Below are 72,089 nucleotides of genomic sequence, written 5' to 3'. Positions count from 1 at the left end.
ACAGCAGGAACCTTGCATCAGCTCAGAGAGAACTGGAAATTTGAACTCTAGCCTTTAGAGTGAAAAACTGGTGATACATGCAGGATACAAGTCATATAATGGCAGGCGTTATTTCTTATGTACATACAGCAGCTAATTCTGAAAAGCCATCTGACACATTCATCTTGCTTACTACTGTACTTTATCGAACTTATTTAGGGCTCACACCCACTGGCGTTATTTTCTCCACTGCAATTCGATTCTAAAGTTAAAGTCTCGCATCGCAGTGCAAGAAAAATGCTGGCAGATAGGTGAAAATCGCTGGGAGATCGCTGCGACATCGCCAGCCTTTTCAATGGGGCCAGCAGCAGCAGCGCTAGCCCCATTGAAAAGATATGGAGAATGCCGCTGACTTCTGCCACAGCTGTGGCAGGAGTTTCCTTCATCCACGCGGGGACCGCGGGGATGAAGGAATCCTCTGTGACAGCTGTCACAGCTGTGGCAGAAGTCCGTGGCATGCTATCCCATTGCTTTCAATGGGATCGGCACTGCTGCAGATCCCATTGAAAGCAGTGGTTTCTGACAAGCCCTGCAGAATGATTATCGGAGAAGGGCTTGAAATATAACCCCTTTGCCGATAATTATCAAAAAGTGGTTAAAAAAATAATAAAAAATTACTCATCTCTCCGGAGCTCAGACGTGTCATCCGGCTGGTTCCCCGGAACTGCTGTCCAGCACTTTCAGAAGACGGGGATTTAAAAATCCCCGCCTCCTGAAAGGGCTGTGCGGATTGGCTGAGGGCTCAGCCAATAGCAGCTAATGCTTAGCTATTGGCTGAGCGCTCAGCCAATGGCAGATAGCTCTTAGCTATTCATTCATGAATAGCTAAGATATTGCTATTCATGAATGAATAGCTAAGAGCTGGCCCCATTGAAAAGACTGGCGATGTCGGAGCGATCTCCCAGCGATTTTCTCGCACTGCTCTGCGAGATTTTTCACTTACTCTCACAGCGCAGTGGAGAAAAAAACGCCAGTGGGTGGGAGCCCTTATTGTGATCATCTGATATAACATTCCTTTCCTTGTTTTCTATTCTCATTATCTCACCCACAGACATACCCACACACTACCGTTACCCACACTAACTCAGCAGTCTGAAAATGCACAAATCGCATGCATGTAAAGCCCATGCTCCTCTGTGGGATCTTCCACACAAGCGATGTTTTGTGGCCTGCGACATTGCAAAACTACAAAATTGCGGCATGCTCTATACAGCCACCATTTGCGATTTTTAGTAGCACGTTTCCCTATAAAGCATTTCTATGTGTTGCATCGCATCGCACAAAAACGCAGTTTTTGTGTGTGTGATGCAACTTTTACATTAGGAAATCTTACTGTTAAATCAATAAAATAACCCCTAGCGCCATCAAAAAATTAAAAAAACCCATATACATCACCCAAGAAACGCTGTCAGCTCCACCACATCTTCTCCCCGGTCCCCAACATTCGTCTTCAGGAATTTCTCCCTGGTCAGGCATTTGTAAATCACCACCTCCAGGAAGCACTGCCAGCACTCAATGGACCAATCACAGCCATTCAATGCAATTTCCCAATGCTATCAATAGTATCATAGGATATATGCATACAGGAGAGGACAGAGATGGTATCAGTTGCATACCCTCAAAAATGGTTCAAGTGAAATCTATTGCCACTTACTAGCCATGCCGGATATTTTTCCTGTCACAACTACATAGTTATTGTACATGTCCTTTATGTTTTGTAACTATTAAAGTAAATTATAGAGCTAGTTTGGGAATATTTATAATCCAAATACTGAAAGAGGAATATTGTCTTTCTTCAAAGTTGCTGATTGGTTATGACTGGAATTTGAGTGTAAAGGCATAAGTAATTTGTAAAATGTTACTTTCTCTACTTACTTAATTGAAGTTGGCTGAGTTTCAAATAACTGTACTGTGCAAGCCAAATGGAGGTTTTACAAATAAATTAGTTTGACTGTCTCATCTGTGACTTACAGAGAAGTAATTTTTTTTTCACAAATCATTTGTTCTGTATCAATGTGTCACTTAGTGGTATCGTTCGAATAATTAGTTAATAAAGATGAATCAAATAAATCCTGATCTGTTCAACATCTGCAAAAGAGAGCTTATCACAATTAAATGTGGCAAATGGAAAAAGTAAAACACCAAATAGAAGTTAAGTGTTTTATTTCAAACGGTAATGAAACAAATGCAAGCCTTGAATATTTATTGTGCAGACTTTCTTTTGTTTAGTCCATATATTTCCTGTTCTTTTTGATGCTCAAATTACATATACTATCATCTACTGTGTAAGAGTTGGTTTAATCAAAACCTTGGAAAAATGGAATGTAGGTTGTTTCCTATAAATTGTTTAGTTGTAGGTAGAGTTGAGTGAACGTACTCTGTCGAGCTTGATGCTCGTTCGAGTATTAGCGTACTCGATGGTGCTCGTTACTCAAACGAGCATCACGCTGTGTTCGAGCACGCCCCAGTTTTTGGCTTCTCCCCGCCGTGAAGTCCCTTTTTTGGCCCCTCCCCGCCGCGATGCAGTGCGCGTGTCAATGGCAAATTTTTGGGCTGGCAGGGAGAGAGAGAGAGAGAGAGAGGAACCAAGGAAAAAAAAAAAAAAGCTCGGGTCCCGGTGTGCTACATACAAAAATGCTTGAGTCTCCCATTGTAGCCAATGGGGTTCGTTACTCGAGTAGAGCTCTCGAATTTTACAAAAAGCTTGACTCGAATAGCACGGACCGAAGCATTTGGGTGCTCGCTCATCTCTAGTTGTAGGCTAATATAGTACCAGTTGTTTTTAGCAAATTTTTTATGATTTTTGGAAAAAAGGTACCCACTCTTTTACTTTTTTTCTAGTTCACTTTTTGTTATTACCCAGACTTTATTTACAGTAGAGGAAATATTTAAGTCATATAAAGTGATCTTACCAATGGGCAGCCTTAAATTAAATGGCACGTTGTAAAAGTGTTTTTCTTTCGCCTGCCATTACCACCACCCAACCCACCTGCTGCATATTCTGACCACAGTTAAGGAAAGCTTCTATTTGGGAAGTATTTACATAAGGGCTTCGACAGACACACGTGTAACATAATACGCTCCTGCGCAATGTTTTTTTCACAATGAACAAGTGTATTTAGCGCTCCGGCCTGCCCAAATATGGAGTGTATTTGTGCATGCACCACTTATTCAAACAGGTGAGGTAATCATCACCCCACCCCGATTTAAAAGGCTAAGTTGACTAAAGAGGTGCGGGTGATTGCGGGTATGCGCTGCATTTAATGCATACCCACACAGGACTACACAGTAAAACATTGATATTTGCAGATGATACAAAATTATAAAAATGGCAAATAAAATTCATTATTGATAAATGTAAGGTTCTGCACATGGGCAGGAGAAATGGATGTCACCAATATACACTAAATGGGGGATTGCTAGGGAAAAGTGATATGGAAAAAGACCTGGGGGTACTAGTGATCTGTAGACTTAACTGGAGCAATCAATGCTTATCAGCTGCTGCAAGAGCAAATAAAGTCTTGGGGTGCATTAAAAGAGGTATGGGGTCGAGGGACGAGAACATTATTGTTCCACTATATAAGGCACTTGTCAGGCCTCACAATTAATACTGTGTACCGTTGTGGACACAGGTGCTCAGGAAAGACATTGCAGTGCATGAGGGGGTTCAAAGAATGGCTACTTTATTAATAAATGGAATGAGATTACTGGGATAGCCAGAGAGGCTATCAAATTGGGATTATTCACCCTGGAAAAAAAACGACTAAGGGGCGACCAAACAACTATGTATAAATACATTAAGGGACAATACAAGGATCTCTCCCATGATCTGTTTATACCGAGGACTGTGACGGTAATAAGGGTATCCTCTACATCTAGAGGAATGAATGTTTCATCACCAACATAGAAGGGGGTTCTTTACTGTAAAAGCAGTGAGACTGTGGAACTCTCTGCCTGAGGACGTGGTGATGGCAGAATCAATAGAGGAGTTTAAGAGGGGACTAAATTTGTTTCTCGAGTACTATGATATTACAGGATATAGACATTAAATAACCAGTGGGGTTGTTGATCCGGGTCCAGGAGTCAGGTAGGAAGTATCAAAACATTGATCCAGGGATTATTCTGACTGCCATTATGGAGTCAGGAAGGAATTTTTTCCCCCAAATGGGCTAATTGGCTTCTGCCTCATTGTTTGTTTTTTTTTGCATTCATCTGGATCAACAAGTAAGGAGGGGGGGGGGGGGTGAAAACAGGCTGAACTAGATGGACATTGTCTGCCTTCAGCCTAACATACTATGTTACTATGTTAGGGTTTGCACATCTCCCATGGACCGCAATGGGGGGCTTTGGTGTGCAAAACAGGCACAAAAAAAACTTAGAATGAATCCATTGAAACCAATGGGTTCTACTGTCTGTGTAATGTGCATGGGAATTTCCTGCATGTATAATCGCGGAGTACCACGCTCATCTGTTTAAGCCCTAAGAGTAAGGGTCCTTTTACACTGAATGATTATTGTTCAGATTATCGCTTGATTGAGGAAAACTGAACTATAATTGTTTAGTGTAAATGCTTCCTTTGACTGAATGAAACGTGATCATTTGTTTATTTATTGTTCATAGTTCAGTTTGTGCAGGCAGAAAAATAAAATAATGATCTGCCTGTATATTGTGAATGGAGGTGGGTAGCTGGAAGCGATCTTTGGCTGCTCAGCCCCCATTCAGTGAGTGAGTATTACTCATCAAGGATGGATCAGCAAGGGGGTTGAAACAGTTTGAACTAGATGGACATTTTCTTCATTCAGCCTAAGTACTATGTTACTATGTGAAAGCACACAAGTGATAATCACTGGAACAGCCAGTGAGGGCTTAAATGCCACCATTGCTTGTCACCCTGTTGATGGCCACATTTACACGAAACAACTATTATTTACATTCGCTCAATTGAACAAATATTGTGTGTATTGGGATGGGTATGATTTGTCAGTTAAAATAGTTTCTCCATGACTTTTAAAAAAATGGCCCAATGGCAGAGGTAGGGATCAAGTAAACTATGCAGTAGTCACCCATTGGATACCTTGTCAGTGCAGCACAGACATTCTGGTCTCTAGCACTCTGGTCCCATTTCCTCCTGCAGTGGGTATATGCTATTCATTATTAACATGACCACTGTAGTCAATTACTGGCTCCATCATTGATATTACAATGTATGGCATCTGACGCTGAGGTCGGTGATTGGCTGCAGTGGTCATTTGAATGGTACATGACTGCTGCAGAAGCTTCCTGGACTGGAGTGGTAAAGACCAAAGTGTCTACACTGGACCAGCAAGGCATTTAACAGGTGAGTACCACATGGTTTTTAATTTTATCCCATTCCCTAACCTTAAGCTGTTTTTAAAAAGCCCCAGAAAACATCTTTAATACAGACTTGATACACTGAGCCAGGTATGTCTGACCGAACAGCAATGATTGAGGCATTGATCAGAGTCAATTTAGGGCCCTTTTACATGGAAAGATTATTGTTCAGAATCCCACAAACTGAATGATTATCATTCAGTGTAAATGCCTTCACGATGAATGATGAACAATAATTCATTATCTTATGGCTTATTATTTGGATTGTGTAGGCATAAAAATCAAACAATGTGTAAACAGGCAGTCATTTATGATCGACTGCCTGTTTACTGTGAATGGAGGCGGGCAGCCGTAACGATCTCCAGCCTGTTCCACCTCCATTCACTGAAAGCTGATCACTCCTATATAAAACACCAGAGTGATTATCTCTGGAATGACTGTTGGGCATTGCTGGACCCAATAGTAATTCTGCATAAAAGCAACCTTAGGGCTTTCAATTTTGACATCATCCCCAAAGTTGGGATCACATGTTCTATTATATTAACAGACTGAACAGCTTAACTTTTGAGACAACCTTAATTTTTTTGTTCTTATCATGATTTGTGAAGATCACCAGGTGGACCTCACTATTTGTTAGAATTTCCCAAACCTTAACATAGTAACATTGTATGTAAGGCTGAAAAAAATACATATTTCCATCCAGTTGAGCCTATTACGCTGCCCCCAACCCCCCCCCTACCCCCCCCCCCCCCCAGGTTGATCCAGAGGAAGACAAAAAAACTGTGAGGGGGAAAAAAATCCTTCCTAACTCCAATCTGGCAATCGGATTAATCCCTATATCAACAACCCTTGAAGTCATTAATGATAGCATAATATTGTATCACTCAAAAAAGACGTCCAAGCCCCTCTTGAACTCTTTTATCGAATTTGCCATCACCACGTCCTCAAGTAAAGAGTTCCATAGTCCAAGTGCTCTTACAGTAAAGAATTCCCTTCAATGTCGGTGTAGAAACCTTCTTTGCTCTTAACACAGAGGATGCCCCCCCTGCTACTGTCACAGTCCTGGGTATAAACAGACACTGTCGTCTGATACATTTATACATAGTTATTAGGTCACCCCTCAGTCATCTTTTTTCAAAACAAAATAATCCCAATTTTGATAAACTCTGGGTAGTGTAGTCCACCCATTTCAATAATTACTTTAGTTGCCCCCCCCCCCCACCTTGTATCCACTCAAGCTCTAACATATCCTTCTTCACTACTGGTGCCCAAAACTATACATAAAATTCCATGTGTGGTATAACCAGTGACTTGTAAAGAGAAAGAACAATGTCCCCGTCATGTGCCCCTAGACCTCTTTTGAAACACCCCATGATTCTATTTGCTTTGGCAACAATTTAAAGGAGATGTCCCGCGCCGAAACGGGTTTTTTTTTTTTTAAACCCCCCCCCCGTTCGGCGCGAGACAACCCCGATGCAGGGGTTAAAAAAACCACCCGCACAGCGCTTACCTGAATCCCGGCGGTCCGGCGTCTTCATACTCACCTGCTGAAGATGGCCGCCGGGATCCTCTGCCTTCGTGGACCGCAGCTCTTCTGTGCGGTCCACTGCCGATTCCAGCCTCCTGATTGGCTGGAATCGGCACGTGACGGGGCGGAGCTACACGGAGCCGCTCTCTGGCACGAGCGGCTCCATAGAAGACTGCTGAAGACCCGGACTGCGCAAGCGCGGCTAATTTGGCCATCGGAGGCCAAAAATTAGTCGGCACCATGGAGACGAGGACGCTAGCAACGGAGCAGGTAAGTAAAAAACTTTTGATAACTTCTGTATGGCTCATAATTAATGCACAATGTATATTACAAAGTGCATTATTATGGCCATACAGAAGTGTATAGACCCACTTGCTGCCTCGGGACAACCCCTTTAACCTTTAGGTCATTAACACAGCAAAACAGCTCATATTAAAATTTCTTTGACTCTCCAGATAAATCAATACTTCAAGAAACAGTCAAAATCATATAGAGTATATTACATTTCACTGATTGATTATTCCTACTAAATCCAACCTTATGGTTGGATTTGTTGACCTAAAGAAGCATATGTTAAAACAAATAACGAATCATGAAATAACACTCTATATTATGAGAAGTAGCCAGGTTTAACGCAATAAAGCATTCCGTAAAAAAGTATGTTCAACCTGGGAACGTTTTATGTAGAACTAAGAATTCTTGGCAATAAACAATGACTGCAGTTATGTTGAATAAGTTACAAACAGAACACTGTCTGAACTTTGAAGAATAATTTATAAAATGACATACACAATAAATATATTCCTAAGTTCTATTTTATTGCTTAAGCAAACTCATTGCTGTAACTTGCTGACAATTTTAGTGATCTATTATGTTGATGATAGTCAACTAGGAGTTAGAATAACAGTGGATATTTCTCAGAACATACAGAATTTCTACATTTTAAAGGCACCATATCACCATTTTTTTCTATTAATTAAAATCGGATAGAAAACATTTTTTTTTTTTTTTTTTTTTTTTTTTATTGTAGATTTTTTTTATTCTATTCTCTATACATGATTGTGAAGGCTGCTATCTTTCCTGGGCTACATTTAACAGCACTTAGAGCATTAGGAGAAATGCTTTACAGCAGACTCATGGGCCATTCACACAATAGACAGAAGCTTACCAATTGATTTGTATGGGAGATTGTTCTGAAGGTGCTTTGTGACCTGTGCTATGTTTTCTACATATAGCTGTTACCTTTTATTGTAATCCTGCCTATGATGATAATGAGATGACTGTGGCAAAGATTTCTCTACAGAACGGGAAGTATCAGCCTATTGTTAGGCTTTGTGGTCAGTATGAAAAATTCTGTATTGAAGGATTGAAAAGTATGTTTAACACAAAAGTGTGACTTATATAATGGGTCATTTTCTGAAAGCGCATTGCCTTTAACATGAACACAGTTATTCAAAAAGCTCCAATGTTACTAGGTAGCTCTAGAAAGAAAGTTTTCTTCAGAGAGATACTCTGTATTAGAAGCAATCAGATAATTATAAATTCAATAATAATACATAATTTAATAATTATAATTATAGTAATAAGCGAAGGCATTTTGGAAACTAGTGGAACCATTTCTTGCTCTGGGCTATGACAGAAGAATAGCTAGGTTTTCCTACTCCTGGGGCATATTCAGCTTGTTGCCTCCCACTGAACCCCTTACTGATGGCCCCATGGTGTTTGATGTCCTGGCTTTGTGGGCTTTAATCCTAGAGGACGTAAAAACATGCATCCTCTAAGGATTAAAGCCCCGTGGGCTGAAGATGTGACAGCTTCATGCTGACGATTTCCGGAGGTAGCCAATAACATGGAGCTGTCCTGGGGTGCCAGGGAAAGCCGCCCTTCTCCCGGGCATGTGATCAATGCTATCCGATAGATAGCGCTAATCACATTAAAGTAAATAGAAAGTTTAAAAAAGTTAGAGTTGCAGCTTCCCTCATGTATCGCAATCCTGGGAAATTTAAAATCTCCTTGCTACTGGCTACTAAAGTTGGCCAAGAGCCTGGAGCAGTGACTGAGGGCCGCAATGAGCGGTCTTTGGTCACATGATCACCGTTATCCAATGGATAATGGCGATCACCTAAAAACAGATGAAGTGTAATGTTCCTTACAGTTTGTGCCCCGTTGTGTATACTGAAATAATAATAGGGCCACAATGGGTATATTTCTAAACACGGGACAAACAGGGGTATCCATTTTGGGGCGCAAGTCTTTATTTGTATGACTCTATTACCAAAAAAATGAAAATCATATTTTTTTTTCCTTCTGCTATGCTTTGATTAATACAAAAACTGTGGGGTCAAAATATGCAGTACACCTATACATGAATTCGTTAAGGGGTCTAGTTTTCAAAATTGGGTAATTTGTGGAATTCCCTGTCATTTTGGCAGCTCAAGGGCTCTACAAATTTGCAATGGAGTCTATATCACCTTCAAGCAAAATCTCTGTTCTGAAAGCCAACGGCTGCTCCTGTCATTTTGGGCCCCATTGTGTATACGAACATAGGATTAGGGCCACAATGGGTATGTTTCTGAACATGGGACGAGCAGTGAGATCCATTTTGGGGTGCAAGTCTTCAGTTATATGTGTACTGTACAAAAAAAATGTTTTTTAAAATGACATAATTGCCAACAAAAATGAAAATCATATATTTTTTTCTTTCTGCTTTGCTTAGATTCATTCAAAAACTCTGGAATCAAAATACAAAGTACACCCCTAGATGAATTCGGGGTCTAGTTTTCAAAATGGGGTTATTTGTGGGGGTTTTCCATTGTTTTGACCGCTCAAGAGCTCTACAAGTGGGCAATGACGCCTAAAACACCTTCAAGCAAAATGTCTGTTCTGAAAGCCACCAGCTGTTCCTCCTATTGGTTTGGGCTCCATTGTGCATACGGACACACGATTAGGGCCACAATGGGTATGTTTCTGAACACAGGACAAACAGGGATATCCATTTTGTGGTGTAAATCCTCATTTTCATGTGCACTTTAAAAAAAAATATATGTCTTTAAAATGACATGTTTGCAAAATATATATATATTTTTTTTTTCACCTCTAAATTGCATTAACTCCTAAAAAAAAAAAGCTATGGGGTCAAAATACTAATGACACACCTCAGTGAATACATTAAGGGGTGTAGTTTTTAAAATGGTGTCATGTGTGTGGTTATCTATCATTCTGACACCTATGAGCCTTTGCAATCTTGGCTTGGTGTAGGAAAACAGTGTTCCTCAAAATATTGATAAGTAGAGTTGAGCGAACGTACTCTGCTGAGCTGGATGCTCGTTTCAGTATTAGCATACTCGATGGTGCTCGCTACTCGAGCGAGCATCACGCTGTGTTCGGTCCCGCCCCAGTTTTGGCCCCTCCCTGTCGTGACGCTGCGCACGTCAACGCTAGTTTGTGGCTGGCTTGGGGGAGAGAGAAAGAGAGAGAGAGAGAGAGAGAGAGAGAGTGAGTAAGTAATTAGGATGGGGACGGAGTAGTTGGAAGGTTTAATACAGTTATAACTGGCAAAACAGTTAGTAGGGATACAATTAATATAAAAAATAACCAACACGTTGTAAGCTGTATGGTGCCTAATCCTAGAAGCATGACCAATAAGGTGACAAACTGGAAGTAATAGTGCCTGAGGAAAACTATGACATTGTTGGAATAACGGAGACCTGGTTGGACAGTGGCTCTGGTTGGCAGAGAGGACCTCTACATACCACCACAATGCTCACCAACTAATGCTGGCAGGCATCAGTCTCCTTTCTTCCCATTTCTTGCTACACCTTTATTGCTATAAATTCTGTAGTTAGTGACCACTGCCAGTACTGTAGTGGCCTGTAGGGTACTCCAGGGTAGTCAAATAGCCAGAAAATCCTTGATATCTAGCTATGAGCTCCTATGGAGACATAGAGGGTATCTTGCAGGAGAGAGACCCTCTTTCCCCTAAATCATGGGCTAAAGCTATTCTGCCTGTCAACAGCTCACTTCGGATCGGCTCTTTACTAATAAATTCCTGATTGGTAGGAGGAGGAGTTGAGGCAAGCCCGGGAAAAGGAGCAGGGCAAGACAGAAAGTGAGTCAGGGAGAGAAAGAAAAGTGCGGGAAAGACTACAGGAAGTGAAAGAGGAGTCAGAGAAGAGTTGGTGGTAGGGAGGTGATCGGGAGAGGAGGTAGTCTAAGGAGCTGCAGCAGATTCTTACCTTAATGGAGGTTAAAAGCATGAAAAAAACACCAGGAGCCAGCCACAGTGAACAGGAGAAGGGACTAAACCAAGTCTCTGAGTGTAACTTACCCCTTAAATTGTCAAGAATCAGATGAAGTTCTGTTGAGTTAGGCTGCTTAAGTCCCCCCCCCCCCCCATACTTCTATGAATAACTCTTGGAGGTAGACCCCCAGATAACTGAGACTAGCGGGCTCATCCTTACTAACAGTGAGAGCGAAAGTAAAAGGAAGTTTGTCTGATATTCTTACCCCTGGAATTACTATAAAAGGTAATGCTTGACTAAAGTCTGCCAAGCGTGAACCGACATGCTGACCTATCAGCATTGAGTAAACTGTGTACCTTCAGTTTATCACAAAAGCTACGTAGACTCGTCTCATTATCTCATCCTCAGACAACACGAGTCTCCCCTCAAAGGAACTGGTGCCACATGACACTACAACCGCATACCCCAATATCGTTATCTGTTATTACCACTGTGTGCAGCTGAGTTAGGCCATGTGCAGCCATTGCAGTAGGAGAGGTTATGAAGTTACTACTGACAATACCATGTTACCCCGAGTCCTATTGGTGCTGCTCAGCCGCCGCAAACCGTATAGCAATAGTTAACTGGATGTGTTATATGCTTGAGAAAGGCAAGTGGAGATTGCTGAAATGCGTTACATAAATAAAAGTAACCCTTTGTGAACACAGGTTCACGGCTGACTCCTCTGGGTTCCGGAGCGCGGGGATTCTTTTTCCTTCATCGATTGGATTTTCCTCAGCTCACAGCGGATTGTATTCCCCAGGGCGACTCTCCAGGGAGCTGGATTGGGAACCAGAGAGATATATGTTCAAGGAGTTTCTGGATATAGGTGCCGGTGGATTCTCTATCCGAAGAAGTCCACCGAGTACCAGGTGAGTGAATTTCCCTTCATTCACCATTGTGTTTGTTTTTTCCTTCATGAGGCGCCTATCAATTTATTTATTTGCTTTAATAGTGAACTGGCATACATGGATAAATAATATTGACAATATGATAAATATGTGATAATCTACAGCATGTACATAATAAACAACCCAGTGTAAATATTAGTAAAATGTATTACACATAAAATGTTTTCTTGCAAACTACATGAATTACAAAATACAAGGTATTTATATGTTAGAACTGTAATCTTTTGTGTTTTATCTTACAAAGCTATGAACAAAAGACATCAATTCACATTGCGGTGACTGCCGGTTTTGTAAGCAAAAATCAAATTGACATTCTCTTACCTCATGCTGTTTCTAAGAAAGATACAGATGTGTTTTATTTGAAAACTGGAAGAGAACCACAAGGAGGGGTAAGAGGTACAGTTGTGGTTAAAGATCATTATGATGTATCTCTGCATCCTGCTGTCAGTGTACTGTGCAATTGAAAGTCAAAAACCTGCCCTGTTTAAGTTAGCCTTTAACCCCCTTAGCGACAGACCCAATAGTGTTTTTATTTCCTAGCAAAGTGGGCTTTAAACCTAGAGGATGTAAAAACATGTTTCCTCTCAGGATTAAAGCCCTATGGGCTTTGGACATGACAGCTACATGCTGTCGGTTACCAGAGGTCATCAGGGGCTGTAAGGAGCCCCCCCCCCCCCCCCTGCAATGCGATCGGCGCTATCCAATGGATAGTGCCAATTGCATAAAAGTCAATTAAAAAGTTAAATAAAGTTGAAGATTTAGCTGCCCTGATGGATCCGATCCATCAGGGCAGCTAAGAGTACTCACCCCAGTCCTCCGTGCTGTCCTGTGGTGATCTGGTCCTCTGAGACCTGACGCCGGTCTTCTGCGCATGCACGCCAGGCGTCATTGAGTCCGATGCATGGGCAGAAGGCCTGGAGCCTTGAGAAATTTGAAATTTCCTGGCTCCCAGATCTGGAAAGTAGCCGGGAGGCAGGAGATGTCACCAGGACCGCGGTGCGCGGTCCCCAGGCCAGTGAATTAAAAATAAAGAACTTTAATTTAAAGAAAGATTTTTTTTCACTTTTTGTATACATTACTCTTAGGCTACTTATACAAGGGTGAATACAATATTTCCCACCAGCATGCAATTTCATGCTGATCTAAGGCTTTTTTCTGTCAAAATGCCTCCCAAAACTTCTGTGAAGTAACGATCCTCCGGCACAGCTTTCAGCCATGGTAGAGGTTCATCAAGTGTTTTCCATTGTTTTCAATGGGAAACCTAACATCTGGTGCACATTGCACGCAGTGGGATATGTATTACTGTCCCATTGAAAACAATGGGCGATGCGTTCCAAGGAACGTGAAAAGATAGAACATGCAGCATTTTTTTTACCATACCGCATCGCTCGTGTATATGACTCCATTCAAAAAAATGGGGTTCATATTCGTGCATCTTGGGTAGCAAAAATCTCCTGTGAGTTTCTCACCCATGTGAAGGCAGCCTTAGGGCTCCTGCACACTGGCGAGTGCAATATTGGGCTGTGATCCTTGCAAACCTTCTACAAAAACCCCTGGATGCGAGGCGTTTTCATCCCCATGTCACTGCATGGGTTCCTTTCAACCAATTGCTTTCAATGGGGTGGCAGCAGCAATGGGAGAACATTGCAATCTCCTGTCACTGCTGTGACAGCAGTGGCAGGGGATTCCTACATCCTCGCAGGGAGTCCCCTCATCATTGAACACTGCAGGGATAAAGTACTCTTCTGCAGCTGCTGTCACAGCAGCAGCAGGAGATTGTGATGTTCTCCCTATCTTTTCAATAGGGCTGGCACTGATGCTGCTGGCCTCATTGGAAACAATGGGCGATATCACAAAAAGAATGGACATGCTGCAACTTTTTTTACGCAGCATCGCAAGAGTGAAAACATTCCAAATGAGAATTAAACCATTCAAATTCATTGGTTTCATAATCATGCATTCTCACTCACTCTCGCAGCATGTGCAAATCGCCCGATTTTCTCACCAGTGTGAAGGCGCCCTTAATAAAATAAAAAATCTGAAAAGAATTTAATTGAAAAATGGTATTAAAAAAATACCTCTATATGTCACAAAAATAAAGCTGTGGAATTTTTCTGGAATGCCCAAGAAAGAAACTTAGGGCCATTAAACCAGCACATGTGTAAAATCGTTAAAATGTATGGGTTTTTTTTTCGGACCCAAACATTCTGGTCCTCACGGAGTTAAATAGTAAATAATTCATCCATATTCCCTTAAAAGAATAGTGAACCAACTGTAAAACAATGCTGCATAATAGAAACTTCTCATTAGAATCAATCTATAATTTATTTCATAGTACATTGTACTGCATCAGTCTTATGTAATCACAATAATGAACCCAAATAGATTTTAACAAGCGGTATCTGAAGGAAGAAGATTTCGATCTTGGCAGCATGCTTCTTCATTAAAGTATGGAAATTTCCCTATACATCCTGGGAACAAGCATTTTACATGTATGGACAGAAGCAAATATTCTCCCATTAATGTACTACAGATGCAAATGTTGATCAACAATTAAAATAATAGAGAGAGAATTTAAAACTGCACCAGAACATAATCCCTGGGGTCTTTTCCAGTCAAGAGTTCATGCACAACCATTTATTATCTCACTGCTGCTCTGTAATTATACCTTTCAAGATGCACATAATCTTGAACTAAATATAGAACTGCTACGCTTTACAAATAGAATCTGTCTTTAGCAAACCAGGATATGTTATTGCGTAAAACAATGGTTTTTTATCAGTGTAGAAAGAAAATTATAAGTGGAAGTTGACACAAATATGCTATTACACATACATTAAGAGATTGTTTTTGTTTCACAGGAGAATGAAATGATGATGCTGCCTTTGCTGAGGTTAGGGGATGTAGTATTACTATGAGACTGAAATCTTCGGACTAATGCATTGCTCTAAAGAATGATGCTCAACAAATCTGCCAAATCAGGTTACATATACCAATCAGCTGTAGCATTAAAACCAAAGTGAACAACATGGGTTATCTTATTACAATGGCACCTGGCAAGGAGTGAAATATAATAGGCCGCAAGAGAACAGTTAGTTCATGAAGTTGATGTACTAAGAAAAAAGAGGGATCTGAGCAACTTTGAGCAATTTAGTGAGTTGCTTTTAATGCTATAACTGATTGGTGTTCATTAGAGATGAGCGAGCATCAAAATGCTGGAGTCCTCGTTATTTGAGTCGAGCTTTTCGTAAAATTCGAGAGCTCTATTCGAGTAACGAACCCCATTGACTTGAATGGGAGACTCCAGCATTTTTGTATGTGACCGCGGCTTGCCGAGCTTTTTTTTTCCTCTTTTTCTCTCTCCCCCAAGCCATCCACAAACCCACAAGCTAACGTTGACGTGCGCAGCGTCGCAGGTGGAGGGGTCAAATCTGACACGTCAGTGGCGGGGAGGGGCCAAAACTGGGGCGGGGTCAAACACGGCGTGATGCTCGCTTGAGTAGCGAGCACCATCGAGTATGCTAATACTCGAACGAGCATCAATCTCGGCAGAGTACGTTCGCTCAACTCTAGTGTTCATGTAGCCACATGTCTGTATGAATACAGTGTACATCCTGCGCAAGTATATCTGTATATGTATCTCACAACTGCCACGTCTGACCTGAGCGTAATTCACACCATGGCCAGGATGAATGCAAATAGAAGGAGAATGTACATAAATGGATACACAAACAGACTGAACAGTAAATGGGACGTGTGAGCAGGCATCCAGCAAGGACTGACAAACACAAAACACCACATCTCGGCAGATGGAGTTTCTAATAAATATGAGGTATTGATTCACATTTTGGCCAAGATACTTAAGCTCACAAGCTTGTGATAAGGGTCCTCATTGTCTCGTTAGTCCCTAATCTAACAAGACAACTCAAACCCCAGGGAGTCCTGCCTGAAAGCAGTGCAATCGTCCTGATAGGGACGCCTCCATACCTGAACCTAGGGGCCTGCTGATCCCAGATGGTAAACAGCATTCAAGCTGAACAGGACACTGTTCACACCAACACACAAGGGAATCCCACCAAAAACCTCATACGTGCAGCAACACCAAGCAAAACATGCATGACTTCATATATCAGGGTTCTGAGAGGGAATCAGGAGAAAGATAAATGGCCAGCTCCTTCTAGCAAGGCAGGCTGGCATTTATGTGCAGCAGACTGCTGGTGATTGGCTGACTGTAGCAATGCACACCCAGCCAGCTCAATCATCCCACACCTGTGGAATTATGGTCCTAGAAACCCATAGAACTACAGGTCCCAGGAGCACAATGTGACACCAACATTTTAGTAACACTCTTCTGCATTTAACAAATCAGTGAGGGTATATGTATAGACAGAATCAGACATTAAAGAGTAAAGATGGCCATACACATTTAATAGCATTTTGGTGATAGTTATTTCTCATGACTACCCCATAAACATGCACACCTATGTGATTGTGCTTCTTTTCAATGGGTGGATGGTAAAATACAACATGCTCAAACCACTGTACAATCTGAGAGGAGCTAGGGGTGACACAAGATAAAAGTGGTCAATTTGTACCATGTTCTAGTTATCTTCTGTACAAAATTATGGAAAGTGCAAAAAATGCATGAACCAGTCACCTAGCCAGTATTTGATGCAGATATGAAGAGCATTAGGGTGCATAAATGATCTTGAATTATAACTTTGCACTTTTCCACCTGGGAACATTCCCGAAACTACATAGAAACTCCCTTCTCTATGCAGATAAGGTAAACATAATGCGCATTTGTGGTTCCATTAGCAAGACAATCCTGTAAATAATAGTTATGTGTAAGAGGCGGCTGCTTAGGTGCTCTGAAGTGACTCCCTGTCATCTGCAACAGAGCCACAACGCCTCTTTCATGACGCCAGCGCTACATTAACACAAGAATGTTAAAAGTGATACAATTAAGAAATCACAAGAACCAGGTTTTAAAACATAATAACTTTATTTTCCATTTCTTTTTGATGTCAGTAGTGATCATAGATCAGTGCACACATACAAGCCTTTCATTAAAAGTGTTTTTTTTTTTTTTTCTTTACATGTTAGGAGTATCATTAACAGGAATAACATACATAGATTCTTCAGGTTAAAGACCGAAATAATGCTCTAGGTAACATATGACAGTGCTGTTAGTTTTCCTTGGCCCGGTTTAATGGCTCTTCAGTGGTCTGAACTATGAGTAGTATACACCTTCATTTTGGCCCACCTTATGACGGTATTCCATGGCTATGGTGTCCGCAATTATAACTCTGCTCTGTATTTAGTGCCCTCTCCTCATGGTAAAATGAATACTTCTGTGTTTTACCTCTTGTGTCTCGGCCACCTCGCAGGGACTCTCCTGTGATGGGCCGCAACTCGCCTCTAGATCCAACAATTCTTCCAGTAGCTTTCGGGAGCTCCCTGATTGTAATGCTGACAGGAAACTTTCTTCTCCCAGTAATCCTAACTCACTCTCTATACACACTAACACTGTCTTTCTCTCTCTCTGATGGACACCCAAAGATTATCACTATCGAACTCTCTCACTTGTCTGACTAACGCCTCTCAACTACACACATGGTCACACTGACTAACTATATGGTTCACTAGCTTAACAGCCGACTTACTGACAAGCTCTCTGTGCACTTTATTGTTCTGATCTGACTGAAATCTCATTGACTGACTCAGTCTTGCTGACTCAGTATTGCTACTACATGACTCCTCTCCTACCTCTCTCTCTTCACTCCCCAGACCTGCACGATCAACAGCCTCCCAACTGTCACTCCACTGACTTGCAGCCAATCAGAGTTCAATCTGCTGGCAACCAATGAGAATTGACTGGCCACCTGGCAGATTATTAATTGTGCTGTCATAGGGCAAATTAAGTATTGGTTAATGCCTGCTGGTTATACATGATCTGAGTGCCGTCATTTAAAGCCAAGGCACTTTTGTAGGACCCATTCAGGCCACTACATATGTAGTGAGAAAGAGGGAAAATGAGGGGGAAAAACTCCTAATTAGGGGTGGCATTATAGGTAATGGGTGTAGGTGGCAGTGTACCCTCTGAGTACCTAGTTGTGTCATGGAGGTAAGACAACTAAGTGAAGGTTTCCGCTGCCTACAGAGTGCAAGTAGCATCTGAAACTTAGCAAAATATGAGGAACAAAGAACTACAGTAGGTGGTAGCAGAGCCTTCGAGAGTGCAGTGAATGTAACTTGGAGCTAAACAGGGAAACCCCTTTCTCTCATGTTGGAAGGTAGACTAAGTTTCACATGATGCATAAAAGTGCAGTACAATACAGGTTTAAGACAATAAACTGCATAGCATTTTTATGTAAAATGTCATGCAAAATTTTTTCAGGATCCTCTGAGGGGAGTTGCATAGATTTTTTAAAGCATTGACTCCCACCTTATGTTAATGTGAACCCATGTTTAATATGGTGGGTACGATACTATTGCATGTGACTCTCCTGCATGCAAACCTGATAATATATGACCTTGAAACACAACAATACCTACTAATTTCTCTTACCCATGTTGGTGATTATCGTAAGCCAAAAACTAAATCAGGGCTGATGCCCATGGCCGGATTTCTGCCACATTTCATTCAGCGGAAATCCGCAGCATTATGCCACAGCTATTAGGTTCTATTGAATAGCTCAAGGTTCACGCTACAGAATTCCACCGCGGAATTCCGCAGCGGGAAAGAAACCACGGCATGCTTTAATTGCCACAGGAACATGTGCGGCTGGCTTCCATTGTAGTCAATGGAAGCCGGCCGTCACGCTATACTTCCGCTGTAGCACAGTGGAAGTATTGCATGAATACGCATCCCCTCCGACCATCAGCTGTGTCATCCTGCACTGTTGGTGTGTCATGCGCTGTACTACACATGTGCGCTGGCTTGAGGGACGGGAATAACGTGGCAGATCCGGGTGGTGAGTATGGGGGTTTTGGGGGGCGCTGTGGCGGACTCGCTGCGATATTCCGCTACCGGGGTCTGCCATGGCCGTGGACATGAGGCCTTACCCCTTCTTTAATATGGTCGTTAAACTTATATTGTTTCCTGCTTTGAAAGAAAGCAAAATCTTCCTCATCAGATGTTTTCTGCATTCAGGAAACAAAACGCCAACAAGACATACATTATTTCTGTAACTTCTCAGATGCGTAGACAGACTAGCTTATTGTGCTACGCTGTTTATATAACTCCTATTTACTTTTAAAGGAGTTTTAGAAGCAGTGCAGAATATTCTGCTCATAAATCCCTGCCATCTCAAACAGTACAGGTGGCCAAGGCCAGGGTCAGCAAGAGCAGTTTTTGAGACAGGTAGAGGTCCCAGAGGCGGGACCTACGTCTATAAGATATTTATGGCATTTTCTGTGGATATGCCATAGATGTCTGAGGTGAGAATGTTCTTTTAAAATGTAGCACCATTTTATTTCCTCTTCTGGACTCTAAGCTGATTCTTCGACTTATACTAATGCATTGTCACATAGATATAAAAATGGCAAGAAATTGTAAAAGTGTATAAGAAGATTGCTTTTCATTACACACTGACTAAGTGTTAGTTACTTAAGACTGGAAGACCCTTTTATTGAAAATTAAGGCTCCTTCACTGGAGCATATTTGCATGCTCAATACACAGGGAAAAGAATCCATTGATTTCAATGGGTTTGTTCACATTTTTCCTTCTTACTCTCACATTTTGCATACGCATGAAAAAAAAGCGGCTTAGAAGTCTACGGAGGTGCACAAATAGCAAGGAAATGCACAGGAGGCTGTGCAACTCTGCAAGAAAAAGAAGACACCTGGAACTCATTAGGCTAAATAGCCATTTAAATTGCAGTGTGGTTGTGTCCCACCCTCAAAACACCATGCCTTGTGGACACAAACCCCCCCAGTAAAATACACTGATACATGCGCACAAAAACATTCTACATAGTGCAAATACATTGAGCTTAGTCGTGTGCAAATGCACATACGTTTATGTGTAAGAGCCTTTAGGGTGCGTTCACACGAACGTATATCGGCTCAGTTTTCACGCCGAGCCGATATACGTTGTCCTCATGTGCAGGGTGGGGGGTCTGGAAGAAACTCAGCTCCCGCCCCCTCTCTGCCTCCTATCCGCCCCTCTGCACTATTTGCAATGGGGAGAGGCAGAAAGGGGGCGGGGCTAATTCCTGGAACTTAGCCCCGCCCCCGTTCCGCCTCCTCTCATTGCAAATAGTGCAGAGGGGCGGAGAGGAGGCAGAGAGGGGGCGGGAGCTCAGTTCCTGCTCCTGGGCTCTTCCAGCCTCCCCCCCTGCACATGAGGACAACCTATATTGGCTCGGCGTGAAAACCGAGCCGATATACATTCGTGTGAATGCACCCGTAGACTTCCATTTAAAATATTCTGGAGCATTGATAGTACACCTGCATGATATGTTAAATATCATTTGTACTGCAAAAACTACGTAATAAGGGTATATTCACATGGGCATATGAGAATTGCACCCATCACTCTCAGACACAACTCACATTGCACAGCACATGGGCGCAAGGGCAGTGGCCATTGCATGTCCGATTCTGCTCTGTAACAAAGACCAGAAAAAGAACATGTTGTGATTTATTTATTTATTTATTTTTTTGTGCAGTGAACAAGTGTATTTTGCTAATCCTAATCCTATGTACATTTGTGCAGGCACTGCTTGTTCACACGGGCGGGGAATCATCCTACCCTGATGGCTAATTATCCTAATGCGGTGGCAGTGATCATGGGTATGCCCAACATTTGATGTGCAATCACGCAAAAGATAGAGCAAGTCCTATTTTTTTGTGCTCGATGTTTATGCGAAGTGAAAATGAACCCATTGAAATCAATGCAAACCAGAAACCAACTCCTCTGCAGATGTTCAGACTTGCTGGAAACCACAGCTGATGCACAGGAAAATGGAGAAAATCCAGCATTGGGTTAAAAGCTTTCAGTTTTTATTAAATGATGCAGACAGACAGACATGGTGGAACAAAGTACATGCGCTGTCATCCCCCGCCATCCTCTCTGCTCGGCTCTGTCAGTGCTATGTAAGTAAGCGCTGTGATTGGATTGAGCGCCAGCCAATCACAGCCAACGCTCGATCTAATCACAGCACTTACTTGCACAGTGCTGACAGCAGGGGATTTGAAAGCTGAGCAGAGAGATGACAGTAGAGAGAATTCTAGAGCAGCTTGATTGGCTGTGAATGATCGAGTGCTGGCTGTGATTGGCTGGCGCTCGATCCAATCACAGCTCTTACTTACACAGCATTGACGGCGGGGGATGACAGAGCTGAGCAGAGAGGATGGCCGAGGATGACAGCGGAGAGAATTCAAGCAGCCTGCCGCACCGCTGCCGGAGACACAGACAGCGGCTGGGAGGTGAGTATGGAGGTTTTTTTTTAACCTTTCCCTGACTCGAGTATAAGCCGTGGGGGGATTTTTCAGCACAAAAAAATGTGCTGAAAAACTAGGCCTATACTCGAGTATATACAGTAAGTAATAGAGATGAGCGAGCGTACTCGTCCGAGCTTGATGCTCGTTCGAGTATTAGGGTGTTCGAGATGCTCGTTACTCGAGACGAGCACCACGCGATGTTCGAGTTACTTTCACTTTCATCTCTGAGAAATTTGCGCGCTTTTCTGGCCAATAGAAAGACAGGGAAGGCATTACAACTTCCTCCTGTGACGTTCCAGCCCTATACCACCCCCCTGCAATGAGTGGCTGGGGAGATCAGGTGACACCCGAGTATTAAAATCTGCCCCGCCCGCGGCTCGCCACAGATGCATTCTGACATAGATCAGGGAAAGTGCTGTCTTGCTGTAGCTGCTATAGGGAGAGTGCTAGGTGTTATATTCATCTTGAAGAACCCCAACGGTCCTTCTTAGGGCCACATCTGACCGTGTGCAGTACTGTTGAGGCTGCTTTTAGCAGCGTTGCACCATTTTTTTTTTGTATATCGGGCGTGCAGACCATTGCGTCCTCAGTCTGCAGTCATTGTACAGAGTATAGGGGCAGTACTGGTGAGGCAGGGAAAGAGGTATACAGGCTATATAGGCAGTGGGCTTTTTCCAAAAAATTGTGGGGGAAAATACTATATTTGGGCTGCCTGTGACCGTCTTCAGTGTACTGCGTGTCTGCTGGGGGTAGTAGTCATAATTAATACGCAGCTAAGTGTTACAGCAGGCTTGCGCATAATTGTTTCCTTGCTCTGCTGTGCCCGTTACATCACCGCCATCATAGCACCAGAGGGAAACAGTATACATAATATACGCTGCATACAGGGTCTGTCTGGTGTTTCAGCTCACCATTTAAAAAAATAGAAGCAAAATACTTAAAGGGGTTGTCCCGCGAAACAAAGTTGGGGTATACACTTCTGTATGGCCATATTAATGCACTTTGTAATGTACATTGTGCATTAATTATGAGCAATACAGAAGTTATTCACTTACCTGTTCCGTTGCTAGCGTCCTCGTCTCCATGGTGCCGTCTAATTTTCAGCGTCTAATCGCTCCGCCCCGTCACGTGGGCCGATTCCAGCCAATCAGGAGGCTGGAATCGGCAATGGACCGCACAGAAGACCTGCGGTCCACCGAGGGTGAAGATCCCGGCGGCCATCTTCGCAAGGTAAGTAAGAAGTCACCGGAGCGCGGGGATTCGGGTAAGTACTATCCTTTTTTTCTTTTTAAACCCCTGCATCGGGTTTGTCTCGCGCCGAACGGGGGGGCTATTGAAAAAAAAAAAAAAACGTTTCGGCGCGGGACAACCCCTTTAAGGCCTACCACTTTTTTTGGCTTTTTCCCAAAAACTTCCAAAAAATACAATATTAGGCCTGCCTGTCACTGCCTTCAGTTTACTGCGTCTCTGCTGGGTGTAGTAGTTGTTGAATTAATACCCAGCCTTGCGCATAATTGTTGCCTGCCTCTGCAGTGCGTTACGTACGCGAAGTCAGCCTCCAACAGGGAAATTGAAATACAGGGTATATCACCGGCAGTGGGCTTTTTCCCAAAAAGTTCAAAAAAATAGAATATTAGGCCTGCCTGTCACTGCCTTCAGTTTACTGCGTCTCTGCTGGGGGTAGTAGTTGGTGAATTAATACCCAGCCTTGCGCATAATTGTTGCCTGCCTCTGCAGTGCGTTACGTACGCGAAGTCAGCCTCCAACAGGGCAATCAAAATACAGTGCATATCACAGGCAGTGTGGTTATTCCCACGAAGTTTAAAAATATACAAGATTTGGCCTGCCTGTCAGTGCCTTCCGTTTACAGCGTCTCTGCTGGGGGTAGTAGTTGGCGAATTAATACCCAGCCTTGCGCATAATTGTTGCCTGCCTCTGCAGTGCGTTACGTACGCGAAGTCAGCCTCCAACAGGGCAATCGAAATACAGTGCATATCACAGGCAGTGTGGTTGTTCCCACAAAGTTTAAAAATATACAAGATTTGGCCTGCCTGTCAGTGCCTTCCGTTTACAGCGTCTCTGCTGGGGGTAGTAGTTGGTGAATTAATACCCAGCCTTGCGCATAATTGTTTCCTCCCTCTGCAGTGCGTTACGTACGGGAAGTCAGCCTCCAACCACAGGCCAATAAGCGGCACATTTAATTACAGCGTTCTGTTTCTGCTAATCTCGTAATACACCATGCTGAGGGGTAGGGGTAGGCCTAGAGGACGTGGACGGGGGCGAGACGCAGAGGCCCAAGTCAGGGTGTGGGCACAGGCCGAGCTCCTGGTCCAGGTGTATCGCAGCCGACTGCTGCGGGATTAGGAGAGAGGCAAGTTTCAGGGGTCCCCAGATTCATCTCACAATTAATGGGTCCACGTGGTAGACCTTTATTAGAAAATGAGCAGTTGGAGCAGGTCCTGTTGTGGATAGCAGAAAGTGCATCCAGCAATCTATCGACCACCCAGTCTTCTACGCCGTCCATAGCTGCAACTCTGAATCCTCTGGCTGCTGCTCCTCCTTCCTCCCAGCCTCCTCACTCCATGAAAATGACACATTCTGAGGAGCAGGCAGACTCCCAGGAACTGTTCTCGGGCCCCTGCCGAGATTGGGCAGCAATGGTTCATCTCCCACCAGAGGAGTTTATCGTGACCGATGCCCAACCTTTGGAAAGTTCCGGGGGCCGGGGGATGAGGCTGGGGACTTCCGGCAACTGTCTCAAGAGCTTTCAGTGGGTGAGGAGGATGATGACGATGAGACACAGTTGTCTATCAGTGAGGTAGTAGTAAGGGCAGTAAGTCCGAGGGAGGAGCGCACAGAGGATTCGGAGGAAGAGCAGCTGGACGATGAGGTGACTGACCCCACCTGGATTGCTAAGCCTACTGAGGACAGGTCTTCAGAGGGGGAGGCAAGTGCAGCAGCAGGGCAGGTTGGAAGAGGCAGTGCGGTGGCCAGGGGTAGAGGCAGGGCCAGACCGAATAATCCACCAACTGTTTCCCAAAGCGCCCCCTCGCGCCATGCCACCCTGCAGAGGCCGAGGTGCTCAAAGGTGTGGCAGTTTTTCACTGAGAGTGCAGACGACCGACGAACTGGGGTGTGCAAGGTTTGTCGCGCCAAGATCAGACGGGGAGCCACCACGACCAGCCTCACCACCACCAGCATGCGCAGGCTTATGATGGCCAAGCACCCCACAAGGTGGGACGAAGGCCGTTCACCGCCTCCGGTTTGCACCACTGCCTCTCCCCCTGTGCCCCAACCTGCCACTGAGATCCAACCCCCCCTCTCAGGACACAGGCACGACCGTCTCCCGGCCTGCACCCACACACTCACCTCCGCTGTCCTCGGCCCCATCCAGCAATGTCTCTCAGCGCAGCGTCCAGCCGCTGCAAGCGCAACTGTTTGAGCGCAAGTACGCCGCCACGCACCCGCACGCTCAAGCGTTAAACGTGCACATAGCCAAATTGATCAGCCTGGAGATGCTGCCGTATAGGCTTGTGGAAACGGAGGCTTTCAAAAACATGATGGCGGCGGCCCCGCGCTACTCGGTTTCCAGTCGCCACTACTTTTCCCGATGTGCCGTCCTAGCCCTGCACGACCACGTCTCCCGCAACATTGTACGCGCCCTCACCAACGTGGTTACTGCCAAGGTCCACTTAACAACGGACACGTGGACAAGCACAGGCGGGCAGGGCCACTATATCTCCCTGACGGCACATTGGGTGAATTTAGTGGAGGCTTGGACCGAGTCAGAGCCTGGGACCGCTCATGTCCTACCCACCCCCAGAATTGCGGGCCCCAGCTCGGTGGTGGTATCTGCGGCGGTGTATGCTTCCTCCACTAAACCACCCTCCTCCTCCTCCTCCTACGCAACCTCTGTCTCGCAATCAAGATGTGTCAGCAGCAGCACGTCGCCACCAGTCGGTGTCGCGCGGGGTGGCAGCACAGTGGTGGGCAAGCGCCAGCAGGCAGTGGTGAAACTACTCAGCTTAGGAGAGAAGAGGCACACGGCCCACGAACTGCTGCAGGGTCTGACAGAGCAGACTGACTGCTAGCTTTCGCCGCTCAGCCTCCAACCGGGCATGGTCGTGTGTGACAACGGCCGTAACCTGGTGGCGGCTCTGCAGCTCGGCAGCCTCACGCACGTGCCATGCCTGGCCCACGTCTTTAATTTGGTGGTTCAGCGCTTTCTGAAAAGCTACCCACGCTTGTCAGACCTGCTCGGAAAGGTGCGCCGGCTCAGCGCACATTTCCGCAAGTCCAAGACGGACACTGCCACCCTGCGGACCCTGCAACAACGGTTTAATCTGCCAGTGCACCGACTGCTGTGCGACGTGCCCACACGGTGGAACTCTACGCTCCACATGTTGGCCAGGCTCTATGAGCAGCGTAGAGCTATAGTGGAATACCAACTCCAACATGGGCGGCGTAGTGGGAGTCAGCCTCCTCAATTCTTTACAGAAGATTGGGCCTGGTTGGCAGACATCTGCCAGGTCCTTGGAAACTTTGAGGAGTCTACCCAGATGCTGCAATCATTAGCGTCACCATTCCTCTGCTATGCCTCTTGAGAAGTTCCCTGCAAAGCATAAAGGCAGACGCTTTGCGCTCGGAAACGGAGGCGGGGGAAGAAAGTATGTCGCTGGATAGTCAGAGCACCCTCATGTCTATATCTCAGCGCGTTGAGGAGGAGGAGGAGGGGGAGGAGCATGAGGAGGAGGGGGAAGAGACAGCTTGGCCCACTGCTGAGGGTACCCATGCTGCTTGCCTGTCATCCTTTCAGCGTGTATGGCCTGAGGAGGAGGAGGAGGAGGAGGAGGAAGAGGATCCTGAAAGTGATCTTCCTAGTGAGGACAGCCATGTGTTGCGTACAGGTACCCTGGCACACATGGCTGACTTCATGTTAGGATGCCTTTCTCGTGACCCTCGCGTTACACGCATTCTGGCCACTACGGATTACTGGGTGTACACACTGCTCGACCCACGGTATAAGGAGAACCTTTCCACTCTCATACCCGAAGAGGAAAGGGGATCGAGAGTGATCCTATACCACAGGACCCTGGCGGACAAACTGATGGTAAAATTCCCATCCGACAGCGCTAGTGGCAGAAGGCGCAGTTCGGAGGGCCAGGTAGCAGGGGAGGCGCGGAGATCAGGCAGCATGTACAGCACAGGCAGGGGAACACTCTCCAAGGCCTTTGCCAGCTTTATGGCTTCCCAGCAAGACTGTGTCACCGCTCCCCAGTCAAGGCTGAGTCGGCGGGAGCACTGTAAAAGGATGGTGAGGGAGTACGTACCTGATCGCATGACCGTCCTCCGTGACGCCTCTGCTCCCTACAACTACTGGATGTCGAAGCTGGACACGTGGCCTGAACTCGCGCTGTATGCCCTGGAGGTGCTTGCTTGTCCTGCGGCTAGCGTCTTGTCAGAGAGGGTGTTTAGTGCGGCTGGGGGAATCATCACGGATAAGCGTACCCGCCTGTCAACTGACAGTGCCGACAGGCTTACACTCATAAAGATGAACAAAGCCTGGATTTCCCCAGACTTCTCTTCTCCACCAGCGGACAGCAGCGGTACCTAAACAATACGTAGGCTGCACCCGCGGATGGAAGCATCGTTCTCTATCACCATCAAAAATGGCGACTTTTTAGCTTCATCAATCTGTGTATTATATTCATCCTCCTCCTCCTGCTCCTCCTCCTGAAACCTCACGTAATCACTCCGAACGGGCAATTTTTCTTAGACCCACAAGGCTCAGTCATATTACTTTTGTAAACAATGTTTATACGTTTCAATTCTCATTAAAGCGTTGAAACTTTCACCTGAACCAATTTTTATTTTAACTGGGCTGCCTCCAGGTCTAGTTACAAATTATGCCACATTAACCAAAGCGATTAATGGGTTTCACCTGCCCTCTTGGTTGGGCATGGGCAATTTTTCTGAGGTACGTTAGTACTGTTGGTACACCAATTTTTTTGAGCCCTCACCTACAATGTAATCCTAGTAATTTTTATGGGCTTCACCTGCACTCATGCTACAGCAAGTTGTGTGGGGTTAGCCTACACTTTTGGTACATAAATGTAACTGGGGCCTTGTGTATACTGCAACTACTGAAATGTGCAAAAGACTGTTATCTCCCTAAACTGCTGCAACGGAATGTTACTGTGGCCTGTCTTGACTGCTACTACTACTGAAATGGAACTAATACTGTGCTCCCCCTATACTGCTGCTTCGGAATTGTTACTGGGGCCTGTCTTGACTGCTACTACTACTGAAATGGAACTAATACTGTGCTCCCCCTATACTGCTGCTTCAGAATTGTTACTGGGGCCTGTCTGGACTGCTACTACTACTGAAATGGAACTAAGACTGTGCTCCCCCTATACTGCTGTTTCGGAATTGTTACTGGGGCCTGTCTGGACTGCTACTACTACTGAAATGGAACTAATACTGTGCTCACCCTATACTGCTGCTAGTGATGTTACTGGGGCCTGTCCCTAATGCTACTGCTGAAATGTTACTAATTCTGGGCTCTGCCTATACCGCTGCTAATGCTATGTCACTGGGGTGTGGAAACGGAGGCTTCCCAAAGACATGATGGTGGCGAGGCCATTTCCCACCAATGCGGTTACTGTTAAGGTGCATATAACCACGGACACGTGGAGAGGACACATAGTGCCTCAAAAACATCCCCCTCCTCCTCCAGCAATGAAAACATTCTTGGCAAATACCTTTGCATTGGTCCGTCTGGTGGCAGTCCAAGAATTTCACCTTTACCGACACAACAAGAGAGCCCCCCCACCATCCCCCCGCCACGGCCCACTTAATCCTGGCCACATTCCGAAAACCAACTAAATAAAACCGTGCTACTAGGTCCGCAGTCGCCACCACATTCCCACCAACGCGGTTACTGTTAAGGTACATATTACCAGTCTGACTGGGGCATGCACTCTGGGCCGAAGCACACCTGTATTGTATGTGACGTTAGCTCTGCTGAGCAGGGCACTGCAATGGGATTTATTTATGTACCACCGGTGGGTTCCAGGGAGCCACCCATGCTGTGGGTCCACAGGGAGTTCACATCAGGGATTTGTACCTGCCAGTTTCTATGTATTAAAAAACCCCGGTCAGACTGGGGCATGCAGTGTGGGCCGAAGCCCACCTGCATTTAATCGGACTTAACCTCAGCTATGCTGGGCAATGCAATGGGATATATTTATGTACCGCCGGTGGCTTTATGGGACCCACCTATGCTGTCGGTCCACACGGAGTTGTAACTGCATGTGTCTACTTATAAAGAACCCCAGTCTGACTGGGGCATGCAGTGTGGGCCGAAGCCCAATTGCATTAAACCTGACGTTACCTCAGCTGTGCTGGGCACTGCCATGGGATATATTTATGTACCGCCGGTGGGTTCCAGGGAGCCACCCATGCTGTGGGTCCACAGGGACTTCACATTAGTGAGTTGTACCTGCCTGTGTCTATGTATTAAAAACCCCGGTCTGACTGGGGAATGCAGTGTGGGCCGAAGCCCACCAGCATTTAATCGGACGTAACCTCAGCTGTGCTGGGCAATGCAATGGGATATATTTATGTACCGCAGGTGGCTTCCTGGCACCCACCTATGCTGTCGGTCCACACGGAGTTGTAACTGCATGTGTCTACTTATAAAGAACCCCAGTCTGACTGGGGCATGCAGTGTGGGCCGAAGCCCACCTGCATTAAACCTGACGTTACCTCAGCTGTGCTGGGCACTGCAATGGGATTTATTTATGTACAGCCGGTGGGTTCCAGGGAGCCACCCATGCTGTGGGTGCACACGGAATTCCCATTGCGGAGTTGTACCTGCCTGTGACTATTTATAAAAACCCCCGGTCTGACTGGGGCATGCAGACACCTTGACAGAATGAATAGTGTGTGTCACATGGGTTCCCCATTGCTATGCCCTCGTGTGCAGCTCCTGATGGAGGTGGCACAGGATTATATTTCTCATTGCTTCTGTACAGCATTGTGGGCTATCGCCCAGCCGTGCCAACCCTCTGCAGTGTGTGCCTGCGGTTCCTCCTCATGGCAGACGCACTTATAAATAGACATAAGGGTGGTGTGGCTATGAGGCCAGCGTGTGGCATGAGGGCAGCTGAAGGCTGCACAGGGACACTTTGGTGTGCGCTGTGGACACTGGGTTGTGCGGAGGTGGGGGCAGCATGTAACCCAGGAGAAGTGGCAGCTGAGTGTCATGCAGGCAGTGATTGTGCTTTGTTGAAGGTAGTGTGGTGCTTAGCTAAGGTATGCCTTGCTAATAAGGGTTTTTCAGAAGTAAAAATTGTTGGGGGAGGGCACTCTTGCCGCTATTGTGGCTTAATAGTGGGACCTGGGAACTTGAGATGCAGCCGAACATGTAGCCCCTCGCCTGCCCTATCCATTTCTGTGTCGTTCCCATCACTTTCTTGAATTTCCCAGATTTTCACAAATGAAAACCTTAGCGAGCATCGGCGATATACAAAAATGCTCGAGTCGCCCATTGACTTCAATGGGGTTCGTTATTCGAAACAAACCCTCGAGCATCGCGAAAAGTTTGTCTCGAGTAACGAGCACCCGAGCATTTTGGTGCTCGCTCATCTCTAGTAAGTAACGTAGCAAGTAATAAATAAAAAAAATTGATTTTGAAAAAGAGTGATGCTTAACACTTCCTGCAAGCATTATGTTTCCAAAGCTTCTTAGAAACTCAAATATTTCAAGCTATATGTGTTCAATTGAAAATCCATTTTAGCACAGTGTTCCACTTCCCGTCTGCAGATAGATAATCTTATCACGGGGCTAAAGTATTTATGCACAATGAAACCTTCTAGATCTGATAAAATTATCAGTATGAAGGAAAATGGAATCTGTTTTGAAACTCCTTCACTGTGAGTCACTAAACGTGAAACATTGGAAAAAAATGTTAATAGCATGATATAAAGGTTGAGACTGAAATATAAAGACTAATGGATTTGCATTTTTGTAACTTTCCAATTGTAAGTTACTTTTAAGATGATTGAAGTAACAGCATGCTGAGGGACAAAAGATAATGATGGCTTTGTATGATTTACTTTCATTATATTAGGGCTTGTTCACATCTGCGGTCGGGCTTTCCATGTGTTCCGTTTTTAGAGCAGAGAAATGGAATTAAAATGGAATTACGCATTTCAGTTTTTCCACTTTGAGTTCAATGGGTTTTCAAAACAACAGAATGCTTTCAGTTTGCTTCTATTCTGCTATGTATCTGTTTTTTTAACCAAACAAATATCTCTGCAGACTGCATAATACTGAGGCAAAATTCACTTGCGTCATGTCGGAGGAAGCCAAGATAGTAAAGAGCTCCACTTATCATCACTTATGTGAGTCTTAACAGTTCTCTGTAAGTTGCTACTATGGGATATGAACAGTTTACTCAGCAAGGTGAAACATCTGTACAAGTTCTATTTTAGCTCCAGTGCAACAGTTTCTGACGTGACCCTCAATGCCAAGGCGGGGTTCCCACGGGACAGAAATCCTGTGGAATGTCCGCAGCAGGACCGCAGGGAGATGCCAAGAGATTTCCTCAGTGGAAAGGGTGCTTCAAAACCTGTGGTTTGAAGTGGCTTTCCCGTCTGTATTCGGCTGCGGAAATCTCTCCCTATACAGAGGAGAGAGTCTGCAGCAGAAACGGTGATACAATTGACATGTCATGGATTTGAATTCTGCGCCGCATGTCAATTTTCGCACGGCTTGTCCGCAGCGGACTGTCAGCAGCGTGTGAACAAGATTTTTGCAAATCTCATTCACTTTGCTGCTTAGTCTCAGGTTTAAAAATGCATACGGAATTTCCATGCGGAAAGTCCGTGTTAATTCGGCCCCATATGATGCAGGGATTCCTTGGCCTTCACACATAGCCCGTACAGGGAGGTTTGGACCAATTTGCAATTCTCAGAATAGTTATGGATTGACCACAGTAGCACTGATACAGTAGTAGCATAGTCAGGAAAGGTGCCAAGGGTCAAGACCAGGAGAACAGGTAAGCAATCGGAGATCGAGGTATAGTCAGGAATGGAGCCAGAGATCAAAGTCAGGAGTAGAACATAAAGGCAAGGTAGGGGCAACATTCAGGAATAAGGCTGTGATTAAGATCAGGATTAATTAGCAGTCATAACCAGTAACAATAGCACAAGCAAGGAAAAGCCAGGACAGGATGTGAACTTCAATTAACTGAAAAGTCATAGCAGGTCCATTCCTTTTTAATTAAAGTCCAATTTATACGCAAAGATGGTTGCACAAAATTCATTCAAAAGATAGCTTGAATGACAGTTTGAGCGAACATTTTGCATAAACTACTAATGGACACGAATGCCCACTGGTAGTTTATTAGCTTCATTGGCATATAAATGAGGCTTCCTTCCTTGTATGCAGATAACAGCGGGTGGCTTGTAATCTGCATACAGCTCCATTGCTCTCCCGTGGAACTGCAGCTGAAAACAATGTTAATGTGGAGAATCACAGCGTGCAGTCCCTGCTATCAGCGGGCTGGCCTTACAATGTTTTTATGCTGAACTAAAAGTCATTGTTCAGCCGAAAAGCTAACAATGGTAGCATTTTCATGCAACGATTATCGCTCAAAGACACTGTTTAAACAAATTTTGAGCGATAATTGTTGCATGTAAATGGGGCTTAACCCACCAGGCCTATATTTAAGTATAGTGCTTGATCTCAGTTATTCAAAGGACTTGTCCAAGTATAAAAAATAAATGGATGATTATGCAATAAAATAACCAAAGAAGCCGTATTTACCTCTCTTGTTCCCACAAGAAACAGTGGCATGGCTCCAGTAAAGAAGCTGCTGTCAGCATAGACAGTCAATCAGAGGCCAGTCAGGTGACCACTGCAGCCAATCAGAGGCCACAGTGCCCCTGTTCCAAATGCTTGGCACCATGGTGCATAGGCTGTTTATTTTAATACATGCACAAATGTAACTTTATACAATTAGAGGACAATGTAAAGAGGAAACAATATTTTCAAGGACCTATTCCAAAAAAAACTCATTGTAGTATTGTTGTGGTTTCTAGACTTTCCTAGAACACGCTATGAGCTCTTTTAATTAGGGCTCCTTCAGACGGGCATATGGGTTTTTGCGCACGTCTCAGTTAAACATATTTGAGCTATGAATGGCGGTATTTTACACATGTATTGGTGCAGTTTACTGTACATTTTGCGCACATAAGGCACGCTTATTTGAACATAAATTTGAAATCTGCATGTGGAAAAGATCTACCTCTTGTAGACTGTTGGGCAGATTCCCATTGAATGCAATGCAAAGCAAATTTGCTGCAGGTCTGTGTGGATTCCCTATCACAATCCACAACAAGAATCTGTCCTATGAGCATGCCCTAAAAGTAATTTTGTCTGTTTTGATTTTCATGCAAATTCAGAAAGTTTAGCTAGAACATTGCACATTTCACAATTACATTAGTAGGATAAAAGAATATAAGAATAAATAAATAAAATAGTATCTCTTTCAATAAATGCTGACTGTAAATATAAAACTGCTGATGCTTCATATTTAAATATATTCTACTTAACCACAAAAACAGCTTGCAAGACTAAATGTATCTAATAAAGATGAGCGAACGTGTCCGTTACGGACACATCCGCACCCGGACACCGGCTTTGCCGAACACTGCAGTGTTCGCGCGTAAAGGTCCGGGTGCCGCCGGGGGGCGGGGAGATGCGCGGTGGCGCGGGCGGCAGTAGCGGAGAACAGGGGGGAGCCCTCTCTCTCTCCCTCTCCCCCCCACTCCCCGCCGCACCCCCCCGCGCTGCCACGGCGGCCCCCGAACTTTTTCGCCCGAACACTGAAGTGTTCGCAAAGTTCGGTGTTCGGGCGAAAAAGGGGCGGGGCCGAACGTGTTCGCTCATCTCTAGTATCTAAACATCTTTCAAATATAACTTAATGGTAGTTAATAAAAATACTAGAAATGTAACACTCTAGAAAAAAGATGACAACCATTACTATATTGCCCCCTTGATAATTAAAAAAAAAGTACTGTAAATGCATTGATTTGCAGTTTATATATGTAAGTTGCAGATCAATCAAGAACATTAATGTTTAGATTTATGTCTGGTTAATAGAGATGAGCGAACGTACTCGTTTCGAGTAATTACTCGATCGAGCCCCGCGATTTTCGAGTACTTCCGTACTCGGGTGAAAAGATTCGGGGGGTGCCGGGGGGCGGGGGGAGGCGTGGCGGAGCGGAGGGTAGCAGCGGGGAACAGGGGGGAGCCCTCTCTCTCTCCCTCTCCCCCCCCACTCCCTGCTGCAACCCCCCACTCACCCACAGCACCCCCTGAATCTTTTCGCCCGAGTACGGAAGTACTCGAAAATCGCGGCGCTCCGGTGAAAAAGGGGTGTGGCCAAGTATGCTCGCTCATCTCTACTGGTTAACTTAAAATGAATCTGTATTTACTATATCTAGCCCTTACTATATCTAGCTATGTTATAACCGGATATAGGAAGGAATAGTTATAGTAAATGTTAAAAAAAAAACTATTAACTGTTTTAACTATTTTAAAACTATTCAAACAGTAAACCTGAATGTTCAAGCAAAGTCCACTATGTAAATTACATGAAACTGCAAAAACCTTTATATACAGGAAAGTTAACAATATGTATACTGTTAATAATTGCCTTACAAAAAGTATATTTTGTGCACAAACCCGTTCAGTCGATAGTGGATATTGTCCAATGGGGCATGATCTTTGACCGCCAGGTTGGTAATATATGAAGGTGTTTTTGGGCATGCTGTTTATGCTCGAAAAAGAGGATTCTAATTCTCAAAACCCGTTGCCTGTTTTCACCGAGTAAAAGATTTAGGCAAGTGTGGAAAAATGTTGCGAAGTAAGAATTTTTTGCAAAAACAGGAGTCTGATTGGCTCCAAATTTACATACAGCCAATGTTATTAACAAGTATCTTCAGTGTAAAGAAGAGCAAGGAATCCTGGAAGTGATAATATGGACCCCGCAGAGTCCTGATTTCAACATCATCTAGGATTAAATGAAAAAAAAAAAGGATTTGACCCAACCTACATCCACAGAAGGTATGTGGTTAGTTGACCAGGATGTCTTGAACAACTTCCCTGCTGTGTTGCTTCAAAAACTGTGTGCAGGAGTACCGAGAAAAATTGATGTTGTTTTGAAGGCGAATGCTGGTCATACCAAATATTGATTTGATAAAAATGTATCATTAATTCATTTACATTTTTTTGTCAATTAGCAAAATGCTAACACTTCTATTTGTAAATACATTTTTACTTTGCAACATTTTTTCCACACCTGCCAAAAACGTTTAAATAGTACAGTAGCTTTTTTGTTAGAGTGCTATACCTTTACATTGATGAAAAATGAAATATTAAATGTACAGAGTAGTAAAATTAAATAAACTTCTTATCTTATCTGGTAGTTTGTTATGTCCCTGTTTCAAATTACAACAATCCTTGGATGCTGTAAATATCGTACAAATAATCAAATTTCACTTCTAAATGTAATTATTAATGATTAAGCTTTACTTTTTTTTAAAGCTGAAAAATCACTTTGATGATACACAAGCAGAATAGGGATAGCATGGTGAGATGTACTTGACAATTATTATTATATGTGAGAGAATCCTGTGTTGTGCATACTGCACAGCAGTCTCCAAGCATAGAACCTGAGAGCAATGCAATCATTGTGGCACTAAACCTAAGGTCCATTTACACACACAGATGATCGCTCAAAATTAATCAGAAACTGACAGTTTTGAGCAATCATTTTGAATTAGCTACTAATGGGCTAATCAGCCCATTAAAAGCTAACTAGCTTCATTTGCACGTATTTAGAGAACAGCGAGTGGTCTGTTCTTTAAATACATCACTATTGCACTCTTTTCAGCAGCAGGGCTGTTGAGATTGCTCCGTCAATCAGAGGTAAGGAGGGTCATTATTTTGAATTATCTTAGAGCCTCTCACTAGTTGCAACTTATCTTATTCTAATAAAAATAATCTTTATTTATATAGCACCAACATATTCCGTAGTGCTTTACAAATCAGGAGAAACAAATAACAAGTTCCCCTATCACATCTCTGAACGGAGCCAATTGGGGCTGATTCTATGGTTTAACCCTTTCCAATCCACTGTCTGACGTCTAAAGACATTCTGATTGAAGGCTGTACAGCTTCTGATGTTGGAAGACGTCTGGCAGGGTATTCTTATTGTATATTACTGGCCGCTCTGTTCTCGGGGCCTCTCCAGTAGGTCCAATACTGCAGTACCGTCTCTGGCCAGCAGGTGGCAGAATATGTATAATGGCAGAAAGAGAAAGCCCCTTAGGAGACCCTGAATACAAAATTATATTGCAAAGGGTTAAGATAATCTATTCTCCATAAGTTGTGAGTGTCCCCCCCCCCCATATATATATAGCCCCGCTCTTTTTAAAAACCTCTTTCCAACGTTTCTGTGGAATTCCTCCATGATGTTTTATTGTATACACCTTATAGCATTATTGTTTTAAATAGACCTCTATTGTTGAGACCTTGAAATTTAAATTTTTTTTTGGCAACATACATCTGCGCTAGCATTGTAATCTGAAGATTTATATTTTGGAGTAATGATTTATTGATTTATTTATCTATGAGAACTTGTGAATTCAAAGTACTGTTATGGATTTTCAGATGGAGTGTATCAGGGTCATACGTGAATATTGTTACAGCCTTATAACAAGGTCATTCTGAAACATTGAAAATATTTTGCATAGTGGTTGATTAAATCTATGTATGTTTTTCCAGCTCTCCTCTTAAAGCCATTCACTTGCATGGTTTATTTAAAAAGATCATTAATAGCTTTTTTTTATTTATTTACATTTCAATCCCCCTGTATTGTTGTTTTTTCCTTTTCATGTTTTTGCCTCTTATTTCAGGATTTATTAGGGATATATTAAAGTTGACATTCCAGAGGCAGGGGGCGAGTGTTCTGTATAGTTGGTGGATACTACAGGGCATATCTCAAGGCCCTCCCCCTTTCTTCACCCACTTTTTTTATACTTTTTGGTCTCTTTCTTTTGGATATATTTTAAATTATTTACTAAAAGATATGTTTTATTTAGAGATGAGCGAGCATACTCGGCCACGCCCCTTTTTCGCCCAAGCCCCGCGATTTTCGAGTACTTCCGTACTCAGGCGAAAAGATTTGGGGGGCGCCGTGGGTGAGTGGGGGGTTGCAGCGGGGAGTGGGGGGGGGGAGAGGGAGAGAGAGAGGGCTCCCCCCTGTTCCCCGCTGCTACCACCCCCGCTCCGCCACGCCTCCCCCCGGCCCCCGAATCTTTTCACCCGAGTACGGAAGTACTCGAAAATCGCGGTGCTCGATCGAGTAATTACTCGAAACGAGTACGTTCGCTCATCTCTAGTTTTATTTGATCGCACACAGTAATGACTTCTGTGATTTTCTCTCTGCAGGAAGGAAGTACAGGGCTGCAGCAATTCAAGTCTTCTACTCCCGCCCCCATATTGACTTGAAACTAATAAACAATATATGGCTCTCATTTTTTTACATTATGGAGTGCAAAGTTGAGTTTATACACTAAGGAATATATCGTAATAAGTTTTTTAATTGATCACTAAAGGTGCACCTTAACTTTCTTCGCTGTTATTATGTAAGTTTTCCTTTTATTCTTATTCTGTGTAATATAGAATAAAATGTCTTGTTACCTAGGAACTGCTGCTGATGGATCTTATTGTACCTATTCTGATGAAGATCTAAGGGTATTCATATGATAATAAGGCCGCAAAGATAGTCATATGTTACTAAGCCAAAATTCTCAGGCTATTCATGTGGTAATGAGTTTGGATAAGAAAATCTTTTCAGATTTTGGATTGAATCACATTTTGTCAGTGCTGACCGATAAATTTTACTTTTAACCATAAAGGACACATTGGTCTGGCTTATTGCTATTATACATAACAAATATGTTGATGTTTTAGAAGTTACTGTATATAAAGACTTTCCTTGAATGCTCCAAAGAAGAAACACAATAAAATACAACTTCCTCAAAACTGTAGGAAGCAGTACTAAATGTAGCTCCAGTAATGTGTTGCATGCATTCTGCATGTAACATTGCTTAATATTGCATATTATCATAGAATGGTAAAGTTGGAAAGAACCTACAGGGTCATCCGGTCCAACCCCCTGCTCAGTGCAGGATTTACTAAATCATCCCAGACAGATATTTTTCCAGCCTTTGTTTCAACACTTCCATTGAAGGAGAACTCACCACCTCCTATGATAACCTGTTCCACTCATTGATCACCCTCAGAAAGTTTTTTCTAATATCTAATTTGTGTCTTCTCCCTTTCAGTTTCATCCAATTGCTTCTAGTCTTTTCTTGTGCAGATGAGAATAGGGCTGATCCCTCTGCACTGTGACAGCCCTTCAGATATTTGTAGACAGCTATTAAGTCTCCTCCCAGTCTTCTTTGTTGCAAGCTTAACATTCCCAGATCCTTTAACCGTTCTTCATAGGACATGATTTGCAGACTGCTCCCCATCTTGGTAACTCTTCTGTGAACTTGCTCCAGTTTGTCTATGTCTTTTTTAAAATGAGGTGCCCAGAACTGGACACATTATTCCAGATGAGGTCTGAGGGGTTATTCAGAGCTTAAAAGCCTATTCTAATACTAAGAAATTATCCCCTATCCAAGGCATGGGGGATAACTAGCTGATCAGTGGGGGTCTGAGCACTGAGACTTCCAATGATCATGAGAACAGGGGCCCAGTCTATCCCCAAATGATGGGAGTGCAGGTTGGACAGTACTAGAAGTACAGTTCAGGAAGGTGCACTGCATAAATTCATTTCAATTAGTACATTAAAGATTACTAAGTGCTTGGCTGTGAAGAAAATAGGTCGTTGGTTAATACAGCCTTCTGTCACACAGACACAACTTTTATTTTTGTCCATGACACCAACAAGGTTTCCAACCTGATTCTTTTTTGTTTTCCTGGACAAATTATCCACAATTCACGAACAGCAGGCATTTGATTTATAAATACATTGGAAAACCATAATGAATGATTAAAATTGAAAGTAATTCACATTTATAAATTAGATATTGATATTAACTTCTTAGCAGTATTTAGTTTGAGCTGTAAAAGGATGACAATAACAGTTACACTAGCTTGCTCAAGTACCACCAACATATACAAATTCATAGATGCATCTAATATTTTTGACAAACACTGGAAAAAAAGTCCCTGTTTTTATTTACTGCCCAGGAATTTGTGGGCAATTGGCAACATTGGACATTCTGTGTGGGCTTTAATTGATAATCTGCCTAACAAGGCAGATTCCCAATGGACTGAGGGTCAGTGAGCCAGCTAGCTTGTGTAGGGGCTATGAACTGCACACACCTATATTGTCTTATTCTGTTTGCATGCCTAGAGGGAGAAGAAGGGTTCACTGTCCCTGGAGCTGTGCAGAGGAGAAGATCATCATGTCAATGCTGCTGGTGTGTTGGGTGCTATGGCGGAGTACTAGAGGAATGCCTGCACACAGTGGTGCTGTCCTGGATGCTGACATGCAAGGTGGAAGGGTGAGTGGCTATATGTAACAGGTGGGACAGCTGGCCTCAACTATCAATCCTGGGTACAAAAAAATGGCTTTTTTGAGTATTCTGGGTATTCTCATGATGGCAGCAGATGGGTTAGTATGAGGCCTAACAATGGCCTACAGGTCAGCTATCTAGATTGGCCTAGTAGAGGGGGGATCTAATATACTTATAGAATGCATTGCAATACTGAAGTGTATTCTACTACTAATCAATGCAAATTAATAAGGAGAATTTCCTGGCTGAGATGAGAAACCCTGGGCTGGATTTCTGACCACTGTGCCAAAAACAGCCACAACAGCAGCTCTCTGTAACCCCGGATGTTATGGAAACAGTGTAATGTGTTCTACACAATTCCTTAACACTTATTTACTTCAATGGGAGTTATGAAAACGGTATAAAGCTGCTGCCTTGGCTATTTCCATAAAACCAAGCAAGATGGTTGGGAAGCAGCTGTGGATTTCTCATCTCACCTTTGGAACTCTGAGATGGGAACATCCCTTTAAGTTCAAGTCTCCTAATGGGATAAAAATAAAAAGTGCAAAAAAGTTCAATGAAATGTGAAAACAAAAGTTCAATCCCCTTTTCCTCTTTATTTAAGAAAACAAAGACACAAAATCGGTTTCCCCACTTTGTAGCAACTCAGAAAGATTAGCCAATTATTTAACTAGCGAATGTTATGAAATATAAAAACCTGACCAAAACGACTGATTGTGCCTGTGCTCAAAATAAACAGCAATCAAAAAGTCATGTGAACTACCTAATGGTATCATTAAAAACTACAGCTCATCACACACACACACACAAAAGTCTTTGGACAGTTCTGCCAACAGAAAAATGCACTGGTACAAAAAATACCCATTATATAAAAATTGTATATTTTTTAAGTGTTTTCTATTGTGCTACTATTTCCGGCACATTTCAAGTGGCACAGTTAGACATCATAACACTGTGGGGAGATGGAAGTCAAGGGGGAGTATGGAGTGAGTCAGTGAGGAGTTTATTCGGAGGGGAGAGAGATGCAGAGTGAGAAGCAGGGGAAAGGGAAAGAACGGCTGCAGCCATGCTGCCCTCTCCTCTGTCCTGCTCTAATTAGAGATGCGTTCTGTAAACTTTCAAGCAATCCTGTTTGCAGCAGCTAATAAATCACCCAGACACTGAGAGAAACTTTTTGCTCTTCAAAACCTTCCAACTGTGCTTACTACCAAACAGACACACAGACACAAGCTTCAGACAAGAAACAGAGAATCTTCATAGGAATTTTGTGAGTACTGGAGAAAGCTTGAGCACAGTGTTTCGAGGTGGGCAATTTACTGTTCGTCGGAAGAAAGTGGTTTTCAGATTTCATCAGTTCTCTCTCTATAGCTCCCCCTTAGCTCAGATGCTGCTTCCCCAAGGCTTGTTTATCTGTGCATAAAGTATTAAACTGTGTATATGCAAGTTGTATATGTAATTTGCTGTTTGCAGACAGCCACGTGCCTGAAAGTACATGGTGTGCCTGTCGTTTACTTACATACGTGTGTTGCACATTGCATATGTGCCAGCACTGCTTTGTAGTTTCAGTCTGGCCCTGATTCATTTGGCAAATTCAATTCAGTGTGAATAATTGCAAAGTTATGCTTCCGGGTAGTAATGATCTGTACGCTCCATATGTTTGCAGGGAAAGTAACTTTTTGAGGAAGATCTCAGTGTATTTCTACTTAAGATCAGTGGTTCTCAACATGGGCATTATTGTCCCTTGAGGGGCATTTTTACTTCTCAAGGGGGTGGTAGAACGAAAAGGGGCAGCAGAGGGGCGTTGGAACATAAAGGGGGCAATATGGGGGCGCTCTGTGTTTGCTTTGTTGATTTTTTTTTCATCTAGTAACTACATTTTTCTAAAAGCTAGTAGTGATACCTCGGTTTTCGCAGATAATCTGTCAGAAAACAATCAGTAAAATTTATCAAGCCTAATTGCAATAGGGTTCCTCACTTATTTATATAGTAGCGTGACATCCCTCGGAGTGCTTGCGGCATCTAATTATGATGTCAGAAAGGCAGCGGTGTGTTCCATTGTGCGCTCCATGAATGCATTGGTCATGTGAAAAGAAGGGAAGCACACTGACGTCATATGTACGTCCTTACGCCCGTCACATCCAATGTCATCAAGCTTCCATATGCGTTCCAAATGCAACCATAGCGGCTTGCCATTTGAACACTATACTGTTGTTCATTGGATTGATAAATAGATAAACGATGAAAACATCCATAATTACTTAACTACAAAAGAACCTCTAACTACAAAAAAACTTCTACCATACCTTCAGTATTTCATTTTCGACCAACAAACATTAGGATAGATAATGCTGATTGCAAGAATAACAAGCCTATAAAGGATACTGATAATATCACAATTCATATCAGGATTTTAGCATTTCCCAGTGGGTAAATATTTTTTTAATCATTTTATGTTGTGTGTTGTATTGTGTTAGAAAACTATTTTTCCTCTTTCCTTTTTGTTCGTTTTCTCTGTCTTTACCTCATACTTCTCCTCTCTCTCCTGTCTTTGTTGAATCTCTGATTATTTTCTCGCTGTGTTTACTTACACTTTAACAGTTACAAGATTTAATAGGCCTTCTGGATAGCCCTTCTGTTTCAATCATTTTTTCAAATCTGATTGTTTCATATGATTAACCTCTATTAAATTTAATACTAAAATAAGTGCATTTAGGGCACAGATACTGACATAAACAATATAGCATGAGGTGTATCGTCACCAATGGGGTCACGGATACCTCCCCATGTTAGAGAAATGGGACAGACACTGACAATTAACATAAACATAGTCACCAGGACCAGTCGTCCTATATTGTCCAAATGAGAATTAGTAATAGGCAATAAATAACTTTCATAACTAGTGTGATGCTGTACATTGGTGTGTGTACTTTTATAATCTTTCTTGTGGGAGGTCCAATTTTATCATAGTCCACCACAAGTGGTTATAACCTCCACACTAGGGTTGATAACAGAGTGTTTATTGCCAGATGTGCTATCATAAATTCCCTTCACCTTTAGCCCATAATAAGATGATCAAGGGCTGAGTGTGAAGGGAAAGCATAGATGCAATCTTATTTAATGGCTCAAATGGACCGCTCTTCAAATGTAGATACAGTCTCAATTAATAGCTCAGATGAACTGCTCTCAGTGGCTTAGATAGAACTGCTCTAAAAATGTAGATGCAGTCTCATTTGGTGACTCAGGTCCACTACTCTTGATATGAATGCACTCTCGTAAAGTAGCTCAGATGAAATACTCTCAACGCCTTTCACCACAATGTACGTGTGGATCTTCAGTAGAAAAGTTTTTGAGCTCATATATAGAAAATAATTTTGGCTTTAAGGCTTTTTGCACAGCCACACTTAGACGATACGGTCTTAGTGTTTACACAGATGGAGTCAATCATCCATCCGTTATAGTACACGCTCTCAGAACTATGAGGCTTACAATTGTCCAACCCCAAGAGTAATTTCTATTGCAAAGGTGGGGAAATTGATTTTTATTGCCAAAGTGCTGCCTGACAAGTTATAGCAACCTCCCTCAGCTCTTATATCAAAATGCGATCAGAGCTCCATGTTATTAAAGAAAGGTTGTCTCGATAATAATAGCCCGATCGCAAGGGCTAATGATAGTATATCGCTTTAAACCCAAACTATTCAAAGGTTCCCCCCGCCTATTGCATACAGATACCAAAATAAAAAAAGAGAGACATGTCCCATAGCCTTGATGATAGGATTTCCCTAGCTACTTTACGAGACTGCATTCATATCAAGAGTAGTGGACCTGAGTCACCAAATGAGACTGCATCTACATTTTAGAGCAGTTCTATCTAAGCTACTGAGAGCAGTTCATCTGAGCTCTTAATTGAGACTGTATCTACATTTGAAGAGCGGTCCATTTGAGCCATTAAATAAGATTGCATCTATGCTTTCCCTTCACACTCAGCCCTTGATCATCTCATTATGGGCTAAAGGTGAAGGGAATTTATGATAGCACATCTGGCAATAAACACTCTGTTATCAACCCTAGTGTGGAGGTTATAACCACTTGTGGTGGACTATGATAAAATTGGACCTTCTCACAAGAAAGATTATAAAAGTACACACACCAACGTACAACATCACACTAGTTATGAAAGTTATTTATTGCCTAATACTAATTCTCATTTGGAAAATATAAGACGACTGGTCCTAGTGACTATGTTTATGTTAATTGTCAGTGTCTGTCCCATTTCTCTAACATGGGGAGGTATCCGTGACCCCATTGGTGACGATACACCTCATGCTATATTGTTTATGTCAGTATCTGTGCCCTACATGCACTTATTTTAGTATTAAATTTAATAAAGGTTAATCATTTTAGACAAAGTCTTCTCTGTAAAAGGGCTTAATTATATAATATAGACTTTACTGCCTCCTCTGTGAATTCTGATTGTTTCATATAATTCAAGTCTTGGGAACAGTTCCTTCTAATGCGAGAGAACTGTCCATAGGGAACATTTAGTTTCCATTGTTTCTGATGACACCTTTTAAAATCTAGATAACTGTTAGAGTCTACCTCTTTAAAATGTGTCATAGTCTGTACAATGTTATTCAATACAAAAAGCTCCAAGTCTAAGAATATCATTTTATTATTTTCAATCTTTCCCTTGAATTCCATGCCCCAATTATTTTGATTAACCGAATTAATAAATTTGTGGATCACAACATCTGGACCGTCCCATATAATTAGGACATCATCAATAAATCTTTTGTAAAAGACTATAGATTACTTTTTCATAAAGAGCTACTCGAACATGTCCACATATAAGTTTGCATAGCATGGGGCAAATTGTGTACCCATAGCTGTACCTTTTTGTTCAATGTAAAATTCATTCCTATACATAAAATAATTATATTTTAAAATAAATTCTATAGAATCAATGATGAACCGGTTTTTGTTTATTGGGCATCAAGGGATCACTTTTAAGAAAGTGATTAATTGACTGTAAACCTTTGTCATGTGGTATCTTTGTAAATAGGGCCTTGACATCCAATGATACCCACATATATGTCTCTTTCCACTGTATGTTTTGTATAAGGTCCAGCAGGTGTTTTGTTTCTTTAAGATGGGTTGGAAGATAGACAACTACAAAGATTCATGACCTACCAACATATTCTGATAGATTACTAGTAGCCAAGCCCATGCCTGAAATAATTGGGTGGCCTGGGGGGTTGGTCAATGATTTGCAAATTTTTGGGAGATAGTAAAAATATGGAATTTGAGGAGTAAATGAAATCTTTTTCACTTTTTGTGATGCATTTCTTCTCAAACACATCCTGAACTAAATGTAGTAGAGCGTTCTTGATTTCCAAAGTAGGATTGCTGGTAAGCTTCCTGTAATATTCATTATTACTCAGAATGTTAGCAGCCTCTTGATGTTATGCCGAGGTATACAATATAACAATCCCACCCCCTTTATCCACCTCCTTTACAGTTATATTATTATTTTCTGCAAGAGTTTGAATGCATTTTGTTTTATCTGTTATTTCAATTCTTTCTGGTATATTTCTCCTCACCTAATTTTTTGAAATCATCTATAACTCTGTTATAGAATGTTATAAGAAAAGGACCTTTATATTCTACAGGGTAGAACGAACTACGAGGCTTCAAGTCTGTGCTGGTCAGTTCTTCAAATATAATATCAAGTAAATTATCTGTATCATTTATAATAAGTGATAGCTCATCCGTGTGATTGTCATCAAGATCTTTTATCTGGTCTGTATTTTTAATTTTGAAAAACCTCAGAAGTGTTAGTTTTCTTATAAATTTATTCAGATCTGTGAATAGATCAAATAGGCTCAGTTTTTTGGAGAGGCTCATACTCAGGATATCAACCTCAATATATGATCAGACAGGTTGAATATCCCCATTTTTCTAGCTGTTTCGTTTAGAATTATTTCAAGGTGGAGGTGGGTTTTTCGTTTTTTTCCTTATTTTATTTCCCCCCACGTTTGCCCCACCTTCTATGTAGTTTCTTTTTCTGGGTGATGAGACACTGTTTTTGAAGTATTGAGTGATTTTCAAGGGAGTCAGGGGTGTTGCTGGAGATGGGTTTCTGTTCAGAGATAATGGATGTTTTGTTATGCTTAGTCTAAGTTTTTTTTTTTTTTCCAAATGATTTTTATTAAACATTTTCAAAATGAACATTACAATAATTTCTCACAGAATTTGTCCAAGTATACGTACACAATGTATTCTAATCACTCTTATTGTCACGTAGCAAAATGTTATCAGTCAAATGAACTCCACCTCTGGTCATTTGCGGTTGATTGTGTTCACTATACAATTTCAGTTTAAGATTATAACTGGATGAAGATTTACTTTGTTAGGTAGATTTAACATTGATAAAGAGATTATTATTTGAACAAAGAGTTTCAACATTTCAACGTCCTGCTGAGAAATTTGAATATTTTATTAAACTATCAATTCTGGATCCTTATATTTCTCCAAAATTTAGAACAACTTTAGAACTTAAACTTTTGCCAGGATTTCCAAACCTCATTAAATTTATGTAAACAATTATTATTTTTTGCTTGAATTCTTTCATAGTAGTAGTGATCTGTTATCATATCCAATACCTCTGCCACTGTGGGGGGAGTCACCAACCTCCATTTCTTTGCAATCATATTTTTTGCTGCCAGCAGGAAATGACAAATCCATTTTCTGTTTTTTGGAGGTATAGACTCGCACTCCACAAATAGGAGAGCCACTTGTTGGGATCTCGTCAACCCCACTCCTGTTATGGTCTGTATCATATTAAAGACTTCCCTCCAAAATGGCTGGACCATCGGGCATGACCAGAATAGGTGATACAAAGAACCCTCATTTCCACATCCTCTCCAGCAACCGCTGTCCACTCCTCCAAAACATCTAGCTAATTTTACAGGCGTGTAATACCATCTGGATATGATTTTTTGATGGGTCTGGAGTAGACCGGTCGAAAGGGTGGCCTTGTTCATCCAAGTAAAGGACCTCAGCCACTGAGCCGGGGAAAAACGCTCATTTAAATCTTGCTCCCAGTTTATTAGGTGCATTTTTTTTCTGTTATTCATACTTCCAGAAATGCAGTCATAAATTGTTTTGGTCAACAAGCGCTGACCGGAGCCAGCTTTTTGGAGCAATGTTTCTAGTTGTGTAGGGATGGAGCATTTCTCCAAATGAGAGCTGTTTAGGAAGGAGACAACTTTTATGAAGGAAAATAACTCTGAATTCGGTAGATCGAACCTCCCTTGAAATTTATCAAAGGTAAGTATTTTACCTCTCTCGAAGAGGTCTGCTATCCATTTAATTCCCCTTTTGTTCCATTCTTTTATGTTAATGTCTTGGATATAATATAAAAGAATTTCAATGGGAAGTTGAGTGGCACTCGTTCTGGGAGCAGTTCTATAGTTATGTGCTAGATCTTTCCAGCACTGCACGGTCTTAGCCATCATTGGAGAAAGATCTCGTATTAATGAGTGTATGCTAATATGAGGGTAGAGTACTTCTATTATGGATGCAATGATAAGCAACCCCAGAGGTCTATTGTGATTAATATATTTTTCTATGTGACCCCAAGGAGGGAACAGGGGTTCTCTTAACCATGCCCCAGCCTGGCCAGCAACTATTGCTTGGTAGTATGTCCAGAGATTTGGAACACCAAGACCACCTTGGTCCCTGCGCAAATATAAAATCGATGCTGCAACTCTAGGTCTTTTTCCTCCCCAAATGAATGATAAAAGTTGTTTCTGGAAACTAGTGACTGAAGATTTCGGGATAGGATAGGACAGCGTTCGGAAAAGGTACAAAACTTTCGGGAGGAACATCATTTTGTATAAAATTATTTTTCCGACCCAGGAGAACTCCTTCTTTGCTCAATTAGTCAAATCTAGGTTTAGTGAGTGAAACAGTGGGTCCAAATTAGATGGGATAATATTTGTTTTGGATTGGCATAGCTTGATCCCTAAGTATGATAGTTCCGCAGGCCATTTAAATGGGAATTCTTTTTGAATGTCTGTTTTTAATTTCTTGTCGATGTTTATTCCTAGGATTAGTGACTTATCCGAGTTAAGCCTGTAATAAGAGGCAGCACTGAAACGTGCAATGCATTCCCGTACCTCCCTCAGTGAATTTAAAGGATCCTCCAAGGTCAGCACAACATCATCAGCAAATAGCCCTATTTTATGCTGTCTTATGTTATTGGGTATACCTTTAATCTTCAAATTTGTCCTGATTGATTCCGCTAAAGGCTCAATCACCATCACAAACAGTAAGGGGGAGAGGGGGCACCCCTGACGGGTGCCGTTCGTTATATAGAAAGGGGAGGACAAGGCACCATCAACTAATATCCTTGCTGAAGGTCTCGCATAGAGGGCCAGAACCGCCTGCAGGAAATTTCCTCCCACGTCAAATTTCTGGAGAACCGCGAAAGCGAATTCCCAGTGGACCCTATCGAACGCCTTCTCTGCATCCAGGGAAAGGAGGAGAGAAGGCGTCCGACTCGAGTCCATGATCCCCAACAGGTCCTGGGTTCTACGCGCTCCATCAGCTGCATTTCTGCCTTTAGTGAACCCTGTTTGATCACTGTGTATAACCTCTGGTAAAACCTCCAACAATCGCAAGGCCAAGATTTTTGAGTATAGCTTAACATCGGTATTCAAAAGCGAGATAGGTCTAAAGTTCGCTGGAACTGTAGGTTCTTTGCCTGATTTTGGTAGTGTTATAATAATTGCTTGTAACATTTCTTCAGGCATCTCGCTTTTAACCATGAAATCATTAAATATAGAAGTTAGCCGAGGTGATAGAACAGGAGCAAAGGATTTATAATATTCATTCGATAGGCCGTCTGGGCCTGGGGACTTGTAGCTTTTGGAAAGTGTTATTGCTTTGCTAACCTCACTTATCGAAATAGGTTTATTTAGGTCAATGTTTCGTGAGCCCAGCGAAGGTAGGGATATACTATCCAGGAACTTTTTTATGATCTCAGGAGTAGGTTGAGGAGTTTCTTTACAGTCCTTCAGATTGTATAGATTTGCATAAAATTTTTGGAATTGTTCCGCGATTTGTTGCGGATGGGATATGCGCATATTGGGGTTAGCTGGACATTTTAGGTATGGAATTTTGGCTTTTACCTGTCTTTTCTTAGCCAACTTTGCCATCAATCTCGAAGGTTTGTCTATATTAGAGTAGTAATTTGCTTTTGAGTGTCTCTGACCTTTATTATAGCTTTCTAGAAGTTCGTTTCTTAATTCCTTTCTCAGTGCAATCAACTCCGAGTGAATATTTTGGGATGGGAATTTTCGCTCTTTTTCTTCTTGTTTTTGAATTTTCCCTAATAGGGAGGTTATTTTGGCTTGTCTGTTTTGCCTCTCTATAATTTTTAATTTAATCAAGACTCCCCTGATCACCGCCTTATGGGCATTCCAAACAGTAAAATTGCTTGTTTCAGGGTTCTCATTTAGATTAAAGTATTCTAGTAGAGCTTGCTTAATTTGTTCCCGGATGTATGGTGTTTTAAATAAATTTATATCGTTTCTCCAAATTCTAGTGGGATTAAAGGGGGGGCCCACTTTAAGAGTTATACTGGTTGGGGAGTGGTCAGACCATGTAGTTAATCCTATAGAGGATTCTGTTACGGATGAGAGGGTCCACCTGTCAACTATGAATAGGTCGATACGGGAGAATGTTTTATACCTGGGTGAAAAGAAGGTAAACTCTTTAGAGGAAGTGTTAAGGCATCTAAAGGTGTCGTACATGCCTTCCCTATGTAGCCATGGTTGCAAGGTGGGTGCTGTCCTATGACTGGCTGTTGAATCTATTTCTTTGTTTGGTATGATGTTGAAATCCCCACAAATAATTAACTTCCCTGTCTGTATTTTCCTTATTTTTTTCATTATTTTATTTAAAAATGAGATTTGGGAGCTATTAGGGGCATAAATGTTGGCTATGGTAAGGGGAGTCTCGTTAAGCATACCTTGGAGGATGATGTATCTCCCTTTCAAATCAATTAATTGATTTTCCACTGAAAAGTGAAAGCCTTCCTTGAAGGCTATAACCACACCCGCATGTTTTTTGTTTTGGGCAGTAGCCGAGAAGATTTGGGGAAAGTTTTTATTTGTGAATTTGGATGATGCAAGTTCGGTGAAATGTGTTTCCTGCACACATAAAACATCTACTTTGTTTATTCTTGCATCTCTCCAAATCATTGCTCTTTTAAAGGGAGTGTTAAGCCCTTTGGCATTTTGTGAAAGAATTTTAATGGACATGGAATTGTTTTACAAAAAGCCTATGGTAAGGAATCTTCCTGGCAATACAAACAGCAAACATAACATATAATGCATAATGTAGAAAAACAGTCACATGTCTCCCCCTATGTACCATTTTCTTTAGTTGGGCACTATAAAATAGGAAGAGGACATGCGACATAAAACAGAAGAATATCTGTAAATTATCAGGGTTAACCTGGTGAATAGTGAGGGGGGGGGGGTAAGAGTCCGCCTTGTAGAACAGAACCCTCAGTTACTCACGTATTTTGTGAGCTCAGTCCCTTGAGACATGCCTTTTACATCAGGTTGGTAGCTTCTCCTCCCGACGGGGTTAACGGCAGCGCTCTTCTGTTAGGTCCTTTTTTGGAGATAGGGTACTTGGTTGAAGGCGCTTCATCTAGTAGCGGAATGTTCCACTGCTGTAAAATCTTTTTTCCTGCTTCCGGGGAGGAAATAACATGTAAAGCATTATTTCTGTGAATTAAAATTTTTGTTGGGAAACCCCACTTATAAGGAATGTTCGCGGAACGTAGGGAAGTTGTTATTTGCGAAAGAGCTCTCCTGGCTTTTATTGTAGATTGCGACAAATCCGCAAATAAACTTATGTTGGCATAAGCAGGTGGTAGAGAACGACTTTGTCTGACTGCTAGCATCAGTTCCTCTTTTATGTGGTAGAAATGTAGCCTAACGATCACATCTCTTGGTACGGAATCCGGCAAAAAGCTTGGTTTAGCTAGCCTATGAATTCTATCAATTATACAGTCTTGATCATTAGCATTGGGTAGAATTGACTTTATTAGTCTGACGAAGAACTGTTTTAATTCTGCTTGAGGGACACTTTCGGGGATGCCTCTTATCTTTAAATTGTTCCTCCTGCTTCTATCTTCCAAGTCAGCCAACTTGTTTTTAATAGCTTCTACTTCTTCTTCTACCGTATAGTGGGCATCAATCAGGCTATTGTGTGATGCGGTAATTTCGCCCATTTTCGCTTCTACATGGTCAGTACGCACTTCTAACTCGTGTAAAGACTTATTTGCTGAAGTTGACAGAGCTTGGATGTCTCTTTGCAAAGAGCTATGTAGGGCTAGTATCATGTTCTTAATAAAGTCCTCTGATGCCGGTGCATCAGAGGATGGAACATTCAAAAGAAGCTCTTCTCCAAACTGTAATTTTTGCTGACAGGCATTTGGAGAAGGGGAAAGGCAGGGTCTCTGCTTTTCAGGACTAGTGGAGGGGGAGGAGTGTAAGGAAATAGATGGAGACTGAGAAGAACTCGGCGCCATCTTGGATGAGCCTGCTGCTATAATGTGCGGTGTTTCACTTTCCTCACTCACCCCCTCTTGAAGGAGATCTTTCGGATGTCTCCTCCGCGTTTTCTCCCTGCTGACAGCTTGCTGGCTCGCTCCCTCCGAGAGATGTGCAGGAGAGTGCCGCTCTTCACCGCTAGTTCCGGAGCGTGTGAACGGAGCGGCGCCATCTTGGGTGCTCCGCTGTGGCCTCACCGAGCTCCGGGAGGAGAAGAAGTCTGACACCTTGGTAAGTGGAGTTTTGGAGTTCCTTCTCTTCGGCATTTCTTCTACCGGGTGTGAGTAGCTCCTCTGCACGATCCAACAGGGCTGAAGTCGCTAGAAGTCGCTTTTTGAGGGTTTGTTAGAGCGGAGCTAGCCTTCACACGACTTTCCTCCGCTGCATCAGGCCACGCCCCCTTAGTCTAAGTTTTTGAGTTATTTTTGGATTTTGTAATAATTGTTTTGGTAATGTTTTTGTGTTTATTCCTAAAGAAACTTTCCTTACCAGAAGTTATGTTTTGAGGGTGAGATTTTTAGATCTCCATCTACATTATTGCATGCTAGTGGCCTTTTTTCTAAATCTTGTTTTATATCAGGGGTTGTAGGATCACTAGAGTTAGGTGCATTTTGTGAAGAGCATGTTGTAGAAATGATGTCAGAGGTAATTTTATTATCCATAGTCTCACAGACTGGGAGTTCTATAGCTTGAATGATTTGGTCAACTGGACCTACTTCTTCTGGAACGTCAATTGTTGGAGCACACAATGGAACGCACCGCTGCCTTTCATGGTCAGCGTGCCATGTGCACCCCAAATGACGACTGATGTCATAATAAGATGCCACAAGTCCTCAGAGGGACGTCGTACTACTATATAAGTAAGTGAGGAACCCTGTTACAATTATGCTTGATAAAGGGGTAAACGCAATAGTGGTCACAATGGAAAGCACTGCTGCCTTTCAAGGGGTAAAAGTTTATCTCTTGTTTTTATATTGCTCATTACCGAGGTTGGATACCCTGGATTTCTTTCCCCCTGCTATTCTCCTGATCTGATTGGGATTGGACATCTAAGGCCTTAGTCACACGGGCGTTTTTTCACGCGATTTGCGCATCGCATGACGGATGCGCATGCGCAAATCGCGTGACCGGCGCCGAAAAATCGGCCCAAAAATCGCCCGAAAATCTGCTCCTAGCCGCGTTTCATTAGAAACGGGCCGGAGCTGTCCAGCGCATTGCATTCAATGGAGCCGGCAATACAGCGGCTCCATTGAATGCAAGCGCTGCAGGCGTGCGCGGGGTTAATTGTCGGGAAGGGGTTAAATATATAACCCCTTACCTGCAATGCATCCTTAAATGTGAAAAAATAAAAAAAAAGGATGTACTCACCTGCTCCCGGCAGCTGGAGATCCCGGCGGTCGGCCTGCAGTGGGTGTGAAGGAGGTGTGACTCAGGCTTGCCCCTGATTGGCTCAGCGCTGAGCCAATCAGAAGCAAGTCTCAGTCACACCCATTCATGAATTCATGAATGGGTGTGACTGAGCTCAGCCTCTGATTGGCTCAGGCTGAGCCAATCAGGGGCAAGCCTGAGTCACACCTCCTTCACACCCACTGCAGGCCGACCGCCGGGATCTCCAGCTGCCGGGAGCAGGTGAGAACATCCTTTTTTTTTATTTTTTCACATTTAAGGATGCATTGCAGGTAAGGGGTTATATATTTAACCCCTTCCCGACAATTAACCCCGCGCACGCCGGCAGCCCATTGCTTTCAATGGAGCGGCTGTATTGCCGCTCCATTGAATTCAATGGGCAAACATCGTTCTTCTCTGCCACAGCTGTTCCAGCTGTGGCAGAGAAGAATGATTTGTCTTCTATATGTTCTCAATGGGGTCGGCGCTGCTGCCGCCGGCCCCGTTGGGCGCATATAGAGAAGAGAACAGGAATCGCAGATCGCAGATAGGTGCGATCTGCGATTTCTGTTCTCTAATTTATCGGACGAGCGCATAAAAAGCGCTCATGTGTCCGATACCATTGCAAAGCAATATAACATAGTAACATAGTAACATAGTATGTAAGGCCGAATGAAGACATTGTCCATCTAGTCCAGCCTGTCTATCCTACTGTGTTGATCCAGAGGAAGGCAAAAAACCCCAAGGCCAGAAGTCAATTAGCCCTTTTGGGGAAAAAATTCCTTCCCGACTCCCTAATGGCAATCAGACTGTTCCCTGGATCAACCCCTAATAGTTCCTACCTGCCTATATTCCAGGATTGACACTTAACCTAATATTTATATCCTGTAATATCCTTCTTCTCCAGAAAGACATCAAGTCCCCTTTTAAACTCCTCTATGGATTTTGCCATCACCACTTCCTCCGGTAGAGAGTTCCACAGTCTAACTGCTCTTACAGTAAAGAACCCCTTTCTGTGTTGGTGATGAAACCTACTTTCCTCTAATCGTAGCGGATGTCCTCTTGTTACCGTCGAGGTCCTGGGTGTAAACAGATCGCGGGAGAGATCCATGTGTTGTCCCCTCATGTACTTATACATGGTTATTTGGTCGCCTCTTAACCTTCTTTTTTCTAGAGTAAATAGTCCCAATTTGGATAGCCTCTCTGGGTATTCCAGTCCCGTCATTCCATGTATTAGTTTAGTCGCTCTTCTTTGAACCCCCTCAAGCACTGTGACATCTTTCCTGAGCACCGGTGTCCAGAATTGTACGCAGTATTCCATGTGAGGTCTGACAAGTGCCTTATATAGTGGGAGGATGATGTTCTCGTCCTTCGCCCCTATTCCTCTTTTGATGCACCCCAAGACTTTATTTGCCTTTGCAGCGGCTGACTGGCATTGGTTACTCCAGTTTAGTCTATTATCCACTAATACCCCCAGATCCTTTTCCATATCACTTTTCCCTAGTGGTACCCCATTAAGTGAATATTCGTGACATCCGTTCCTCTTGCCCATGTGCATAGTCTTACATTTTTCAACATTGAACTTCATTTGCCATTTTTCTGCCCAAGCCCCGAGCTTATCCAGGTCCGTTTGTAGCCACATATTGTCCTCCGTTGCATTAATTACATTGTATAATTTTGTGTCATCTGCAAATATTGATATTTTGCTGTGCAGCCCCTCTATCAAGTCATTAATAAATATGTTGAACAGAGTGGGGCCTAATACTGAACCCTGTGGCACCCCGCTAGCGACTGTGGTCCAATCAGAGTACGAACCATTTATTACCACCCTCTGCTTTCTATCGTTGAGCCAATTTTTTACCCACTTACACACGTTTTCGCCCAGTCCGAGCTGCCTCATTTTGTATATTAGCCTATTATGTGGCACAGTGTCAAAGGCTTTAGAGAAGTCCAGATATACAAGATCAATAGATTCTCCCTGGTCCAGCTTAGAGCTTACTTCATCGTAGAAACTGATCAGATTTGTCTGACATGAGCGACCCTTCATGAATCCATGCTGGTGAGGAGTTATTCCCTTAATCTCCTTGAGGTACTCATCGATGGCGTCTCTCAGAATCCCCTCGAAAATTTTTCCCGTTACTGAAGTGAGACTTACTGGCCTGTAGTTACCAGGCTCACTTTTGCTCCCTTTTTTGTAGATTGGTACCACGTTGGCAATGCGCCAGTCCAATGGTACTACTCCAGTCTTGATAGTGTCTAGAAATATAAGGTATAGCGGCCTAGCTATCTCGTCACTTAGTTCCTTTAGTATCCTTGGGTGTAATCCATCAGGGCCCGGTGATTTATCAATTTTAGTTTTCTTTAGACGCTTCCGCACCTCCTCCTGCGTTAGGTATGAGATATTTTGTGAGGGGTTCGTTTTATTCCTCTGCTCCTCGTGTGGCATTTCCTTTTCTTTGGTGAACACACTTGAGAAGAAACTGTTTATTAGATTTGCTTTCCCTTCGTCATCATCAATGATTTCTCCTGCATTGTTTTTTAAAGGGCCAGTGCTCTCCCTGCAAATCCTTTTGCTGTTTATGTAGTTGAAAAATAGCTTCGGGTTGTTTCTGCTCTCTTTTGCGATCCGTCTTTCCGCTTCCTCTTTGGCAGTTTTAATCGTATCTTTGCATATTTTGTTTTTTTCCCTGTATGATTTTAGCGCTTCTTCGCTGCCTTGTTGCTTTAGTAGTTTGAACGCTTTCTTCTTTTCGTTTATTGCCCCTCGTACCGTCTTGTCGAGCCACATTGGTTTCCTTTTAGCTGAGTTACTTTTATTTCTGAAGGGAATGAACTGTTCACATGAGGCGATTAGGATCCTTTTGAACTCTTCCCATTTTTCCTCCGTACTGATATTTTTGAGGATGTTGTCCCAATTAATGTTACCGATAGTAGTTCTAAGCTCATCAAATTTTGCTTTACTAAAGTTTAGTTTCTTTGTTACTCCTTGATAAGGCATCCTATTGATTGACAGCTGGAAGTTGATTATATTGTGGTCGCTGTTCCCCAAGTGCCCCTCAACCTGCACCCCCTTTATACGTTCCGGTTTGTTAGTTAGCACTAGGTCCAGAATGGCTTTCCCTCTTGTTGGTTCCTGCACAAGTTGGTTCAGGTAATTGTCTTTAATTACTCTCAAGAACTTATCACCCCTGTGAGATTTGCTGGTTTCGTTCTCCCATGTTATATCTGGGTAATTAAAGTCCCCCATGATAATTACTTCGTTTCGTTTTGACACCTCCTCTATCTGCCTTAGTAGTAAGTCTTCAGTTTCTGCTGTTGCTTTTGGTGGTCGATAAAAGACCCCTATCAGGATTTTGTTGTTTTTTCCCCCCTGTATTTCTACCCACAGAGATTCCACCTGTTCGTCTCCTACCCCTATATCCTCCCGTAGCCTCGGCTTCAAGTTCGATTTGACGTACAGACATACCCCTCCCCCTTTCTGGTTCCTTCGGTCTCTTCTGAAGAGATTGTACCCCTGCAAATTCACCGCCCAATCGCACTTATCATCAAGCCATGTTTCAGTAATTCCGACCATATCATAGTTTTCATCAGTCATTCTCGCTTCAAGCTCGCCCACTTTACCGATCAGACTTCGTGCATTCGTGATCATACAATTTATTTCATTTTTTTTGTTTTTTAAATTTGTTTTGTTGCTATTCGTACTTATGGCTGATCTGTCAGTTCTAACTGTACTAACCCCACCCCCTGCTCGACCCCCATTCCCCTTGCTTGGACCCGGATCGCTAGTTACACTGGCTACCCCACTATTTCTCATTTTACCCTCCCCCCCAGTCCCTAGTTTAAACACTCCTCCAGCCTTCTAGCCATCTTTTCCCCCAGCACAGCTGCACCCTCCCCATTTAGATGCAGCCCGTCCCTACGGTAGAGTCTGTAGCCGACAGCAAAGTCAGCCCAGTTCTCCAGGAACCCAAATCCCTCCTTCTTACACCAACTCCGGAGCCACTTGTTTACCTCCCTAAGGTCCTGCTGCCTTTCTAGTGTGGCTTTAGGTACAGGTAGTATTTCCGAGAAAACTACCCTGGAGGTCCGCGCCCTGAGCTTGGACCCTAAGTCCCTGAAATCATTTTTGAGGGCCCTCCATTGACCTCTAATTTGTTCATTGGTGCCAACGTGCACCATGACCGCTGGATCCTCACCAGCCCCTCCCAGTAACCTGTCAATCCGATCCGCGATGTGTCGAACTCGAGCGCCAGGAAGACAACACACCGTTCGACGATCCCGGTCTTTATGGCAGATTGCCCTCTCTGTCCCCCTAATAATTGAGTCCCCCACCACTAGAACCTGTCTAGCCTGCCCTGCGCTCCCCGTCCCCGTCTCACTGGAGCAGTCATCCCCCTGGCGTTCAGAGGGCGTGTCGTGCTGCAGCGGTGCTGGCTCTGTAATGGCATCCCCCTCATCTGCCAATCGTGCAGACTTGTTGGGTTGTGCCAGTTCAGGACTAGCCTCCCTGGTTCTCTTCCCTCTACCCCTCCTTCTTTCTGTCACCCAGCTGACTGCCTGCTCCCCCTGCACTTCCGTACTACCATCCGCCCCCGCCTCTACCCCAGCGAGTGTCTGCTCAGTGAGCACCAAACTCCTTTCCATGATGTCAATGGCTCTCAGTGTTGCCAGTTGCCCATTTAGATCCAGAATTTGGGCTTCTAAATTTGCAACGTGCATGCATCTTGCGCAACAGTATGCACCCTCGATCGGCTGATCAAGGACCGCATACATTGCACAAGTAGCACACTGGATGACATTGCCAGGCATGGAGCTCATCCTAATGGGGATCTACAATTTACTTGTGGAAGTAGTGAAGATAGCCTTGCTCACACTCCGCTCACATGCTGCCGCAACCGCTGTCCCGCTGCCGCAACCGCTGACCCGCTGCCGCAACCGCTGCCGCAACCGCTGACCCGCTGCCGCAACCGCTGCCGCAACCGCTGACCCGCTGCCGCAACCGCTGCCGCAACCGCTGCCCCGCTGCCGCAACCGCTGCCCCGCAACCGCTGCCGCAACCGCTGCCCCGCTGCCGCAACCGCTGCCGCAACCGCTGCCCCGCTGCCGCAACCGCTGCCCCGCTGCCGCAACCTCTGACCCGCTGCCGCAACCTCTGACCCGCTACCGCAACCGCTGGCCCGCTGCCGCAACCCCTCACCCGCTGCCGCAACCCCTCACCCGCTGCCGCAACCCCTCACCCGCTGCCGCAACCCCTCACCCGCTGCCGCAACCCCTCACCCGCTGCCGCAACCCCTCACCCGCTGCCGCAACCCCTCACCCGCTGCCTCTCTCGCGCAACCTCTTACCCGCTGACACTTATGCGCAAACAGTCAAAATTTTTTTTTTTTTTTTTATTTTTTATTTTTTTTTTTTTTTCCCCCTCACAAACACTTAGACCCCCAGACACACACACACACACAGAAGACACAACTAACCAGATACACAGAAGACACACAGCTCACAAACACACACAGAGGTAGATACTCAGCTCCTCCGCTCCTCCTGGTGACGTCACCCGCTGTCCCGGCGGCCGCTCACTCTGCCCTCCTGTCTCAGCTGCTCCGCTGAACTCCTGGTGGCCTCTTGGCGCCGGCTGCTGCGCTGTTGCGCTCCGGTCCCACTGGTCACTCCTGCCCCCGTGCCTGCTTCAGTTGCCGCTGCCCCGCACCTGCTTCGGCTGCTGAGCTGCTCCGCTGTCCCCTTCAGCTCCCCGCTCGCTCGTGCCTCCGTCTCGTGTCGCTACTCCTGGCGTCTGACGTCACTTCCTGCCGGAGGTTAAACTAAGTAAAAGGTTTTAAAAAGTCGCCGGACGCATGCGCATGCGCAAATCGCGGCAATAAACGCCCGTGTGACTAAGGCCTTAGTCACACGGGCGTTTTTTCACGCGATTTGCGCATCGCATGACGGATGCGCATGCGCAAATCGCGTGACCGGCGCCGAAAAATCGGCCCAAAAATCGCCCGAAAATCTGCTCCTAGCCGCGTTTCATTAGAAACGGGCCGGAGCTGTCCAGCGCATTGCATTCAATGGAGCCGGCAATACAGCGGCTCCATTGAATGCAAGCGCTGCGGGCGTGCGCGGGGTTAATTGTCGGGAAGGGGTTAAATATATAACCCCTTACCTGCAATGCATCCTTAAATGTGAAAAAATAAAAAAAAAGGATGTACTCACCTGCTCCCGGCAGCTGGAGATCCCGGCGGTCGGCCTGCAGTGGGTGTGAAGGAGGTGTGACTCAGGCTTGCCCCTGATTGGCTCAGCGCTGAGCCAATCAGAAGCAAGTCTCAGTCACACCCATTCATGAATTCATGAATGGGTGTGACTGAGCTCAGCCTCTGATTGGCTCAGGCTGAGCCAATCAGGGGCAAGCCTGAGTCACACCTCCTTCACACCCACTGCAGGCCGACCGCCGGGATCTCCAGCTGCCGGGAGCAGGTGAGAACATCCTTTTTTTTTATTTTTTCACATTTAAGGATGCATTGCAGGTAAGGGGTTATATATTTAACCCCTTCCCGACAATTAACCCCGCGCACGCCGGCAGCCCATTGCTTTCAATGGAGCGGCTGTATTGCCGCTCCATTGAATTCAATGGGCAAACATCGTTCTTCTCTGCCACAGCTGTTCCAGCTGTGGCAGAGAAGAATGATTTGTCTTCTATATGTTCTCAATGGGGTCGGCGCTGCTGCCGCCGGCCCCGTTGGGCGCATATAGAGAAGAGAACAGGAATCGCAGATCGCAGATAGGTGCGATCTGCGATTTCTGTTCTCTAATTTATCGGACGAGCGCATAAAAAGCGCTCATGTGTCCGATACCATTGCAAAGCAATGGTTTTAAAAAGTCGCCGGACGCATGCGCATGCGCAAATCGCGGCAATAAACGCCCGTGTGACTAAGCCCTAAGCCCTAAGTGTGTATAAGGCTTAAGTGGAGTTCTGATGAACTCCATACCAGACACATATATGCAGGTATACCTGGTATTCTTTATAGATAAATTTGTTTCTTTTTCCTCCATACCTGGAGTGCAGATACCTCACTTTGTTTTACAATACCTAAAGGGGGCCCTGGACTGAAAAAGGTTGAGAACCACTGCTTTAGGCCTTCTGCAGATGGCTGGATCAAATCTGCTGCGAGAATTCTCACAGCGGGATCAGACCCGTCCCCCTTCAGTGACCTGCTCTGGCATCTTCCCACTCTGCTATGTGCCCAGCGGGCACGTGCACAGAGTAGAGCCAGCGCATCACCAGTGACATTTCGCATAGAAATAGGACAGGCCGCAATTTGCTTTCCGTGTGTTTTTTCACCCGGTCAAATTGCGGCTGTCTGCATAGGATTGCATTATCTAATGCAATCCTAAAGAATCGGCACAGGGGGAAATTCTATGTGAAATCCCGCAGTGGAATTTCCTCTCTTGTGCAGAGGGCCTTAGATTATAGACTAAATAACAGCTTACCTTGTTACTTCTATGGCCAGAGGAATACTGTTGTATATTGACCATCCAATACTAAAACTGTAAAAACCCTCCCAAAAATGTTACTTTATATTGTAGATTTTAAATGTATGCCTTGTATGAATAAAAAACTAATTTTAGCCTTAAGACTTAGTAAATCATTTTCAATTTTTTGTTCTAGCAGTCATAATGTTTTCATTGATGTAGCTTTATGACACCTTATAATTTGCAGGATGGGTTCTAGTTTTATAGGAACCAATTTTGTGCACATACAATGTATTGAATAACTTTTATTAATTTTTTTGCTGGGGTATGGGAAAAAAAAACTGTTTTACCATTGCTTTTTGTGATTTAATTTTAGGGCCTTCATCGTTTTGTTTAAATATTATGTTGCCTTTATTCTGCAAGTCATTACGCTTATGACAACACCAAGTATTTAGAGGTTTTATTATGTTTACCACTTTTGCACACTTTAAACATAAAAAATACTTTTTTGTGTGGCGCACTTTCCAGGATCAGAGCATTTTTATTTTTTAGTTGACAGAGCTTTATCAGGCCTATTTTTGTGGGACAAAATCAGGGGGCAGGTCTGACTCACACCCCCTTCACACCCACTGCAGGCCGGCCTCGGGGAACTCCGACTGCCGGGAGCAGGTGAGTATGTATATATTTTTTATTTTAACACTTTTCTGGATGAATTGCAGAGAAGGGCTTATATATTTAAGCCCTTCCCGACAATTCATCCCACACTCGCCCGCAGCGCATTGCTTTCAATGGAGTCGGCTGTATTGCCGGCTCCATTGAATGCAATGCGCTGGACAGCTCCAGCCCGTTTCTGATGAAACGCGGCTAGGAGCAGATTTTCGGGCGATTTACGGGCACCGGTCACGCGATTTGCGGATGCGCATCCGTCATGCGATCCGCAAATCACGGGAAAAACGCCCGTCTGACTAAGGCCTAATTTCTGTAAAAACATTTAGATGACATGCTTAGAAATGACTGCAGCATCTGTGGGGTCAAACTGTATAGAGGAGTGATTGAATAACCAAATCCTCATTATTTCACTCTTTTTCTGGGGAAAAAAAATGTGTGACAATCAGAATGTAAATATGCTCTTTGATTGATAAGGAGTGATAACATGAACAAAAATGTACTGATCACAAGGAAAATAGTTAATGCTAAGGCCTTAGTCAGACGGGCGTTTTTAGCCGCGATTTGCGCATGCGCATGCGTCCGGCGATTTTATAAAACCATTGCTTTGCAATGGTATCAGACACATGAGCGCTTTTTATGCGCTCGTCCGATAAATTATAGAACAGAAATCGCAGATCGCCCCTATGTGCGATCTGCGATTCCTGTTCTCTTCTCTATATGCGCTCAATGGGGCCGGCGGCAGCAGCGCCGACCCCATTGAGAACATATAGAAGACAAATCATTCTTCTCTGCCACAGCTGTGGCAGAGAAGAACGATGTTTGCCCATTGAATTCAATGGAGCCAGCAATACAGCCGCTCCATTGAAAGCAATGGGCTGCCGGCGTGCGCGGGGTGAATTGTCGGGAAGGGGTTAAATATATAAGCCCTTCCCTGCAATTCATCCTAAAATGTGTTAAAATAAAAAAAAATTGTATACTCACCTTTCCGCTGCAGCCGGAGTCCAGCCGCGGCCGCTGTCAGTTCTCCTGAACTGCTTCTCGGCACTATTCAGCCGGCGGTGCTTTAAAATCCCCGCCTGCTGAATGATCTGCCTCTGATTGGTCACAGCCCTGACCAATCAGAGGCAGGTTTCACTCACACACCCATTCATGAATTCATGAATGGGTGAGTGACTGCTGCCTCTCAGCGCTGAGCCAATCAGGGGCAGGTCTGACTCACATCCATTCATGAATTCATGAATGAGTGTGAGTGAGACATGCCTCTGATTGGCTCAGCGCTGAGCCAATCAGGGGGCAGGTCTGACTCACACCCCCTTCACACCCACTGCAGGACGGCCGCGCGGAGCTCCGGCTGCCGGGAGAAGGTAAGTATACATATTTTTTTTATTTTTACACATTTTAGGATGAATTGCAGGGAAGGGCTTATATATTTAAGCCCTTCCCGACAATTCATCCCGGGCTCGTCCGCAGCGCATTGCTTTAAATGGAGCCTGCTCTATTGCCGTCTCCATTGAATGCAATGCGCTGGACAGCTCCGGCCTGTTTCTAATGAAACGCGGCTAGGAGCAGATTTTCGGGCGACTTGCGCGCACCGGTCACGCGATTTGCAGATGCGCATCCGTCATGCGATCCGCAAATCGCGTGAAAAAACGCCCGTGTGACTAAGGCCTAAAAGGAAAAAATATATAATGCATGCTTATGTAAATGTATTGTTTCAGTGATGATTCCATCTTCTCACCACTAATAAGAAAAAAACTTTATAAAGCAATGTAGTAATTTAGTAAACTATGGTACCCATTCTCAGTTCCGCCTATAGTAATCATGATACATTTTAAGTCCCCCTAGCAGAAGTATGGGACACAGCAGTCCCAGTAGTAATAGTGTCCCCCAGAGGTCCCAGCAGTAATAGTGGCCCCCAGTAGTAATAGTGGCCTCAGTGGCTCCAGTAGTAAAAGTGGCCCCCAGTGGTCCCAATTTTAATAGTGCACCCAGTAGTAATAGTAGCACTCAGTGGTCCCAGCAGAAATAGTGCTCCCTGTGGTAATAGTGGCCCCAGTAGTAATAGCATCCTCAGTACCTTCAGCCTGGCAGCAACTCTATCAGGAAGTACTCTACCTTGCACATGCACTATCAGCGACCGATTGGCTTCAACATTACAGAAATAGGGAGAAGCAACCCTGTACTGAGAAATGCAGGGAAGCACGGGTCCTCAATTCTCAGAATTGCTGGAAATCCCAATGATTGGACCCTCAGTGATGTATCAGTTTTCACCAATTCAGCTGATAGATAAAAACTTGGCAAAATACCCCTTTCAAAAAATTCTCAGTTTTTTTTTTTTCAGATTCCTTATGAAATGCGAAAAACTTTCTGTATGCCTCTGAACGTGGTTGAGCATGGAGGTACAGTATAGTATCTCTATAGGCTTCCTTGAATTCTGCATCACAGCTCAATTCAAATTAATTGAACTGTCTATGAAGCCATAATACAACTGTGTGCATGACATTTTATAGAGTATTTAAGATTTATCCCAATCTATGGTACTAAGCAATTAATGATATAAATGAATGAACATGTTTTCCTTTTTAGCATTACCAGAACAAATGTTAAAAGGAAATGTGTAGAACATATTGGTAAGCCTCAAAATGAAAAGATTTTTACAACAAAACATTTTTTCACTATATATTTGGCACATTATTCACAGAATATTTTTTAGTATGTAAAAATGACACTTCTACCAAATACTTGACAGTCACAACAGTTTGAAATAATATGGAAATTTATGCAGACATTTTCTTATATGGTATTAAGGCTGCTTAAAATAACATTTAATGTATTCCCTATTATGAGATAAGCATATGCTTAAACATTGAGCACTACTGCAGTATGTACAAAGAAAAATTTAGGCCATCCTTGGCAGAGAAAAAGTTAAAATGTTGACTCAATTATAACTAGTCCATTTTTTTTTACTTTATTATGTTAGAATTGTTTTTGAAGTAGCAGAAGATCATCGCAAGGAAATGGAGAAAAAGGTTTTATGCCCTTGCCCTTGCCAATTTTTGTGACTTTTTTATCTTAAAACTCAAAATAAGTCATTTGATGTCCAAGAGATAACCAGATGGCCTTTGAAATATAGCAGGAATGAAACCAAGGTAACTCATATACAGTGGATATAAAGGAAAACCTTCACACTCCTGTTAAAATGCCATGTTTTCATCACGTTAAAACATCTGACAAAGATAAATCATTTTAGATGAATTTCCAACTTCAATTTGACCCATTTTCTGTACAATTCCATTGAAAAATAAAATAACATTTTTTAGGGTAGGGAAAAAATTAAATAATGGGGCTGTATAGTTAAAAAGAAAAAAAAAGGTTTGGTACGGTGTTAGCCAGTAGGGCAAAGTGTGATTGTTCTCAGTAAGTAATCTTGTAGATATGATACCTTTTAATGGCTAAGAAAAATACATGATGTTAATGCGAGCTTTCAGACTTCACAGGGTCCATCAAGGCATATGATACCACTAAAGAGTATCATATCAACAAGATTACTTAGTTTCTCTTGCTGCATAGTTATGCCCACCCTAAAGCTCATACTTTGTTGTTGTACCCTTTCACTTTATGACAACAATCAATCTTTTTGGGTAGGTGTACATCAGCATAGTACATCTTAATTTGGCAATCTTTGCCTACTCTTCCTTTCAAAAGTGCTCCAAATATGTCAAATTATGAAGGCATCTTGTTTGTTCAGTCCTTTTTAGTCCTTACAACCCAAAGATTTTCAATGGGATTCAGGTTTGGGCTTTAGCAGAGCCATTCCAAAAGGTTGATCTTCTTGTGAAATCATTATTTTATTAATTTTGAGGTGTGCTTTGGGTTGTTGTCATGCAGAAAGATGAAATTCCTCCTTGTCTTTAGATTTGTAGCATAGGTCAGAGGGATTTGTTCCAAAATGGACTGATGTTTGGTACTGTTCATAATTCCCTCAACCTTGACTAAAGCCCCAGTTCCAGGAGCACTAAAGCAACCCCAAAGCTACCTCTACCTTGCTACACTGTGGGTATGATGTTCTTTTGGTGATGCACAGTGTTGGCTTTGAGTTAAATTTACCTTGTGGAATTATGCCCAAAAAGTTCAGCCTTGGTCTCATCAAACTAGAACATGTTCCCACACATACTTTTGCCAGACTTGATGTAGATTTGGGCAAAACATAGCCAGGCTTGGATGTTTTTCTTTGTTAGAAAAGACTACTGTCTTTCCACCCTCCCTCACAGTCCAGATAAATGTAGAATATGGGAGATGGTTGTCACATGCACTACACAACCAGTTGTTGTTGTTAGATGTTTAGTCATTCATGACCCTCAGCGACACTAAAAGTTAGCTCCCTCCATGTTTTTTGGTTTTGCACTGCTTCTTTCAGTTGTGTGATATCCATGCCAGTATCAGCTTTGATAGTTTTAAGCCATTGTGTACACAATCAGTACTTGTTAGAAACTACTGCAGCTCCTTTAATTTTGCAAAAGGCTTCTTGGCAGCCAAGGTTCTTGGTAATATCAGTGTTGTGCCAAATTTAGTCAACTTCTTGATGACCAGCTTCACTGTGTTCCATGGTATACTGTATGTAATGCCTTGGAATGTTTTAGTGCTCTTCTCCTTATTGATAACAATCTTCTCTTCTCTTGACTTTCAATCATCAGATCCTTTTGATGTATTGTAAGCCCTTTACAGCCTTTGCAGAAAAATGCAACTAAAGGCCCATTTAAATGGGACGAGTGTTGGGCAAACGATGACTGACACCCATCCCCGCACATACCAGCTCCCATGCACCCGCACATGAGCTAGCATGGCTGGCTCACAGTGAGTGTGCTTCAGAAGATTTCTGTCCTCGTGCTCCCTCACCCCTCTCTATTAAAAAAAAAGCATAATCTCTCGTCTTCTCCACGGGTCCCCAGCACTCTTCTTTTATCCAAGTGGAACATATTTTCCACCTTAAATAAACTCTTTATTACATGCTGATTTTTTTTGTGATAATATACAAAAGATAAGAAAATGATATGTTGGGGTATAAATAATAGGCAGGGTATATGACTATTTGCTTCTAACTTTTAATCTTGGAGTGCAGTAAAAGTTTCTTCCTTTTTATAATCCAAAATAAAATAAATATACATATGTGTCCACTCTTACTTTTCCCAAAAATCATATTCTCTAGTTTATGGTAGATAAGTGGTAATCACATGGCTGGAGCCAATGAACTTAAAAGTGACATCTAAATGGAAGGCTGCCCTGTGTTTCACATATGAAAGTGAATACAGAGTGATTAGAAAATAAAACTCTAATCAGGGGGGTGGAGGGGTCCCACTTCTGAGACCTACTGATCTTGAGAACTAAGGTCCCGTGTCTCCATGTCTTCCTCACTGCATGCCTGTGGGAAGAGAAGCAAGTTTACAAAAATTCTAGTTATGAATCGTGTTTACACCATGTTTATGCATAGCTGGTTATAGGTATAACTCGAGTGACCACTACCTTATCCTGTCCTCCATTTCTGATGTTTCCCTGCATCACTATTTTTCAAGATGTCCACTGCAACCTTGACGATATGCAGCTTGAAACTACAGTTGGCACAATTGCCCACTCTGTACTTTCTTCCTGTGCATATTCCCAGTAAGCACTGCCCTGCTACTGGCCAGCAATCCAGTCCCGATAGCTGAAGAGAAAAATGCTGTCATTAGTCATTCCTACTGAGTAAGCCCAACGTATAGTTCTGGAATGCTTACAGGTTATATCCAAAGCGGCCTATGAATAACCACTTCTGAAATGCCAGGAGAAGGTAATGGTTTTTAGAGCTACAGACAAAAAAATTTAAAGCAGAACTACATTGCAATCTTTAATAACTTTCGGCTATCATTCATTCGAAAGCAACTTTGCATAAGCGGAATACCCCCTTAAGCATATATGCTACCGTTCCATTCAACTCTATGGGGCTTCCTGTAGTACAGATGCAGTCAATGTTTACTTGCCCTTAACATGTTAGTATAATTCTCTATGCCATTTTTTTCTACCCATCCAACTTCCTTTCCAAGACTTCCATTGTATTAAGATAAGAAAACAATAGCTTTTTAATGACTTAAGATAACTTGTTGCAGAAATTTATCACAGACAAATTAAAACGCTGCTAACATCTGTAGCATATATTTAGCTTCCTCCAACAGTCTCATTGAAATAAATCGAGTTACAGCATGCATGCTTGGCCACTGCCCCATTCGAGCTCATCGTCACTGTGGGGAATGCAGTGGTGGTCCCAGCAGTAAGAACACCACTGTTCATACATTTATCTCCTTTCCTGTGGATAGATGATAAAAGTCGATCCTGGGAATACCCTTTAAAGTAGCAAACATCCATGTCCATAGGAATCACACCGGCAGCAGTCATAATATTAACCCACAGTTCAGCTACTGTTTAGTGCCTGTGCTAAGTGAACACAGCCATGGAACAGCCAGGGAATTGAGTGCAGAAGCTGACGCAGCTGGGGTATAGCAGGAAGCAGTCACATGGGTAAATCATGTGACTGTTGCTATCTTGTTTCATGTGGATCCATGCACTGCCACCATACCTTCTTTACACTGAGAATTTATGGGCAATAGAGAGCCTTGAATTGGGGACCTCTGCCAAGGAATGGCTGATTAAGTTTTATAGTTGACTGTATCAAAACACACGAGGATCTCTCCCAAGATCTGTTTACACCCAGGAACACGACGGTAACAAGAGGACATCCGCTACGATTAGAGGAAAGTAGGTTTCATCACCAACATAGAAGGGGATTCTTTACTGTGAGAGCAGTTAGACTGTGGAACTCTCTGCCTGAGGAAGTGGTGATGGCAAAATCCATAGAGGAGTTTAAAAGGGGACTTGATGTCTTTCTGGAGAACAAGGACATTATAGGATATAAATCTTAGGCTAATTGTCAATCAGGGTATATAGGAAGGTAGGAACTATTAGGGGTTGATCCAGGGAACAGTCTGATTGCCATTAGGAAGTCGGGAAGGAATTTTTTCCCCAAAAGGGCTAATTGGCTTCTGGCCTATAGGTTTTTTGCCTTCCTCTGGATCAACACAGGAGGATAGACAGGCTGGACTAGATGAACATTGTCTTCATTCAGCCTTACATACTATGTTACTATGTTACTATCTTAGATGTTTAACTCAAACATGTACAACCCCTTTAAATAAGTTTTCAGTATAAAAACATAATAGTACATTGTCCTTTAGGGATTTTTGCCCACACAGATGTCAGTATGAGCCTAAGCTCTCCTAGCTAGCTTTAATCACTCTGATAAAAATGAAAATATTTTATGACCAATATCACAGTAGCATATTTCTCTAGTAATAGCTATGAAATCCAATTACACATTATCACAATCTCTCCACCTGGAGAGTGTAATTGTATATTAAGTATAATGTTGATTTGATAATACTTTAAGCATAACCATATTAATGAATACCAGTGAACAGGATGATATAGATGATCTTATGAAGAGGTTTCACCATTTGTTGATGAGTTCTTGGTTCAAAGACAGGATCTTTGTCTCTACTGACTTTCATTACTTTAATTTGAACATAGCAAGAAACAGAACTCATCATTTTAAGTGCCTGTAATTCTGATCCATCTGACAAATGAGTTGTTGAGTGACTATGTTTCACCTCTATTTGTATTAAGAGATATTACAATGGTGCCGGATACTTTGATTAAAGGACAAGTACATGCATAGTACTGCATGTTAGAAACCATGTATTAATAAAGACCATTTTAAATTATTTTGTAAGTATCAGTAGAGTATTTATAATACTTCATCTCAAAACAAGTAGTTTTTCAATTTCATATGTACTAATGTTTTCTGTGAACCTAAATTAATGTTCGGTTTAGCAAAATATTCATTGATTTGGCTCGTCCTTTTCATGTACATTCGGCTTAATACTTAAACAAAGTTTATTTAGGTTTAATTAGGTGGATTTATTTTTATTTATATTCTTGGCTCCTCCTTGTACATTTTTAACTTTGTTTTTTTATTACACTTTTGAAATTTTCATTTAGAAGAATGGAGAGAAATAAATTCTTGTGAAATTGCCCTCCTGCTGTCAATGTACTCCAATGACTGTGCAGGACCAGGTGTGTAGAACCACAAAATATGAGTTTGGAAAGAAAGTTTCCCAATTATGTGTATACAGAGGACTTGGGGTAGATTTACATTTATCTTTCTTTTTTTACAGTATGCTCAGTCAACGGAAACAATTAATTTCTAAGGGAGTCACACTGATGCCATTGTGCAAATGAATTTTTTATACTAAGTTCATATCTACATTTGACACTTGGTTAATAGTTGTTAATATTGAAAGCAAGAATAATACAGCATGCAGAACTATTCTTACCATCACATAAACCAAAACCTTGATGGCACCCCTAACATATTGTACAACCCCAGATTTGGGTACTGCTGCACTTCTGTGGTTATCTGAGAGTTAAATCATGTTTATTATTGGGTGTTTTAAATGTGGAGTTTCATGCTTTTGTGGCATTGTTCCATGTCTCACTGTATGATGTTTTCTGGCAATGGTCTCCAGTCCCTAGTGAGTTCAGGTCACCTAGCAACAGCCGAGGAAGTGGTTAGCCAGGTTTAGCAAGAAGGAGGGCCTGTGGTTGGTAGAATAGTTTCCATTAACTGGTTGGGCTAGGGTGACAGTAATAAAGGAGGAGTGTGTGTGTGTGTGTGTGGAGGGGGGGGGGGGGGGTCTTAGTTCAATCTAAGTCAGAGACTAAGAATGAGAAAGACCAGGGAGGAACATAGAGGAAACCTCTGCTAGAAGATTGCAGATCAGCCAGTGCGGTGGGAAGAAGAAACAGCTTAAGTGTGAGTACATAAGAACAAGAAGTATGTAGAAAAGGGAAAAGGAGAGAAGGAAAAGAAGGAGATTTAAGCAAAAGGAGAAACAAAAAAGAAAGGAAACTAAGTCACCAAATAATAGTAACAGCCTGGGAGAAAATCTGGAAGAAAAAGCAAAGTGTACAAATGTAGTTTCTTGTATCAATCCCCTGAGAAACAAAATTAGAAGTAATCCATGTCTCTAAATGTAATCATCTATTCTAAAGTAATCTAATGCAAATGGTATAAGGCAAGTCAATGTGAAACCTGCTTTGCTCTTTGTGAATAAATCTGTTTATGGTTTACTTTACAACCTCATTCCTGGAGTACATTTCCACCAATTTAACAATTGCACTGATGTACCACACTATGTGCTCAAAAGTGGAAAGAGGGTCTATCCCCATTTTGGTTTATTTCTCCCATTTTTTCTATTCGTTATTTTTGTTCAGAATGGGCCCGTACCCGTATATGGACTGGAATCACGACCTTACCCTGCCCAAGCAAGAACTGCCATTTCCCACTCTGCAGTGCTGAGCCATGCCATGGTTTTCTATCAGAGAGGAGCAGCCATGCCACCGTGACTACCATCATATTTTGCTGCCCCCTTCCTCAGTCTTTCCCGCTGCAATATCCTTATAAGTGATGGAGTCTGATGGATGATATTTGGATCTGTCATAAGTGTTGTGGTTATGTTATGAATGAAAACCCCCACATAACTATCCTGTCACAAACATAGATGTAAAACCTCAGTCACTGGAGAGCATTTTATTATGAATCAATGTAAATTTCATACTCAAAATTCACAAAAGATCCACCACATTTCACCATTACCTAAAGAAGCTTCATTTACTATTTATGTAGAAAACATTCAGGTTGGGATCCAAAAATTGCAGTGTTAAAGTTGCACTTTACAATCCACTTGAATGTCAATTTTTTAGCACTGTATATGGTACCATATGTATACTTAATTGCATTCAGTATTAAGATACATAATTAACAAGATCATTTTATAGCCATTAAAGGAATCTAAAAGAGAATAGTTCAATTAGTTCATCATTATGTACAAGCTCAAAGTCAAACTGAATTTTCTAAGTTGCTTCTTTGGAATCCCTTTGATGGGCGCTTAAAAGCAATATTGCTGCTTAGATATGATAAAGAAAACATTAAAGGGGTTGTCCCGCGCCGAAACGTTTTTTTTTTTTTTCAACCCCCCCCCCCCCCCCCGTTCGGCGCGAGACAACCCCGATGCAGGGGTCAAACAAGAACACCGGACAGCGCTTACCTGAATCCCCGCGCTCCGGTGACTTCTTACTTACCTGGTGAAGATGGCCGCCAGGATCTTCTCCCTTGGTGGACCGCAGGGCTTCTGTGCGGTCCATTGCCAATTCCAGCCTCCTGATTGGCTGGAATCGGCACGTGACGGGGCGGAGCTACACGGAGCTACACGGAGCCCCATTGAGAAAAGAAGAAGACCCGGACTGCGCAAGCGCATCTAATTTGGCGATTAGACGCTGAAAATTAGACGGCTCCATGGAAACGAGGACGCTAGCAACGGAGCAGGTAAGTGAATAATTTCTGATAACTTCTGTATGGCTCATAATTAATGCACAATGTACATTACAAAGTGCATTAATATGGCCATACAGAAGTGTATAGACCCACTTGATTTCGCGAGACAACCCCTTTAAGCAATAACTCTTCAAGCAATTGAACCAAGATATGTCCATGACTAGAACGCACAACACAATCCCTTGTTATTTCCATCTTTTATGGTCTTTCAAATGTTTGCCTTGAAAGAAAAGAAAATGCTTTGTTATACAAACATCTTAATAAATTGCATGAATATTCAGAACGCCACATGCTGGCCATTAGGATACATTGGGAAAATTATTTACCAGGTTTAAAATTTACAGAATAATAGGCAAATTGATTCTCTCATATTCCATCGACTGGTAATTCTGTGAATTGGAACACATAGAAAATTACATGCCACTATTATTGCTGTATGTTGATCTTGACAATACTTTCCTATATATAGTTAGGCTATAAGAAAATAACCAATTAAAGAAGTTCTCCAGGACTATAATATTAATAGTCTATCCTTAGACGTCTATCCAATGTTTTATTAGTGGGAGTCCAAACTTAGGGCTCCTTCCCGCGGACAGATTTCCGCCGCGTAATACTCGGCGAAAATCCACCGCAGTGCCCGCTGCTATTAGGTTCTATTGAATCTAATAGCTCAATGTTCACGGTGCGGAATTCCATCGCGGAATTCCGCATCGTGAAATCACCCGTCCTCACTTGCGGCATGCTCTATTTGCCACAGGTGTACGCGCGGACGGCTTCCATTGCAGTCAATGGAAGCCCGTCCGTCACACTATCTTCTGCTGTAGCATAGCGGAAGATAGCGTTAAACCGCTTTCCCGCCTACCGCCGCCGCGCCATATGACGCGGCCGGTGCGTCATGTGACACGGCCGGCCGCATTATGTGACGCGGTGGGCATGTCATGTGACGTGGCCGGCGTGTCACATGACGCTGTGGCGCGTCATGCCAAAGGGTCATGCAGAAGCGAGGACGCCGGATCTGCAGGTAAGTTTGGGGGTCTCCGGGGGGCGCCGTGACGGAGTCCGTCACGGCTGTGTGCAGTTGACCTTAGTGTCCCTAATCAGCATGTTATTTGCTTCATTGTTTACATCTCATTCTAATTTGTAGCAAATTTGCAATAAAATCTGTAGTACAATCTATAAAATTTGCTGTAGATTTGGTGCAAATTTGCAGCCAAATCCATGGTAGCA

This window comes from Eleutherodactylus coqui, chromosome 10, assembly GCF_035609145.1.
Source record: "Eleutherodactylus coqui strain aEleCoq1 chromosome 10, aEleCoq1.hap1, whole genome shotgun sequence".
NCBI lineage: Eukaryota > Metazoa > Chordata > Amphibia > Anura > Eleutherodactylidae > Eleutherodactylus > Eleutherodactylus coqui.
This window is presented reverse-complemented; position numbering follows the sequence as displayed.